Below are 72,089 nucleotides of genomic sequence, written 5' to 3'. Positions count from 1 at the left end.
CCCCACAGCTAAGACCATAAGTTACCCCTCCTATTGATCCTTGCAGGGCACGAAGCTCGCAAGGAGGCCACGGCCTCGGGAGGCAAGGACCACGCCAAGCCCCACCGAGCTAAAATAGTTCCCGCACATGGGAGCGCGGCATGAGAACACGACGCAAAAATAGCGGAAGCGACGCAATGGTTAAATAGCAACAGTTCTAATACGCCCCCACGGGGCCCTACATTACTTACTATTTTTGTGCAGGATAAGAAAGAAAACAAAATGGGCGCGATTCGTCCTGCGCCAACCCACAGCCAGGGATCGAGCTGCTCCTGGGACTCAGGCGGATCCCTCCTCTCGCTTCACCAGGGTGCGACGGCGGGCTGACCCGCTACCTTCACCCAAGCGGGCGCGACGGCGAGGAGGCTGGTCGCGGCCACCGCTGGAGGAGCTGCTGCCTGAGAGGGGGATGCTGAAGCTCGGCGGACCCCGAGCACCGCCGCCTGTACGCCATTTGCCATCTTCATCTTGGTTAGAGCCAGGGCTGGGCAGGCGGCAGCGGTCGTCGTCTTCAGGGAAACACCCGACACGGCGACCGTCTTCCCCGAACACCCTCACGTAGAGGGTGGCGTCGCCATCAAACTTGAAGTACAGGGTGCACCACCGGCTCAGGCCATGCGCACGGGCAAACGTTTGCCAGCCGCGTATCAGAGCCCCGTTCCCAGAAACGGAGACCTCCAGCGACGCCCAGGAGGCCCTGCTGCAGCATCCGTCTGCCTGGAGCCAGAAGCCGCACCGGGCACTGGCCGGTAGCTCATCTACGAAGAAACGGGGGAGCTGGAGCCTGGTGCTGGATGGGTCTGCCAACCACACGACAAACTCCGGCAGCACCTCCACGGAGCGAAAGCGTGGCCTAGGAGGGCGCACACCCACGGCGTGCCCCTCGTCGGCAACCCGGCGCTCACCACCGCGCCGGGAACCGCCTCCATGGCCGCGGGAGGCCACCACGGGGACCGTGGTATACTTGCGAGGGCGGCCTCGGCCGCGCTTGGCCAGGGGGGAGTCAGGCCCAGCCTGGGGGGCCTTCCCTTTCTCCATGGTCGAGAATCTCTTTGGAGCCATGGGAGCGACGGGTAATCGAGAAGAAGGAAAGGAGCAGCAAGGAGGGACGGGCCGAAGGGGGGCACCCAGCCCTGTACTTATAGCCGGAGGAGGCCAACCGCCGTGCACCACGATTGCGGGTAATCATGACCGGTTTCTCTGCATGCAGGGACTTATCAAGTCATGCGGTCGCCGAGGTGTCATGGGGAAGCGCAGTCGCCCACGTCCAATCAATCGCCACGCGGCGCCCAAGGCCACAGGCTGTTAGGGCCCGCGGCGCTTCATGCTTGCCCCTTCTCTTCTCTGCTAAGCCAAGCCCGCGCGTGCCTTGGGCCCAAGGGCTACCGTCGAGTGTTCGAACCTCAAAGGTCTGCCTGGTCCCCAAACTTGCCTGCCTGCGGCCTGCGGCGTGGCTCAAGCGGGGGCCCAGTGCGGCCAATCTTCATCAGCTCAAGCTCAAGACCCTCGCGAGGGGCCAAGCCTCGCGGGGCGGATGACAGGAAGCTTCCTCAGAGGCGGCCTCATCAGGCAGGCTCGCAAGGAAGCGGAGAGATCAAGGCAGGGGACCTCGCGAGGAACCCGTGACGCAAGCCATGACGATCGAGACCAGGCGGGCGCCAGGTGGGCGCCGGCCTGCGCAGTGTCCTTGTTTCCCCTTTGGTGCAAAGGGGGCAAGCACAGGCCAAGGCATCAGGCAAAGGTTACCATTCCGGTGCAACGAGACCAAGACCAGCCGGACGGCAGGACGGAGGTCACCGTGGAGCCCAAGACGGCGTCATCGCCAGTGCTTTTGGCAGCCGAAGACCACCTTTGGTCAGGATAACTTGTACTATATGTTCCCCTTCGAAATGGCCAATTGTTGGCTCCCTTCCCTCTTATTATTTGGGGAGAGGCCCAGGGCCTCTATAAATGGAGCTAGCCACCACAGAAGGAGAGGACGGCTAAAAATCTGGTAGAACCATAGCAGAGAGAAAGAGAGAGGCGACTAAACTCACCCTAGCAGTTCATCGCACCAGCTCAAGAACACCTCTCGCGAGGCTGTTCTTCCCTTGTACTGTCCATCATCAGCCCTAGAGGCAATCCACCACACCACACACTGGAGTAGGGTATTACACCGCAACGGAGGCCCGAACCAGTATAAACATCGTGTCCCTTGTGTTGTTCATCATTTTCATCTTAGTTCACACAAGAGGATCAGACGTAGATCGGTAGGGGAGAGATCTCCGCGCGCACCCCAGTGTTCGAACCTCAAGGGTCTGCCGGAACCCCAAACCCGACACAAGTATAGGGGATCGCAACAGTTTTCGATAAGTAAGAGTGTCAAACCCAAGGAGGAGCTAAAGGTAGAACAAATATTCCCTCAAGTTCTATCGACCACCGATACAACTTTACGCATGCTTGACGTTTGCTTTACCTAGAACAAGTATGAAACTAGAAGTACTTTGTAGGTGTTGTTGGATAGGTTTGCAAGATAATAAAGAGTACGTAAATAAAAAGTAGGGGCTGTTTAAATAAAGAAACAATAAAGTAAATATAGGGAGTGTGGAAAAGTGGTGGTAGTAGTTGCGAAATTTCCCCATAAGCAATTGACTACTTTACTAGACCGATAGCAAGTATTATGTGGGAGAGGCCACTGCTAGCATGTCATCCCTGACTTGGAATTCTATGCACTTATGATTGGAACTATTAGCAAGCATCTGCAACTACTAATGTTCATTAAGGTAAAACCCAACCATAGCATTAAGGTATATTGGTCCCCCTTCAATCCCGTATGCATCAATTTCTATGCTAGGTTGAAGCTTCTGTCACTCTTGCCCTCCAATACATAGTCCTATCAACATACAACTAACCCTAGGGTGTGATCCACGCGCGCAATCATATGATGGGCACCAAAGGATAGCAACATAACCACAAGGAAATTAAATCAATCATAGCAATTCATCAACCACCAATAGGACAACGAAAATCTACTCAGACATCATAGGATGGCAACACATCATTGGATAATAATATGAAGCATAAAGCACCATGTTCAAGTAGAGGGTACAGCGGGTTGCGGGAGAGTGGACCGCTGTAGATAGAGGGGGGAAGGTGATGGAGATGTTGGTGAATATGGTGGAGGTGTTGGTGTAGATCGCGATGATGATGATGGCCCCCGGTGGCACTCCAGTGCCATCGGAAGCGAGGGGGAGAGAGCCCCCCTCCTTCTTCTTCTTCCTTGACCCCCTCCATAGATGGGAGAAGGGTTTCCCCTCTGGTCCATGGCCTCCATGGCACGGGAGGGGCGAGGGCCCCTCCGAGATTGGATCTGTCTCTTTCTCTCTCTCTCTCTCTCTGTTTCCGCGTTCTTAGATTCTTCCCTTTCACCGTTTCTTATATTCCCGGATATCTGTAACTCCGATTGGGCTGAAATTTTAACACGATCTCTATCCAGATATTAGCTTTCTTGCGGTGAAAGAAGGGCTCCAACCGCCTTACGGGGTGGCCACAAGGGTCAGGGGCGCGCCTGACACCCTGAGGCGCGCCCCCTACCTCGTGCCCCCCTCGGGCACCGTCTTGCGATGATTCCACTTCCCAAAATTCATAAATATTCCAAAATAAATCCCCATCAGTTTTTATTCCGTTTGGACTCCGTTTGGTATGGGTTTTCTGAAAACATAAAACATGCAACAAACAGGAACTAGCACTGGGCACTGGATCAATATGTTAGTCCCAAAAATAGTATAAAAAGTTGCCAAAAGTATATGAAATTTGTAGAATATTGGCATGGAACAATCAAAAATTATAGATACGACGGAGACGTATCAGCATCCCCAAGCTTAATTCCTGCTCATCCTCGAGTAGGTAAATGATAAAAAAGATAATTTTTGATGTGGAATGCTACCTAGCATAATCTTGATCATATGTCTAATCATGGCATGAATATTAAGACGCGAGTGATTCAAAGCAATAGTCTATCATTTGACATAAAAACAATAATACTTCAAGCCCACTAATAAAGCAATCATGTCTTTTCAAAATAACATGGCCAAAGAAAGTTATCCCTACAAAATCATATAGTCTGGCTATGCTCCATCTTCACCACACAAAATATTCACATCATGCACAACCCCGTTGACAAGCCAAGCAATTGTTTCATACTTTTGACGTTCTCAAACCTTTTCAACTTTCATGCAATACAAGAGCGTGAGCCATGGACATAACACTATAGGTGTAATAGAATATGATGGTGGAGAATACAAAAAGGAGAAGATAGTCTCACATCAACTAGGCGTATCAACGGGCTATGGAGATGCCCATCAATAGATATCAATGTGAGTGAGTAGGGATTGCCATGCAACGGATGCACTAGAGCTATAAGTGTATGAAAGCTCTAACTGAAACTAAGTGGGTGTGCATCCAACCTGCTTGCTCATGAAGACCTCGGGCATTTGAGGAAGCCCATCATTGGAATATACAAGCCAAGTTCTATAATGAAAATTCCCACTAGTATATGAAAGTGATAACTCGAGAGACTCTCTATATGAAGAACATGGTGCTACTTTGAAGCACAAGTGTGGAAAAAGGATAGTAGCACTGCCCCTTCTCTCTTTTTCTCTCATTTTTTTATTTTTAATTTTTTATTTTATTTGGTGGGCTTCTTTGGCCTCTTTTTTTATTTGGGCTTCTTTGGCCTCTTTTATTTTTTTTGTAAATTCCGGAGTCTCATCCCGACTTATGGGGGAATCATAGTCTCCATCATCCTTTCCTCACTGGGGCAATGCTCTAATAATGATGATCATCACACTTTTATTTACTTACAACTCAATGTTACAACTCAATGTCTAGAACAAAGTATGACTCTATATGGATGCCTCCGGCCATGTACCGGGATGTGCAATGATCTAGCGTAGCAATGACATCAAAAAACGGACAAGCCATGAAAACATCATGCTAGCTATCTTACGATCATGCGAAGCAATATGACAATGAATGCTCAAGTCATGTATATGATGATGATGGAAGTTGCATGGCAATATATCTCGGAATGGCTATGGAAATGCCATAATAGGTAGGTATGGTGGCTGTTTTGAGGAAGGTATATCGTGGGTTTATGGTACCGGCGAAAGTTGCGCGGTACTAGAGAGGCTAGCAATGGTGGAAGGGTGAGAGTGCGTATAATGCATGGACTCAACATTAGTCATAAAGAACTCACATACTTATTGCAAAAATCTATTAGTAATCGAAACAAAGTACTATGCGCATGCTCCTAGGGGGATAGATTGGTAGGAAAAGACCACCGCTCGTCCCCGACCGCCACTCATAAAGAAGACAATCAATAAATATATCATGCTCCGACTTCATCACATAACGGTTCACCATACGTGCATGCTACGGGAATCACAAACCTCAACACAAGTATTTCTACAATCCACAACTACCCACTAGCATGACTCTAATATCACCATCTTTATATCGCAAAACTATTGCAAGGAATCAAACATATCATATTCAGTGATCTACATGTTTTATGTAGGATTTTATGACTAACCATGTGAATGACCAATTCCTGTCATCTCTCTAAACAGATATAAGTGAAGCAAGAGAGTTTAATTCTTCCTACAAAAGATATGACCACGCTCTAACAAATATAAGTGAAGAAAAAGAGCATTCTACAAATGGCGGTTGTCTATGTAAAGAGAAACAGGCAATCCAAGCTTCAATTGATATAAGTGAAGCACATGAAGCATTCTATAAAGCCATACTCAAAAGATATAAGTGAAGTGTAAAGAGCATTATATAAATCAACCAAGGACCATATCATACCAGCATGGTGCAAAAAAGAAAAGTAAAAACCTAAATGCAAAAGAGGCTCCAAGATTGCACATATCGCATGAACGAAACGAATCCGAAAACATACCGGTACTTGTTGAAGAAAGAGGGGATGCCTCCCCAGCCTCCCCAAGCTTAGACGCTTGAGTCTCCTTGAATATTTACTTGGGGTGCCTCAGGCATCCCCAAGCTTGATCTCTTGCCTCTCTTCCTTCTTCTCACATCGAGACCTTCTCAATCATCGAACACTTCATCCACACAAAACTTCAACAGAAAACTCGGTAAGATCCGTTAGTATAATAAAGCAAACCACTACTCTAGGTACTGTTGAAAACCAATTCATATTTTGTTTTTGCATTGTGTCTACTGTAATATAACTTTTCCATGGCTTAATCCACTGATATAAATTGATAGTTTCATCAAAACAAGCAAACTATGCATCAAAAACAGAATCTGTCTAAAACAGAACAGTCTGTAATAATCTGAACATTCACCATACTTCTGGTACTTGAAAAATTCTACCAAAATTAGGACAAATAAAAAATTTGTATAGGAAGACAGTGCAAAAATAATCAGAACCATTTGACGTTCCAGCTAAAAATGTAAAATCGCGCACTAAAGCCAAAGTTTCTGTCCTGCACCGTACAAACCATCAAGCAAATGTAAACATCCTAAAGGCAAACCTTGGCACATTATTTTTATAATACAATGGAATTGTACAAGTGGATAATTATTTTTATTGAAAAATTTCTGTAATCAAGATTCACAAAGTTGCCGTGAGCATGAACAAAGTTCAAGGAGCTCTCCCACTTCAACAATGCTTGTCTTTCTCACTTTCGCTTTCCTTTTTGAAAAAGTTTTGGGTTCCCCTCTTTATTTTTGTTGTTTTTAAACTATATGAAAGCACTCAACAGAAATAAATGACTCTCTTAAACTTCCGGGTTGTCTCCCTGGCAGTGCTTTCTTTAAAGCCATTAAGCTAGGCATATAATGCTCAAGTAATGGATCCACCCGGATCCCAAGGTATATCAAAGCCAATTTTAATTAGCAATGATTTGTAATTTATTAGTGAGCACAAAGCAACATATATCATGTAATGACTAAGTCTAACTCTCTTCCTATGCATCATCATGTCATAAAAGAACAATTCATGCACACATAGTAAATGCCAATGCATAGTATAAATAGTTTCTTGCAATTTTATCATATTGGAAACATAGAGAGGTGGAGATATAGTTCCTCTATCATAATAATTTCAAGTAGGAGCAGCAAGCACATGCATATTATATTTATCGAAATCATCATGTGTAACGGTAAAAGGCAACCCATCAATATAATCCTTAATAAGGGCAAACTTCTCTGATATAGTGTAGTTGGGAGAATTCAAAAAGATAATAGGACTATCGTGCGTGGGTGCAATAGCAACAATTTCATGTTTAACATAAGGAACTATAGCAAGTTCATCTCCATAAGCATCAGTCATATTGGCATCTTGGCCATAAGCATAGCAAGCATCATCAAAAAGGGATATTTCAAAAGAATCATAGGGATCATAACAGTCATCATAGCAATCATCCTTCGGTAAGCACGAAGGGGAATTAAACAATGTATGAGTTGAAGAGTTACTCTCATTAGAAGGTGGGCATGGGTGATCAATCCGCTCTTCCTCCTTTTGTTCTTCACTCTCCTCCTCATCTTTTTCGTCCAATGAGCTCATAGTTTCATCAATTTCTTCTTCCATAGATTCCTGCAAAATATTAGTCTCTTCTTGGACAGCGGAGACTTTCTTAATAAGAACATTAATTTCATAATTGTATTCATAATTCTCATAGCAATATTTGAGGATAGCTAAATTTTCAGATCTATAACAAGCACCATCAATATCTTCAAACTCTTTAAACATAGATTCAATTTCATAAGCTCCCATAAAAGCAACAAATTCTTCTATTTGTTCCACATCATAGTAATCATATACACCATTAGCATAAGAAGCTAAGGTTTTATTATCATTAAATTTGCATGAAAAAGGAAGGTGTGGAGCATTCATCTTAGAGCAACAGGTATAATCATATTCCGAGCATAGTTGTCTAGCATACCACTTCAATATATGAATTTGATCCCATAATAGTTTCCCTTTTTGTGTTAAGAGATAATCCCTAAAGTATTCACGTTTATCCAACGTTACTCCCATTACATAATTGAATGGGGTTTTCTTAGGATTATTAAAGTAGTACATAATATCTTTCACATAACCAGCATCAAGGGTTTTAGGAGGTTCCCCATCTCCATGAGCAGCAAGTACACCTAATTTTTTTGGTATTTCGTGTTCCATATCCATACCTAAAGATAGGAAACAACTAAGAACAACAAATAAAATTACTTAGTGATAAAGCAAACAAGCACACACGAGAATATTTACCCCACGCTATTGCTCCCTGACAACGGCGCCAGAAAAAGGTCTTGATAACTCACAAGTATAGGTGATCGCAACAGTTTTCGATAAGTAAGAGTGTCGAACCCAACGAGGAGCTAAATGTAGAACAAATATTCCCTCAAGTACTATCGACCACCGATACAACTTTATGCATGCTTTCATGTTCGCTTTACCTAGAACAAGTATGAATCTAGAAGTACTTTGTAGGTGTTGTTGGATAGGTTTGCAAGATAATAAAGAGTACATAAATAAAAAGTAGGGGCTGTTTAGATAAATAAACAATAAAGTAAATATAGCGAGTGTGGAAAAGTGGTGGTAGGAGTTGCGAAATTGCCCCTTAAGCAATTGACTACTTTACTAGACCGATAGCAAGTATTATGTGGGAGAGGCCACTGCTAGCATGTCATCCCTGACTTGGAATTCTATGCACTTATGATTGGAACTATTAGCAAGAATCCACAACTACTAATGTTCATTAAGGTAAACCCAACCATAGCATTAAGGTATATTGGTCCCCCTTCAATCCCGTATGCATCAATTTCTTTGCTAGGTTGAAGCTTCTGTCACTCTTGCCCTCCAATACATAGTCCTATCAACATACAACTAACCCTAGGGTGTGATCCATGCGCGCAATCATATGATGGGCACCAAAGGACAACAACATAACCACAATTAAATTAAATCAATCATAGCAATTCATCAACCAACAATAGGACAACAAAAATATACTCAGACATCATAGGATGGCAACACATCATTGGATAATAATATGAAGCATAAAGCACCATGTTCAAGTAGAGGGTACAATGGGTTGCGGGAGAGTGGACCGCTATAGATAGAGGGGGGAAGGTGATGGAGATGTTGGTGAAGATGGCGGAGGTGTTGGTGTAGATCGCGGTGATGATGATGGCCCCCGGTGGCACTCCGGTGCCACCGGAAGCGAGGGGGAGAGATCCCCCGTCCTTATTCTTCTTCCTTGACCTCCTCCCTAGATGGGAGAAGGGTTTCCCCTCTGGTCCATGGCCTCCATGGCACGGGAGGAGCGAGGGCCCCTCCGAGATTGGATCTGTCTCTCTGTCTCTCTCTGTTTCTGCGTTATCAGATTCTTCCCTTTCACCGTTTCTTATATTCCCGGAGATCCCTAACTCCGATTGGGCTGAAAGTTTAACACGATCTCTATCCAGATATTAGCTTTCTTGCGGCGAAAGAAGGACTCCAACCACCTTACGGGGTGGCCACGAGGGTCAGGGGGGCGCCCCCCTACCTCATGCCCCCTCGGACACCGCCTCGCGATGATTCCACTTCCCAAAATTCATAAATATTCCAAAATAAATCTCCGTCAGTTTTTATTCCGTTTGGACTCCGTTTGGTATGGGTTTTCTGCGAAACAAAAAACATGCAACAAACAGGAACTGGCACTAGGCACTGGATCAATATGTTAGTCCCAAAAATAGTATAAAAAGTTGCCAAAAGTATATGAAAGTTGTAGAATATTGGCATGGAACAATCAAAAATTATAGATACGACGGAGACCTATCACACATCATAAGAAGCCTTGCAAGCAATGTGACTAATGAGTTAGTTTCGAGATGATGTATTATAGAACGAGTAAAGAGACTTGCTGGTAACGTGATTGAACTAGGTATGAAGATACCGACGATCAAATCTCGGGCAAGTAACATACCAATGACAAAGGGAATAACGGATGTTCTCATTCGGGTTCGATCAATAAAGATCTTCGTAGAGTATGTAGGAGCCAATATGAGCATCCGGGTTCCGCTATTGGTTATTGACCGGAGAGGAATCTCGGTCATGTCTACATAGTTCTCGAACCCGTAGGGTCCGCACGCTTAACGTTCAATGACGATTTTGTATTATATGAGTTATGTGTTTTGGTGACCGAATATTGTTCGGAGTCCCGAATGAGACCACAAACATGATGAGTCTCGAAATGGTCGAGAGGTAAAGATTGATATATAGGACGACAGTATCCAGACACCGAGAGTGTTTCGGGGGTATCGGGTACATATCGGGTCACCGAAAAGGGGTTCCGGGCACCCCCGACAAAGATATGTGCCTAATGGGCCAAGAGGGAAAACACAGTAGCTGGCAGAGGCTGCTGCGCCCCCCATATGGGCCACACCAGAGGGGAAAGGAAAGGGGGAAAGAAAGAAGGAAGGGGAGGGATTCGGCCTCCCCCTTCCTTCCCTCCTCCCTCCTCTTTCCTTCCTCCTCTGGTGAAAAAGGAAAGGGGGGCCAAATTGGGGAGGGACCCCAAGTAGGATTCAGTCGACTTGGGGCGCCCCCCTTAGCTGCTCCCTCTCCCTCCCACCTATATATATGATGGGAGGGGGGAGGCGCCTAGAAGACACATTAACTTCTGTTAGCCGTGTGCGGCGCCTCCCTCCATAGATTACACCCTCGTTCATATTCTTGTAGAGCTTAGGCGAAACCCTACGCGGATCACATCACCATCACCGTCACCACGCCATCGTGCTGACGGAACTCATCTACTTCCTCGACACTTTGCTGGATCAATAGTTTGAGGGACGTCATCGAGATGAACGTGTGCAGAATTCGGAGGTATCGTACGTTCGGTGCTTGATCGGTCGGAACGAGAAGAAGTTCGACTACATCAACCGCGCTGTCAAATGCTTCCGCTTTCGGTCTATGAGGTTACGTAGACACACTCTCCCCCCTCGTTTCTATGCATCTCCTAGATAGGTCTTGCGTGGGCATAGGATTTTTTTTTGAAATTGCATGCTACGTTTCCCAACAGTGGCAACCGAGCCAGGTCTATGCGTAGATGATATGCACGAGTAGAACACAAAGAGTTGTGGGTGGTGAATGTCATAATGCTTACCGCCAACATCTTATTTTTATTTCGCGGTGTTGTTTGATGAAGCAGCTCGGACCAACCTTACATGACCACGTTCATGAGACCGGTTCCACCGACAGACATGCAACTAGTTTCGCATAAAGATGGCTGGCGGGTGTCTGTTTCTCCTACTTTAGTTGAATCGAACTTGACGAGCCTAGCATGTACAGACATGGCCTCAGAACACTTGAGACCGCAAGGTCGAACGTGAATCATATAGTAGATATGATCAACATAGAGATGTTCACCATTGAAGACTACTCCATCTCATGTGATGATCGGACATGGTTTAGTTGATTTGGATCACGTATCATTTAGATGACTTGAGGGATTCCAATCTAAGTGTGAGTTATTAAGTAATACGATCAATTGAACTTAATTTTTCATGAACTTAGTCCAGATAGTTTTTGCATATCTATGTTGTAGATCAATGGCTGTGCTACAGTTCCCTTGAATTTTAATGCGTTCCTAGGGAAAGCTAAGTTGAAAGATGATGGTAGCAACTACACGGACTAGGTCCGTAACTTGAGGATTATCCTCATTGCTGCACAGAAGAATTATGTCCTTGATGCACCGCTAGGTGAAAGGCCTGCTACAGGAGCATATGCTGATGTTATGAACGTTTGGCAAGCTTGATCTGATGACTACTCGATAGTTTAGTGTACCATGCTTTATGGCTTAGAATCAGGACTTCAAAGATGTTTTGAACGTCCTGTACCATATGAGATGGTCCAGGAATTGAAGTTGATATTTCAAGAAAATGCCCATGTTGGGAGATATGAAGTCTCCAACAAGTTCTATAGCTGCAAGATGGAGGAGAACAGTTCTATTAGGGAACACATAGTCAAAATGTCTAGGTATCATAATCACTTGACTAAGCTGGGAGTTAATCTTCTAGATGATAGTGTTATTGACAGAGTTCTTGAATCACTACCACCAAGCTACAAAGGCTTCGTGATGAACTATAATATGCAAGGGATGGATAAGACATTTCCCGAGCTCTTCGCTATGCTCAAAGCTGCAAAGGTAGAAATCAATAAGGAGTATCAAGTGTTGATGGTTAACAAGACCACTAGTTTTAAGAAAAAGGGCAAGGGAAGGAAGGGGAACTTCAAGAAGAATGACACACAAGTTGCCACTCCTGGGAAAAAGCCCAAGTCTGGACCCAAGCCTGAAACTGAGTGCTTCTATTGCAAAGGGACTGGTCACTGGAAGCGGAACTGCCCTAAGTATTTGGTGGATAAGAAGGATGTCAAAGTGAACAAAGGTATATTTGATATACATGTTATTGATGTGTACCTTACTAATGCTCATAGTAGCTCCTGGGTATTTGATACCGGTTCAGTTGCTCATATTTGTAACTCAAAACAGGGGCTACGGATTAAACAAAGATTGGCTAAGGACGAGGTGACAATGCGCATCGGGAATGGTTCCAAGGTTGATGTGATCGCCGTTGGCACGCTACCTCTACATCTACCTTCGGGATTAGTTCTAGACCTGAATAATTGTTATTTGGTTCCAGTGTTGAGCATGAACATTATATCTGGATCTTGTTTGATGCGAGACAGTTATTCATTTAAATAAGAGAATAATGGTTGTTATATTTATATGAGTAATGTCTTTTATGGTCATGTACCCTTGAAGAGTGGTCTATTTTTATTGAATCTCGATTGTGGTGATACACATATTCATAATATTGATGCCAAAAGATGCAAAGTTGATAATGATAGTGCCACATATTTGTGGCACTGCCGTTTAGGTCATATTGTTGTAAGGTGCATGAAGAAACTCCATGCAGATGGGTTTTTGGGATCGTTTGATTATGAATCATTTGATGCTTGCGAACCATGCCTCATGGGCAAGATGACTAAAATGCCATTCTCCCGAACAATGCAGCGAGCTACTTACTTATTGGAAATAATACATACCGATGTAGGCGGTCCAATGAGTGTTGAGGCTCGCGGCGGGTATCATTATTTTCCTTCACAGATGATTCGAGCAAATATGCGTATATCTACTTAATGAAACAAACATTTGAAACATTTGAAAAGTTCAAACAATTTCATAGTGAAGTGGAGAATCATCGTATCAAGAAAATAAAGTTTCTACAATCTGATCGCGGAGGCGAATATTTGAGTTACGAGTTTTGCCTTCATTTAAAACAATGTGGAATAGTTTCACAACTCACGCCACCTTGAACACCACATCGTAATGGCATGTCCGAACGTCGTAATCGTACTTTATTAGATATGGTGTGATCTATGATGTCTCTTATTGATTTACCACTATCATTTTGGGGTTATGCATTAGAACAGTTGCATTCACTTTAAATAGGGCACTGTCTAAATCCGTTGAGATGGCACCGTATGAACTGTGGTTTGGCAAGAAACCTAAGCTTTCATTTCTTAAAGTTTGGGGTTGCGATGCTTATGTGAAAAAGCTTCAGCCTGATAAGCTTGAACCCAAATCGAGAAAGTGCGTCTTCATAGGATACCCAAAAGAACCTGTTGGGTACAACTTCTATCACAGATCCGAAGGCAAGACCTTTGTTGCTAACACTACTAGGGAAAAGCTTATAGACAGTCAGTTACTAGTAGCGAGGGTTTATACCCCTTGCTACTGCTATTTACTAGTAGCACGTGTTTTTACCCCTCGCTACTACTAAGTTGATAATTGTAGTGCGGGTTTTTAACCCTCGCTACTACTAAGCGGTCTCTACCGTGCCCCCTAGACATGCCATAGTAGTAGCGAGTGGTATAAACCCGCGCTACTACTAAGTTGATAGTAGTAGCGTAGTTTTATACCCCTCACTACTACTATGTACGAGGTAGGTGAAGTCCCCATATCCTCGGCTGAATCCCTCCTCTCTCCCTCACTCTCCCCCTCTCTCCCATTCCCTTTCTCCTCCCACCCGTGATTACCATCCTCACCCACCGCCGCCGCCGATCTCACACCTCGGCGCCTTCCCCAAATTCGGTGATCTCCTCTCCCTTGGCGTCTCCCGACGCGGACGACGACCATGTCCAGGAGGAGGAGGCTGCCGCTGCCGCTGCCGGGGCCGCCGGGTCTGAGACAGACGACAGCGGTGGCATCCAGAGGGACGCCAACGGGGGCTCCGCAGAGCTGGCCAAGGACGGTGGCGGTGAGAGCTCTACTTCCAGCGATGCGCGCCGCCGACTCATCTCCCACCACGCAATGCGCACATCGCGTCCTCTGTTTCGGCACCGGGGTTGCTGACTGGCTTGCGTGTTTGATGGGCTCTGCAGATTCCGATGCGGGGTAGGATGCCGAGGAGGAGGAGTGGCAGCAGAAGCAGCAGAAGTAGGACGAGCACGAGCACGAGCAGCTTCATCTAGGTTTCGAGCATCGGCTCCAACTTCGGCGGCCACCAGTGAGTTCCTCCTCCTACTCCTCTCTGTCTCTCTCTTCCTCATTTAAATAATTTTCTCTTCTTTTGTAGCAGCAGGAGATGGGAGGTGCGGGAACGAGTTGGGTGGGGAGCCACCATCACCATGGACAACTTCATCCCCCCCAGGACTAGCAGCAGCCATGGTTGGAGAGGACGATGATGCCCAGCAGCAGCAACCATGGATGAAATTTATTTTTTTTAATTCCCAATTAGTTAGTAGTAGCGTAGGGCTTTGACCCGTGCTACAGCTAAGTTGTAGTAGCGCGGGCGTCAGCCACGCCACTACTATCAGAAGTAGCAGTAGTTTGGGTTATACAGGCGCTACTGCTACAAGTGTGCTGTGGCGCCGTATCAGTAGCGCGGGCGCCCCGCGCTACTGATACACCCAAAACCTGCGCTACTGCTAGGCTTTTCCCTAATAGTGTAAGAATGGATCCTTTCTAGAGAAGGAGTTTCTCTCGAAAGAAGTGAGTGGGAGGAAAGTAGAACTTGATGAGGTAATTGTACCTTCTCTCGAATTGGAAAGTAGCTCATCACAGAAGACCATTCCAGTGATGCCTACACCAACTAGAGAGGAAGCTAATGATAATGATCATGAAACTTCAGATCAAGTTACTAGCGAACCTCGTAGGTCAACCAGAGCAAGTTCCACACCAAAGTGGTACAGTAATCCTGTTTTGGAAGTCATGTTAATAGACCATGATGAACCTACGAATTATGAAGAAGCGAGGATGGGCCCAGATTCAGGTAAATGACTTGAGGCCATGAAATCTGAGATAGGATCTATGTATGAGAAGAAGACTGATGCTGATGGTAATGTTACTGTCTACAAAGCTCGACTTGTCGCGAAAGGTTTTCGACAAGTTAAAGGAGTTGATACGATGAGACCTTCTTACCCGTAGCGATGCTTAAGTCTGTCTGAATCATGTTAGAACTTGCCGCATTTTATGATTATGAAATCTGGCAAATGGACATCAAAACTGCATTCCTTAATGGATTTCTTAAAGAAGATTTGTATATGATGCAACCAGAAGGTTTTGTCGATCCTAAAAGTGCTAACAAAATGTGCAAGCTCCAGCGATCCATCTATGGACTGGTGCAAGCATCTCGGAGTTGGAATATACGCTTTGATGAGGTGATCAAAGCATATGGTTTTATACAGACTTTCGGAGAAGCCTGTATTTACAAGTGAGTGGGAGCTCTTTAGCATTTCTAATATTATATGTGGATGACATATTGTTGATTGGAAATAATATAGAATTTCTGGATAGCATTAAAGGATACTTGGATAAAGGTTTTTCTATGAAAGACCTTGGTGAAGCTGCTTATATATTGGACATCAAGATCTATAGATATAGATCAAGATGCTTAATTGGACTTTCACAAAGCACATACCTTGATAAAGTTTTGAAGAAGTTCAAAATGGATCAGTCAAAGAAAGGGTTCTCGCCTGTGTTACGACATGTGAAGTTGAGTCAGACTCAATGCCCGACCACTTCAGAAGATAGAGAGAAAATGAAAGTCATTCCCTATGCCTCAACCATAGGTTCTATCATGTATGCTATGTTGTGTACCATACCTGATGTGTGCCTTGCTATATGTTTAGCAGGGAGGTACCAAAGTAACCCAGGAGGGGATCACTGGACAGCGTTCAAGAACATCTTGAAGTACCTGAAGAGGACTAAGGATATGTTTTCTCGTTTATGGAGGTGATAAAGGGCTCGTCATAAGTGGTTACGTCAATGCTAGCTTTGACACTGATCCGGATGACTCTACGTCACAAACCAGATACGTATTTATATTGAATGGTGGAGCTGTCAGTTGGTGCAGTTCCGAGCAGAGCGTCGTGGCGGGATCTACGTGTGAAGCGGAGTACATAGCTGCTTCGAAAGGAGAAAATGAAGGAGTTTTATGAAGGAGTTCATATCCGATCTAGGTGTAATACCTAATGCATCGGGTCCAACGAAAATCTTTTGTGACAATACTGGAGGAATTGCCTTAGCGGAGGAATCCAGATTTCACAAAAGAACCAAACACATCAAGAGATGCTTCAACTCCATCTGTGATCAGGTCGAGGAGTGAGACATAGAAATTTGCAAAATACATACGGATCCGAATGTGGCAGACCCATTGACTAAGCCTCTTCCATGAGCAAAACATGATCAGCACCAAGACTCCCTGGGTGTTAGAATCATTAAAATGTAATCTAGATTATTGACTCTGGTGCCAGTGGGAGACTGAAGGAAATATGCCCTAGAGGCAATAATAAAGTTGTTATTTTATATTTCCTTATATCATGATAAATGTTTATTATTCATGCTGGAATTGTATTAACCGGAAACTTGATACATGTGTGGATACATAGACAAAACACCGTGTCCCTAGTAAGCCTCTACTAGACTAGCTCGTTAATCAAAGATGGTTAAGTTTCCTAACCGTAGACATATGTTGTCATTTGATGAACGAGATCACATCATTAGGAGAATGATGTGATGGACAAGACCCATCCGTTAGCTTATCATATTGATCATTCAGTTTTATTGCTATTGCTTTCTTCATGTCAAATACATATTCCTTCGACTATGAGATTATGCAACTCCCGGGTACTGGAGGAATGCCTTATGTGCTATCAAACGTCACAACATAACTGTGTGATTATAAAGATGCTCTACAGGTATCTCCGAAGGTGTTTGTTGGGTTGTCATAGATCAAGATTAGGATTTGTCACTCCGAGTTTTGGAGAGGTATCTCTGGGCCCTCTCGGTAATGCACATCACAAGAAGACTTGCAAGCAATGTGACTAATGAGTTAGTTGCGGGATGATGTATTACGGAACAAGTAAAGAGACTTGCCGGTAACGAGATTGAACTAGGTATGAAGATACCGACGATCGAATCTCGGGCAAGTAACATACCGATGACAAAGAGAATAACGTATGTTGTCATTACGGTTTGACCGATAAAGATCTTCGTAGAGTAAGTAGGAGCCAATATGAGCATCCAGGTTCTGCTATTGGTTATTGACCAGAGAGGTGTCTCGGTCATGTCTACATAGTTCTCGAACCTGTAGGGTCCGCACGCTTAACGTCCAAAGACAATTTTGTATGAGTTATGTGTTTTGCTGACCGAATGTTGTTCGGAGTCCCAGATGAGATCACCGACATGACAAGGAGTCTCTAAATGGTCGAGAGGTAAGTATTGATATATAGGACGATAGTATTTAGACACCGGAAGTGTTCCGGGGTTGCCGGGTACATATCGGGTCACCGAAAAGGGGTTCCGGGAAACCTAGGCTAAGATATGGGCCTAATGGACAAAGAGGGGAAACACAATAGCCGGCAGGCGCTGCTGCGCCCCCCATATGGGCCACACCAGAGGGGAAAGGAAAGGGGGAAAGAGAGATGGAAGGGGATGGATTCGGCCTCCCCCTTCCTTCCCTCTTCCCTCCTCTTTCCTTCCCCCTCTAGTGAAAAAGAACAGGGGGCCGAATTGGGGAGGGACACCAAGTAGGATTCAGCCTACTTGGGGTGCCGCCCTTGGCTGCTCCCTCTCCCTCCCACCTATATATATGAGGGGGGAGGCGCCTAGAAGACACATCAACTTCTGTTAGCCGTGTGGGGCGCCTCCCTCCACAGATTACACCCTCGGTCATATTCTCGTAGAGCTTAGGCGAAGCCCTGCGCGGATCACATCACCATCACCGTCACCATGCCGTTGTGCTGACGGAACTTATCTACTTCCTCGACACTTTGCTGGATCAAGAGTTTGAGGGACGTCATCGAGCTGAACGTGTGGAGAACTCGGAGGTATCGTACGTTCGGTGCTTGATCGGTCGGAACGTAGGCGTAGGATTTTTTTTGAAGTTTCATGCTACGTTTCCCAACAGAGACAACCATAAGGCTCCTACCGGTTGTCATATATCTTACAAAACATGATACAATAATGTTTATCACATCATGTCTTGACCATATCACATCACAACAAGCCCTGCAAAAACAAGTCAGACGTCCTCTACTTAGTTGTTGCAAATTTTCATGGCTGCTACGGGCTTCTAGCAAGAACCGTTCTTACCTACGCATCAAAACCACAACGGTGATTTATCAAGTTTGCTGTTTTAACCCTCAACAAGGACCGGCCGCAGTCAAATTCGATTCAACTAAAGTAGGAGTAACAGACACCTGCCAGCCACCTTTATGCAAAACTAGTTGCATGTCTGTCGGTGGAACCGGTCTCATGAACGTGGTCATGTAAGGTTGGTCCGGGCAGCTTCATCCAACAATACCGCTGAATCAAAATAAGACATTGGTGCTAAGAAGTTTGACGATCACCGACGACAACTCTTTGTGTTCTACTCGTGCATATCTCATCTACGCATAGACCTGGCTTGGATACCACTATTGGGGAACCATTGCATGCAATTTCAAAAAATTTCCTACGCTCACACAAGATCTATATAGGAGATGCATAGCAACGAGAGGGGGAGAGTGTGTCTACGTACCCTCGTAGACCAAAAGCGGAAGCGTTTAGACAATGCGGTTGATGTAGTCGAGCTTCTTCTAGCTTCGACCGATCAAGCACCGAACATACGAAACCTCCGAGTACTGCACACGTTCAGCGCGATGACGTCCCTCGCCTTCTTGATACAGCAAGGTGTCGAGGAAGTAGATGAGTTCCGTCAGCACGACGGCGTGGTGATGGTGATGGTGAAGTGATTCTCGCAGGGCTTCGCCTAAGCACCGCAATACTATGACAGGGGTGTAAACTGTGGAGGGGGGGAGCCGCACATGGCTAACGATTGTTGTTGTATGTTCTAGGCGCCCCTCCCCACATATATATAGGTGGGAGGGGGAGGGGAGTAGCTATGGGGCACCCCAAGTAAGAGGAATCCTACTTGGGGTCCTCCCGCAATTCGGCCCCCTTCCTTATTTTCGGAGGGGAAAAATGGAAGAGGAAGGAGAGATGGAAAGGAGGGGGGGGCGCCACCCCTTGTGGGCAGGTGTGCTCCCCTCCTATGGCCCATATGGCTCATATCTTTCCCTCGGGGGTTCCGGTAACCCCCCTTGTACTCCGATAAATACCAAATACTATTCAAAACACTTCCGGTGTCCGAATACTATCATACTATATATCAATATTTACCTCGACCATTTCAAGACTTGTCATCATGTCCGTGATCTCATCCGGGACTCCGAACAACATTCGATCACCAAATCACATAACTCATATAAAACTAAATTGTCATCGAACATTAAGCGTGTGGACCCTGCGGGTTCGAGAACTATGTAGACATGACCGAGACATCTCTCCGGTCAATAACCAATAGCGGAACCTGGATGCTCATATTGGCTCCTATGTATTCTACGAAGATCTTTATCGGTCAATCATTATGACAACATACGTTATTCCCTTTCAGGACCCCGATTCTAAATCACACTGATCTAGGCTGTAACTCCTCATATCACTTTGCGGCCTCACGCATGGTATCCCAACGGGTGTCGCCTTACCATGGCCCAGGACCGTTTGCGCCTTTTGGCTCACGTATATGATAGTGTCGCTAGCATCCATATGATAGAGAACCCGGGCCGACATGACTAGTCGTGAACCCAAAGTGGCACTAACTTACGGGGACAGGCATACATGAATCAACATCGAGCATGTCGGTCAGCAGCGTGTGAATCCAGGCTGTACCAACTAGGCTAACAGGACTCCAGGAACCTGGGCTGTAGCAGGCAAGCAGGACTCCGGACATCACCGCGTGACATTTCCCTGAAGGGACAGACACAGGAACAAAGTGAATCTCATGCCGGCCAGTCTAAGTGTTCCGGAGCAGTAGTGCTGGGCTAGCAGGACTCCGGTAAACCGGGCTGTAGCAGACTACCAAGGCTCAGTGGAAGCACCAGAATACATTTCCCCATAAGAGAGGCTACCAAGGATAAACAACTAGATTGTCGGACCCCACACATACCAAGCATTTCAATAACATACACACAATATGCTCGATATGTGCAAATACAACATGGCATCACAACAAAACTCTATGACTCAAAGTATTTATTCATTAGGCTCCGAGGAGTGAGATATTACAAACATGGGTCTCATGACCCAACATTCAGAGCATACAAGTCAAAACACATGCGGAAGCTTAACATGTCTGAGTATAGACATCTACAAATGAAAAAGGCTGATAAGCCTGATTATCTACCAGATCATGCCGAGGGCACAAGATCGTAGCTGAGGTATCAAGCTAAACATCAAAGTCCACACAGAACTACTAGCGAGACTGAAGTCTCTCTACAAAACAAAAGTTAAGCAAACGTGAGTACAAATGTACCCAACAAGACTTACATCAGAACTAGCTACATATGCATCAGTATCAACAAAGGGGGTGATGGAGTTTAACTGCAGCAAGCCAGCTTTGACTCGGTGGCTATCCTAAACTACGACTTCAAGTAACTCTTTTGAGGTGGCGCACACGAGTCCACATATTCACCATATCAAATACACCACTATGGATCCGCTCCCGTCTCCCTACGAGAACGCCATCCATAGCAATCACGCTTATCTTGCGCATTTTAGAGTATCCACTTGCACTTGTCTATGAACTGTACAGGTAACCCAGAAGTCCTTTACCGCGGACACGGCTATTCGAATAGATCATTTATAACCCTGCAGGGGTGTACTTCTTCACACATGCTCTCGCCAGTTACCACCATGTACACGTCGTGTATCTCGGCAACCTTCAAGCGGAAGCCTGGCGAGGGAGTCGGCCACGACCTCACTAACCACACAAGTCTCTCGTCCAGGTTTATCGCCTATTTGGGTTCCATCCGCAAGGAGATCCGGTCGGGGTGTCGCTCACGGCCCCAAACAATGTGTGCAGGGTTCCCAAGCCCACCTCGACGGATGTATCTAGGCTTGGTACACCGTGCCACGGTGCCTAGTCCGTCCCAAGCCCACCTGTATCGGGTGCCACTTGGTAGACTACTAACACAACTTAGAAACACCAGAAACTAGTTGAAACTCCTGGACAGAGATCAGGTTGATTAATAAGTCAGGCACTCAAGCATTCCAATGCATGCTAGTAACTTTTCATGGATCAAAAACACAGAACTCGGTTCCTGAGGACGGCTGCAATGAGACAACCCACCATGTAGTCCTACATGGCCTCTCACCACTACCTTTACCAAATCATGTTCACACACTTAGCTCTCAACAGTAGGACATGTTCACCACATTCCAACCCATCCCCGATGAATCAGACCTGACTCAACTCTAAGCAGCAGCAGGCATGACAAACAAGCATGAATGAGTAGGCACATCAGGGCTCAAACAACTCCTACTCATGCTAGTGGGTTTCATCTATTTACTGTGGCAATGGCAGGTCATGCAGAGGAAAAGGGGTTCAACTACCGCAGCATGTAACAGTTGAATCGTTGATGTCCTAATGCAGTAAAAGAGAGCAGGAGCGAGAGAGTGGGACTGTATCGGAATGAACAAGGGGGTTCTGCTTGCCAGACACTTCTAAAGATAGTATAGTTCTTCATCGGTGTCATCGAACTCATTGTTAGAACATCGTCTACTGGGAGGGGACAATTACCGGCAAACAAGGAAGAACACAATCAATGCAATGCGACAATATGATGCATGATCATGACATGGCAACATGATTTGATTTGAGGTAATGCAACTAGCAGCAATTTAAATGGAGTTGGTTTGAACACAAGATTCAAATTTGAACTCCATATGTGGAAATTCAAATGCCATTTACATGATTTTTCCTAAACAGTAGCTAACATGCATGAAAATGGTACAAATGGATAGAATGGATTTTTCTGATCATTTTTCATATATAATTTATCTTATTTGGAGTTATAGATAATTTTCTATGAATTTTAGAAGTTTTGGGAATTTTCTGGAATTTTCAGATTTATTTCTAAATAAGAAAATCCCAGCAAATGTATTTAGGACGTCAGGAGTGTGTCATAGTGACGTCAGCAGTCAACCGTGGTCAAACATGACGGGTGGGACCCGTATGTCATTGAGACAGTGTTAAACACCGGTTTAACCCCGTGTTGACTCAGGTTTGACTCGTCGTGGGGCCCGCCGTCAGTGACGTAGGAGGTCAATTAGATTGTCATTAGGCTAATTAAGTGTGCCACGTCAGCGGCTTAATGCCGGCGACCAAAGCCGACGGCGGAGTTGCTCGGGCTCGTGCTACAGGCAGTGGTTTGGGCCGCGGTCGGTCCCGTTGGAAAGCTGGCTCTCGGTCGCATCCAACGATGCAAGCGGGGCTGCTGGGGACGGTGTGTCGCGGCGACGGCGGTGGCAGAAGCTACCTCTTAGCACGGTGGGGCACTATGCTTGGCTAGCGAGCGAGCTAAGCGGCTGGGCGAACTCCTCGGAGCTCAGGGAGCTCGCTGGTGCCACTATAACAAGCGGAGGTGCTCAGGGGCAAGAACCTCATCGGCCATGGCGGACAGCAGCGCTTGGCCAAGGTGGAAAAGCTGGCTAGGGAAAGAAAACAACAGGATTCCAGGGGGAAATGGAGAGTGGCTCACGTAGGGGCTGGCAGAGGCGACGGCGAGGCCGGGGAAGCTTGGACGGCGACGAATCAGTCGACGGCATTCGTCGGAGCAGACGAGGAAGATGGCGATGGTGATGAGGTTCCAGGGCATCCGCGGGTGCGTTGTTCGGTTTGGAGCTTCACGGCGTCGATGCGGAGCTAGAGGTCACAGCCATGGTGCAAGGGGACGGCGGTGGGCGCTGTGCTTTGCGGCGGCGCACTCCGGCTTGTTCGGGCGGCCGTGAGAGACAGAGAGAGAGAGCAGAGGGGAGGGGAGAGGCCGCGGGTGAGAGAGAGGTCAGGGGGTGCGTGGCGACTCCAGGGTCGTCCAGGCCGCCGAGGGGGCACGCAGGCAAGGTGGAGGTGGCACGGTCGTGTGCCGGCGCGCGGTGGCCACACGCCTCGCGTCCTTCTGGCGCGAGGTGGGAGACGGTGGCGGCTCGGGTGGGCTGGCTTCTGGTAAGGCTAGGTAAAACCTTTCCCTTTTCTGTTTTGTTTTCTATTTCTGCAATTTGTTTTGGTTTAGTTCAAAAACCAAACCATTTTATTAGCTTCTGAAAATTATCATGTGGCTAGATATAATATATTCAGAGCCACTCACCATTTTTCAGAATTATTGGATTCATAAACCAGTTATTATGAATATAAATCCAATTCAAATAATTATTGGTTTGATTCAAAGTCCCAAAATAATCATTTTTGAGATTCAAAAAATATTGGTTTGAGTTTTAGCTCTTGCCAATATCTTCAGAGATTAACATGAACATTTTTGTTGGGCTCATTTGAAAGATTTCAATGTTGATCATTTTTAAAAGATTTTTTTAGGCTTGAGAATTCCCTCAATTAAATTTTCTTGAATTAAAACATGATGCATGGATGCAACTCACTGATGTAACTAATTACAAAACAGAATTCTAGGGCTGTGACAACTCACCCCCACTAAACAAGAATCTCCTCCCGAGATTCAAGATGTGAGGTAAGAAGACAGAGGGACACAAAGCTAACACGATCTTTATGATCCAATTGCCCTTCTCAAAGATGTTGATTCATTGCTTCAAATTGATGTTGACGTCTTTTCTTTCGAGATCTCCACCCAACACCTTGAAGGCAAAAGAAATTCTACATGAATCGATCTTCTCGAAGATCGAGCAACCCAAGATCAACTCATGGAGTGAGATATTGAAACATCTCTCGAGCTGAGACACAAAACATACATCCAGAGGGATGGAAGAGAGCAGATGACAAAGGTTCACTTGGTAGGCAACAATTCCACGCTTGAATAAGATGGTGTATAGATTTCAAAGTAGCAAGGAAGTGATTGCCATGATTCCTTACGGGGCACCTTGGAAGAGGTGACTCATAGAATTATTCTTTGAAGTGGCAAAAAGAATTACTTTTGATTCAAAGATCATTGGAACTCTTCATACCAGGCTAGGGCAATTCGCAGTCGATCGTTTGAAGAAGTTCGAAAGGATGGCATACTCAGACTAGAATGGATGATGTGGACTACCTTGTTGAAGACAACGCAATGGATGATTTTTTCTTATCTTCAGAAATGGATGGGACCCATGGTAATAAGCCCACTTTTGAAGATGACCCTGAACAACAATTACTGAGAAGGGTAGTCCATAGTTGGATGACACAATGGCGGTGCAAGCTAGGAACAAAATGCAAATGCTGGGAATGATTATAGTAACTGGGGAGAAACCCAACAGTAGAGAGAGATTCCGCTATTGGAAAGGTTATAACATAACCGAGGAAACCGAGAGCGGATCCCAATTAATGCCGACGATAAATCCTAGTGATTGCGTGTGCTCTCAAGAACTTGAGCATTTCCATATTCATCAAGTTTTACCAATATCCGTGTCAAGGATCCTGGCAGCACAACACACTACCATGATGAATAATGGTGGAGGATGCAGATGCAAAGAAAGATAACATTTTCTCAGATTTCACCTTAGCAAGGACAAGGGATCAAAATTTGGATGATCGACCGAGAGACATTTAGCACTCCGCTTATAATGTTCTCCTTGATGTGCTAGCGTAACCCATTTATTGATATGGTTTGGTATCTAGAACATCAAGTAAAAGGTCGGACTTCGGGAACACAAAAATCCATAAGGAAAACTACTGGAATAAATTCTATGAGATCCTTATGGGGAGGTGGCCAACTTCTTCAAGCAAGATACTATAATAATAATAGGTCTTCAGGTTGGGTGTGTTGGCCACAACATCCACTCTACCGGTTACAGAGAGACCAATATTATAGCCCTTGGGAAACGTTCCAACCATCACATCTGCCCGAGATTCAGATCTGGTTGGTAACAGGATAGTTCAGCATGTCTGGAAAGAAAGTTTGCAACACAAACCAACGAGATGGCATTGCAAGATTCTCAGGAAATGGACTATGGTAGTAAGCTCCAAAACATGAGCTGATTCTGCTACATAAATGTGAACATGATGTCCAAGACAAACATGATCTTGTATAAGTCTTACAACAAAACACTACCGAGTGCGGGTGGGGAACCATCATTGAGGATATCAGAATTTTGTGCATGAACTAGTATTCGCATAGCAACTCCTTTTCCTCGAAAAAAATCAATCAGTGGCTTGGGGTGCTAGGGATGCATATAGAATGAAGGTTGCAAGTCTCCAGACCACAAAATACTTCGCACATATGCATGACTGACTTGGGATGATTCCAGAGGAAGCAAAACTAACTTCCTTAAATTCACGGCGGCAACTTGCATTGAATGCACATGAACTAAAGAAAGTCACTTCTTTCATCCGGACATATGCTTCGTGAGCGGTACACGAAGGCATTGTTTACAAAGTTTCCAACACTAGCTTAATGTTCATCATGAATCATGGAGAAGATAAGGATGTTGTCGATGGGCTCAACAAAAATTCATCCAGGTTTCCATATAAATGGAACTTCACAATCATGTGGACAAGGTGTTAGCATTGGTCAGACCCAAAGGATATAATGGTGTATGCCCGAGGAAACAACCATGAGTAAGACAACATTACGAATATCGTTGGTTCTGATTTGATTTGACGTTAGCCCATACTCAAATCAAAGATTGGTTACGACAATAGCACCAAAAATTGATCACGAGGATCAATTGATGAAGATATCATCTTTCTTCAACACACACACACACAAACACAAAGATATCCCTTCAGAACGAACTAAGTCAGACAAGATTTTATCTTCCAACTCTCCAAGTTGTTGTTTAGCTTAACCAACTAGCCCAGGGGTATCCAGCACAGAATCTTGGAGAATGGGTGGTTTGGAGGAAAACAAACATGATCACGAACTCAACATAGCGGTCAGGTGACAACCTGGTAATACTTCCGAGAAGATATTCGGAACATCACGAACCACCGATATGTTACTAAGCTCGAGAACAATCTTGCTTTTCAGGGAAAGACGATGTGATCAAATGAGCAAGGGATTGAATATGCCTAACTCATTGATCGAAGAGTGCACCAGAAATAAGGACTAGGTCGCACGATAAATCTTAGCATTATGATTCAATAACCAACACACTAAAAATAAGATTATTGTCCACTAACTACCAAGCAACGGAGTTGCTAGAAGTATTTATTTCACACATCGCAGTTCACTTGTCGGCATTCCAGTTACAATAACACAGGAACCGAGGAATGAACAATGATGGCAAGAAGTATCACTGCGACAAAAATTCACAAGAGGTGGTGCAATTCTCATGAAAATCCTGACATAAAGGGGGTAATACTCCAAGGTAGAATAGAACAAAAGCTGGTTTAGCATTTTGATCTATGGAATACAACTGCTTTGACCCAATCCAAGAAATGGATGAGGCACTGGAGTTTGTTTGTCCTACTCATTCTGGAATAGAACGGACCGACGGACCATAAAAATAATAGGCATCGATGAACGCGAATGCACAACTACTCCTGACTATCGATTGATAGACGGAGGTCAGAATACAACTAAAGAGGGACAACTCAAAGGAACATATGGTTTTCTGAGTTGTGGATGCATAGATTAGTATGTTGAACAAAGCCCAGCATATTTCTTCTAGATAACCCATGCAGAAAGGTAGAACTGGCAGAGTCACAACATAGAATCGAGAACTCATCAAGAGCACTCTGGTTGTGATCTTTCGGTTCAACGAGGAACTTCTGCCATAAGTATTTCATGGTATTTGGAAGAATGATATACCACGGACCTTGAGGACTATCACAAAGGTTACGAATATCCTAAGGAACGAGCAAACACTATCAACAGGAGGTAAGTGGAGTGGATCTTGGGCTTAAGAACCCAGAAATAGAATACCTACATACTAAATGGCATCACGGGATGCTTTCGAGAATGATGGCCAGAATCATAACACTGGGAACACAAAACATGGCTAGATTACTAGGTGATCCTCTAAGACACCTAGGGTCATAATAATAGCTCCAACATACATGTCGAGGGAACAGAGTACCTCAACTCACCGATTAGTGTGGTTAAACTGGCCCAAAGAAACATCGGGAACGAAAAGAAGGAATTTGCAAATGCATCAGACTATTTAGAAACCTGGGATGAATCGGACATCATAATGGCTGTAAATGCTTAAAAATATTTGAGACATCCTGCAAAATGGTGGCATAACCACTCAACATCACAATATCAAGGTTCCGAGACCAACTGTTAACACACAGAAGTACTAGAAACTGAACTGAGACTTGAATCCATCAATCCTATGAGTCTACGGATTAGTAACACGTGATCCTGATAGAAAGAATAGAAATCCTAGTTCCTAATCCCCGTAGAAGTGAAGAGGATGACCCAGATCGGAAGGCATAGGATAAAGGAGTAAAAAGAGCCTTACGTTCCCTTCCCCAATCAATTCCCTTATATAACTAAAGCATTTCTAGACTCAACTTCGACCAGTTTGGCTTGGTAATCCTACAGGCAGTTAGGCTCTGATACCAAAGCTGTCAGAACCCCGATTCTAAATCACACCGATCTAGCCTGTAATTCCTCATATCACTTTGCGGCCTCACGCACGGTATCCCCACGAGTGTCGCCTTACCATGGCCCGGGACCGTTTGCGCCTTTTGGCTCACGTATATGACAGTGTCGCTAGCATCCATATGACAGAGAACCCGGGCCGACATGACTAGTCATGAACCCAAAGTGGCACTAACTTACGGGGACAGGCATACATGAATCAACATCGAGCATGTCGGTCAGCAGCGTGTGAATCCGGGCTGTAGCAACTAGGCTAACAGGAGTCCGGGAACCCGGGCTGTAGCAGGCTAGCAGGACTCCGGTCGTCACCACGTGACATTTCCCCGAAGGGACAGACACGGGAACTAAGTGAATCACATGCCGGCCAGTCTAAGTGTTCCGGAGTAGTAGTGCTGGGCTAGCAGGACTCCAGTAAACCAGGCTGTAGCGGACTACCAAGGCTCAGTGGAAGCACCAGACTACATTTCCCCGTAAGAGAGGCTACCAAGGATAAACAACTAGATTGTCGGACCCCACACATACCAAGCATTTCAATAACATACACACAATATGCTCGATATGTGCAAATATAACATGGCATCACAACAAAACTCTATGACTGAAAGTATTTATTCATTAGGCTCCGAGGAGTGAGATATTACAAACATGGGTCTCATGACCCAACATTCAGAGCATACAAGTCAAAATACATGCGGAAGCTTAACATGTCTGAGTACAGACATCTACAAATGAAAAAGGCTGAGAAGCCTGACTATCTACTAGATCCTGCCGAGGGCACAAGATCGTAGCTGAGGTATCAAGCTAAACGTCGAAGTCCACACGGAACTACTAGCGAGACTGAAGTCTCTCTGCAAAACATAAATTAAGCAAACATGAGTAGAAATGTACCCAGCAGGACTTACATCAGAACTAGCTACATATGCATCAGTATCAACAAAGGGGGTGATGGAGTTTAACTGCAGCAACCCAACTTTGACTCGGTGACTATCCTAAACTACGACTGCAAGTAACTCTTTTGAGGTGGCGCACACGAGTCCACATATTCACCATACCAAATACACCACTATGGATCCGCTCCCTTCTCCCTACGAGAACGCCATCCATAGCACTCACGCTTATCTTGCGCATTTTAGAGTATCCAATTTCACTTTTCTATGAACTGTACAGGCAACCCAGAAGTCCTTTCACTACAAAAAAAGACACATCCGTGACATTTTGGGCCGATGAATTTTTTTCTTGTCATACATACGACACTTCTATGACGATAATTGTGACAAAACCTGGTATCATCATAGATGTGGTGGGATCCTACTTCTATGACAAAAAATCATGACATAAAATGGGCTTTTCGTCCTGGGCGGGCCGGAGACGCAGCTGCATGACATTCTTTGGGCCGTCCATGATGAAAAAAACCGTGGTAGAAGCGAGGGGGAGGAAAATTTCGGGGAGTTCCCGGTTACGGTGGGAGATCAGGGGCCGAGCGATGCACGTTTCTCTCGTACACGTACGCGCATGTGTGCGAGGCGTTGGCTCTAACTGAACCCGAGCGAAGCGTTGGGCTCTAACTGAACCCGAGCGATTGCATTGCAGGCTACGCGTTACTGAACCCGAGCGATCGAGCGATGGCTGTTAACTGAACCCGATCGAGCGATTCCTTCGCTATTGCTAAACAGTGAGCGGTGGCGTTGCCTCTGGATGAACATGACCCCGTGGTGTGGTGGAGGGCTGGATGAACAGTAGATGGTGGAGGCGTGCTCGTGGAGGGGTGGTTGAACAGGACCCCGTGGTGTGGAGGGCTAGATGAACAGTAGACGATGGAGGGGTGCCTGTGGAGGGGTGGTTGAACAGTAGCCGGTGGAGTAGCGCGCGGTGGGGGCTGGATGAACAGGAGCCCGTGGAGGCTGTAGGAGGTCGACGGTAGCCCGTGGAGGCTGGAGGAGGTCGACAGTGGAAATGAACAATATCCCGTGGAGTCCCGTTTTGCGGTACGCCACACCCCTCCTGATGAACAGGACCCCCGTTTCGACCGTAGCGCTCCAACACAAGTCCGTTTCGTCCGTTTTGCGGTATGCCACACCCCTCCTGATCAACAGGACCCCCATTTCGACCGTAGGAGGTCCGTTTTGTCCATTTTGTGGTATGCCAGACCCCTCCCGATGAACAGGATCCCGTTTCGAACTTGGCCGGTCGAACACAAAGCCGTTTCCTCCGTTGTGCGGTACGCCAGGCCTCGTTTCCATCGCCTGTCCCGTCCAAGCCCTCCCGATGAACACGACCACGCATTCCGTTCCGACCCACTGGTTGGCTCCCACGCATTCCGTTGCCTCTCGATGAACACGACGCATTCCGTTGCCTCCCGATGAACACGACGCATTCCGTTGCCTCCCCATGAACACGACGCATTCCGTTTCCTCCCCATGAACATGACGACGACGCTATTTCTCCATTGCAACCCAGCCATGTCAACGAGCCCTGGCCGTACGTATGCACGAGTAGGCGTTCAAGACCCCGCCCGTATGTACACATACGTGGTCGTATTTTCTTTCTTACACCCTGGCCGCTATACGTACGTGTACATGCTACGTGCGCACCTCTACTACGACACGTGCACACCTCTACATCCACCAGTATATATGTACATACACGTTCACGACCAGAATGACAACGCTACATACGCTTCGACCAGGTGGGTCCCGACTGTCAGGCACTTCCTTGCGTGCGAAGATGTAGCTGGTGGGTCCCAGCAGTCAGGGGGCGAATTGTTTTGTTTTTTGCCCGGACGCACTTCCTTGCATGCAAAGGTGTAGCTGGTGGGTCCCAGCAGTCAGGGGGGAAACGTTTTTTTTCGCGAAATACGGTGGCCCGTCCGGTGGGTCCCCACTGGCAGGTGGAGGAATAATTATTTTGCACGTAATAAGGAGGCACTTCCTTGCTACGGCCGTGGACCTAGCTGTCAGCGTCTGCATGCACAGTACTCTTTCGATGGAAGTCGGTCATTGACCACATTGACCACGCCGCGCCGAGAGCACCATGGCGATGGACGATGGCGAGGCCAAGGAAGGGGACGACACGGAGGCAGGGAAGACTCGACAGTTGTTTCCCTCGCAGAGGGGAGCACGATTGTACGAGGGTTTATTGGTTCGTCTGCCGTCGCCGGAGAATAAGAGCAGGTGTGGGTGAGTAGAGGGATGGCTAGGCCAGTGATGGGAGTACGGTGGGGCGGTGAGGCCTGCGCGGCAGCACAGCCGGCCGCAGGGAGGAGGGAGCAGGCAGTCCCGCCGGCGCTTGTTTGAGCGGCTGGAGCAGGAAGAGCAGAGATTGAAGAAGCACGACGGCCGTTGGATGGACATCCAACAGTCAGTGCTTGTGCGTCAACCTTTTTTTAGGAAAGCCTCAAATCTATGGAAAACAGCATACAACTCATCTGCCATTATTTCTAATAATTTACAGCCCATTTGCTAATTCTTAAGGTTTTCTTGGAGCCCATACTCTTTTTGTTAGCATTACAGCCCATATTGTGGCCACGGTTAAAAAATTATACGAAATTTTGCATATTTCGGTGCGGTCCGTACTGTTTTTAATCCCGAAATTTCGAGTCACATTCAAACTAATTTAAAAAATAAATGTATATCAATATAAAATCCAACAAATTCTCCATGCATAAAAATTAATGTAATTTCAAATCTTGCAATAAAAAAAAAGATATTTGAAACTAATTGCCGGTTTGATGTGTTTTAATAATATACATCCCATTTATCATTACTGATGGGCCATTTTCTCGGCCAGCCGAATGAAAGCTCTCCTCGTCTTGAAAGATTTGCAGCCTAACAGGCCTGACAAAGCGACTTACTTGGCAAATCACAAAAAAACTGGGCTGTGGCCGTGGACCCAGTTGTGAGCCTCTCCACGTACAGTACTCACCCGATGGAAGTCGTTCCTTGACCATGTTGACCATGCCGCGCGGAGAGCACCATGGCAGTGGATGACTGCGAGGCCTAGGAAGGGGACGACGCGGAGCCGGGGAAGATGTGGTAGTGGAGGCTCGCGCGGAGAGGAGTACGAGGGTTCACTGGTTCGGCTGCGGTGTGAGGCTTCCGTCGCCGTAGGGCCTGGCCAGCGGTGGGAATAGTAGGGGGCGGTGAGACCTCTGCGGCAGCACAGCCGGCCACGGGAGGCAGGAGCATGTGGCACGACCGGTGCTGCTTTGGGCGGCTGGAGCAAGAAGACCAGAGGTTGAAGAAGCACTACGGCCATTGGATGGAGATCGTACGGTCACTGGAGCTAGAATCGTTCATATTGACTAAGTTGACAAAGCCCTTCGTCCCCATCAACTTAGTAGGCCCACAAGTCAGCCTCCCACCAAGGTGGGTCCCAGCTAGCCGGGGGAGTATTCATTTTTTTGTGCGTAATAAGGAGGCACTTCCGGTGGGTCCGAGCTGACAGCGGGGGGAACGTTTTTTTCGTGAAATACGGTGGCCCGTCCGGTGGGTCCCAGCAGTCAGGGGGAAATGATTTTTTTTTTGCAAAATACTGGTGGCCCGTCCAGTGGGTCCCCGCTGTTAGGTGGAGAAATAATTATTTTCCGCGTAATAAGGAGGCACTTCCTTGTGGCTACCGTGGACCCAACTGTCAGCCTCTCCACATACAGTACTCTTCCGATGGAAGTCGGTCGTTGACCACATTGACCATGCCGCGCCGAGAGCACCACAGCGGTGGACGGCGGTGAAGCCTAGGAAGGGGACGGCGCGGAGCTGGGCAAGACGCGGCAGTGGATGCCCACGCGGAGAGGAGTACGAGCGTTCACTGGTTCGGCTGCGGTGTGAAGCTGCCGTCGCCGCAGAATAACAGGGGGTGTGGGTGAGTGGAGGGATGGCCTGGCCAGTGGTGGGAGTAGTATGGGGGCGGTGAGGCCTCCGCAGTAGCACAGCCGGCCACGGGAGGCAGGAGCAGGCGGCACGACCGGCGCTGCTTTGGGCGGCTGGAGCAAGAAGACCAGAGGTTGAAGAAGCACTATGGCCGTTGGATGGACATCATACGGTCACTGGAGTATTGACTAAGTTGACAAAGCCCTCCGTCCTCGTCAACTTAGTAGGCCCACAAGTCAGCCCAACAATATGGTGGGTCCCAGCTAGCAGGGGGGTATTCATTTTTTTGGGGCGTAATAAGGAGTCACTTCCTTGCGTGCGAAGATATAGCTGGTGGGTCCGACCTGTCAGCAGGGGGAACGATTTTTTCACGAAATATAGAGGCCCTTCCTGTGGGTCCTAGCTGTCAGGTGGAGGAATCATTATTTTGCGCGTAATAAGGAGGCATTTCCTTGCGTGCGGCCGTGGACCCAGCTATCAGCCTCTCCACGTATAGTCCACTTCCGATGGGTGTCATTCATTGATCACGTTGACCATGCCGCGCCGAGAGCACCAGGGCGGTGGACGACGGCGAGGCCTAGGAAGGGAACGACACGGAGCCAGGGAATACTCGGCAGTTGTTTCCCACACGGAGGAGTACGGGAGTTTACTGGTTCGTCTGCCGTCGCCGGAGAATAACAGCATGTGTGGGTGAGTAGAGGGATGGCTAGGCCAGCGATGGGAGTATGGTGGGGCCGTGAGGCTTGCGCGGCAGCATAGCCGGCCGCGGGAGGAGGGAGCAGGCAGCCCCGCCGGCGCTTGGTTGAGCGGCTGGAGCATGAAGAGCAGAGATTGAAGAAGCACGACGGCCGTTGGATGGACATCCGATAGTCACTGCTCTCGTGTGTTGACTAAGTTGACAGGGCGTTGCGTGTGCATCAACCTTTTCTTATGAAAGCATACACGTCAACTTGTAGTAGGCGTACAAGTCAGCCTCAAATCCATGGAAAACAGCATGCAGCCCATCTGCCATTATTTTTAATAATGTACAACCCATTTGCTAATTCTTAAGAATTTTTTTGGAGCCCATCTTCTTTTTCTTAGCATTACACCCCATATTGTGGCCACGGTTAAAAAGTATACAAAATTTTGCATATTTCGGTGCGGTCAACTATTTTTAATCCAGAAATATCGATTCACATTCAAACTATTTTGAAAAATAATTTATATAAATATAAAATCCAAATAATTGTCCATGCATAAAAATCAATGGAATTTAAGATCTTGTAATGAAAAAAATTGAAACTAATTCCCGGTTTGATGTGTTTTAAAAATGTACAACCCATTTCTGGGCAAACCGAATGAAACTCTCCTCGTCTTGAAAGATTTGCAGCCCAGCAGGGCCGATAAAGCAAGTAGGCCTTGTTTGGGTATTTCTTTTAAAAAAATAGAACTGGGCTAGCCATTTTCAGCAAGAAAAAACACAACTGGGCTCATGATGTGGTAAACATAAATAAAACCCTGGCTAGACGGGCCACAGCCCCCGCACAGCCCCGTTGTTACCCTGATCCGTCGCTAAAACTAGTATAAATAACAATTGCTTGTTCCTCAAAAAATGCATGACTTGCTGGGTCCCTGGTGTCAGCCGCTCGTAGTGTAATTCTCTCGTTTATTGACTACGTTGACAATGGCATGAGCCCCAGATGTCCAACCATTAGGAGGAACCATATTTTCGGGCTTGTACTATAGAGGCACTTGCTTGCGTACTGCCATGACGCTGGTGGGTCCATACTGTCATCCTCTCCACATACAGTCATCTCCTTGTTCCTCTCGGTTGTTGATGATGTTGACAATGCAAGAGGGCGGCACACCGCGCACGGTGAGTGAACCAAGGCCGCAAGGCGGAGGACAACAGCGAGGCCTTGGACGGAACGAACAGGAGCTGTTGAAGATGCACCGGTCCAGTCGCATGCGGAGGGGAGTACGAGGGTTGACTGGTCCGGGCGCGGGTGCGTATTGGGGCTGACGTCGCCAGAGAATAATAGGACGTGTGGGGGAATAGAGGGAGGGACTGACCAACGTTGGAGTGTACGTACGGTAGGGCAGCGGAGGCGCAGCCAGCCATGGGAGGCGGGAGCAGGCGGAGCCGACGGGGTGGTTTGGTTTGGGCGGATGGAGGAAGAAGAAGACAAGAGATAGAAGATACACGACAGATGTTGGGTGTCAATCCAACGGCTGGTAGGCAAAATCGTTTGTTGACTGGCTAGTAAGTCGACACCACCTTGGATAGGCTATTTCCTCGCGGGTCCCAAATGTCAGAATCCAAATCTGTCACGGTCATGCAGCCTTTCCTATGAAAATTTACAGCCCATTTGATGTGCTAGTTCGAAATAAGTTTGTGGGTGCTGGTGGGGGCTAATCACTTGGCTTCTGTAATGCACAGTGTGCTCAAGCCGTCGGCGAGAGTGATGTTATTTCCCTTGGTTGGGATTTGTTACAATATTTCACTCTAAATTAAACGAATGGCAAGCCATTTGCCTTGTTTCAAAGAAAATATGACAGTCACAGCCGAGTTGAAAAGGGCAGGAACATCTAACTCCAGCTTACAAACTGTACAAAAGCACGAGGGTTAATTGTTCATCAGGTTTACAAAAAAACCAGATTGAAAAGGGCAACAACATCTAACTCCAGCACTGTTTTCGGCAGTCAAAGTTAAATGGATCGGCCAGGTCCATAGAATGAACATCCTGGGTCATAAAATTTACTAGATTATGACCACAATATGTTGTAAATAGAAGCCTGGCACATTCAGAAGCTCTTTTGCCCACCTGAAACTCCTTTTTTTCTCTTCGACATACCCATCCGTCAATTCAGTGAATATATGGGTTTTTGAATTGATTTTACTATTTACTAGTGTGGATGGGCTATTTTGTCTTGGGCCCAGAGAAACAATTACTACTAGTATAGTGGAGACACTCTACAGCTACCCAGAAAAACAATTACTACTAGTACAGTGGAGACACTCTACCGCTTCTGGATCCTCCTAGGTCGTTGAAACGTCTCCCTCTACTGAATGTCGTTATACTTTTGTTCACCGACATGCGGGCCATGCAGCGCGTGGGCCCAAATGGCACCCACAAAATTAGAAGGCAGTATGCAGGCGGAGAGTCACCCTGGTCGTAGCGCGGCAGTAACGAGCCGTCGTATCACAAAACCCCACCTCCCCGCAGTCTAAGTTTGACGGACGAAGCAACCATCATTTCACTCTTCGCTGAACCCCCTTCTCCCTCACCGTCTTCAAGAAAGGCAACACTCGCATCTCCCACTATTCTTCTGTCCGAACGAAGGGAAGGTAAGCGGATCCGTGATGTTGGTATATTTTCGTTCAGAGAAAAAAAAGAACTTTTGCAAAGCAGTAACCGATCCTCACTCTCTTTTTTGTTTCATTGTCATTGCGACTGTGTTTTCCTTTCAGTGGTCTCCTAGTATTCGTCAGTTTCATGATGGACCAAGGAGAACCAGGCAAAGATCTGGCGATATTGGAGCATATGCGGGAGGCTAATCCCCACGAGATAGAGAGCTCCAAAAAGATGGAGGCAACCACCAAGCCGACCCTAGATATGCTCACGACCACTACTGAGATGGTCAACGCCCCGTTTGAGGTTACAGCCCCCGTGGCACTGTAGGAGCAGTTTTCCCCCTTCGAGGATGTGTCCCCCCCACTGAGCTGCCCAGGTGATTTCCTTCTTTGCCGATCTCGATTGTGGTTTTTCATCTAAGTATGTGGTGATTTTTTTAGAAAAGAAAGTATGTGATGATTAATAATGCAAAATTTTATTAGCTTCGATGCCTTGCTATACATAGTGGTTTAAATAACTTGTGTTTTTTATATTGAAAAGTAATTCAGAATTTGTTTCTGTTTCAATTAGAGCCCTGATGCAGACAAGGATTGTGTGGTTGTACATGTCACTCGCTATGAGGCGGACGACCTGAATATACGCACTGGAAAAACATAGTTCTTAGGCTGTTGGATCCTGGAAGCCATTTGTGGTTATACCAATGAAGAGTTGTATTCCAGCCTCACTATTGTCAGGCGTGTTGTCCAGGGTGTACTAAAGCACAAGAAGTTCAAAGCTACTCCTTCGTTTGTGAGGCATACTGTTCTTGTCAAGCTTACGCAGGAAGATGACGTGGCATGCCTCCACAAACAAGTTTATCAGTGGCAAGGCCACAAGGTTGTCTTCATGAAGGTTCACAGGATTGAGCTACCGCGGGACGTCCTCGATGATGTTCATGGCAAGGTCCATCTTGTGTCTAGCCCAAATTAGATCGAGGCATGAAATAGTTGCCCCAGCTAGTGTTTAATAGTAGTTTGGATTGTGTCTAATTATCCGAACCTTGCCTGTTATAGACCCCTCTGGGGCTAGTACTCTGTTTGAATCCATCTATGGGAACTGCTGCTTCTTTTGTGTGCCCGTGAATCATGTGATAACCATCGTAATTGTTGCCGAAATAGATGCGTCCTCACTAGTTTTTTCATGAATATGGCATGGTAAGACATAAGTTGTCACGGTTTATCATACGAGCAGTGTGTGTTTTGATGAAATAGAGCACTCGTTCGAGAACCATGCGCCGACGTATACATAAGTACTTGTAAACACTGTTGGTGCTACCCCACTTGTAAGCAGTTGTGCAAAACATGGCACATTGGCTCAGCTTGCTTCAACACTAGGCTATCGACCAGCTAACAATCAACAATTTGCTGTCTGATATATAAGCAACTATGTATCTTGTTACAGTGGTTCATGCAGTTAATTGAGGCCACAATGTAATAAATTCCAAACGTTCACACGCTAGTCCAACGCTCATGTGGAACACTCACATTAAACTCGTCTTCATAAAAAAACTTGAAAAGCATAAGTTAAGCAATTTTATACATCTGAATGATTCATAGAACATAACAAACATATACTAGTTCACAGCAAAAGACAAAGTTGTGAGAAGGTTTCCAAATCAGGAAAAAACAAGCAAGGCTTCTCTGAGGAAAGGGCCTCCCGGCAGGCTTAAATTTCCTGGAGTTCACTCTGGTTTTTTCTTGTTGCCACCATTCAGGGTTAGGTTCTCTCATTCCAGAATAACCAATTATAATTGTGGTCTCAGCTGGAATGCTGAACTGAACCATGTAGTGTACTGACCAGCTGAAATGCTTGTGCATTCCACTAAATTTAAGCACCGCTATTTGTAGAAATAAGCAGACCACAATGCCTCTTGTCCGCACACCAGTCCAAAAACCATCGTGCAGTCGTGCCAGCTAGTCCTCGGTCCATGGATGAACTGGTAGAAAGTGCATTCCGGACTAGGATCCTGTTGTTTTCGCTCTTCCCTGCACTGCAATCAGGAAGTAAAACGTACGAATCAGCTTATTTTAGATTGCGTTGGTCATTCTACCTTAGTTACTACCAATGTAGGGATACCTTGAGGACGGGAGGTTAGACGACGGCAACGAGGGATAGCCATCTCATTTTGCACAATTGTACTAAAACTGAGGTGTGTGCTTTTGATTGCGCGGATAGAAACGATACGGAGAAAGACATCCCGAAACGATATGGAGACAAACATCCCTGTTTGCGCAAATACGAAATATGGTTATTTAAACAGTGACAGATATTACTACTTTCCTCCGTTTCCTCTTAGAACCAATTCCTAGATTCATGCTATAGCTTTCCCACTTTCTTCCCTGTTTGAACCAATGCTTCGAGTCGACTGTATGAACTAGCTTTACTTCTAATAATAGTAGAAGTCTAGGTGGCTTTGGAACAGTGGACGGAAGTAGAAAAGGATCCACACGAAGGGAGCTGGGGCAGTAGAGCAAGGCAGGTTTCGAAGGAATATATACCTGAGGGTCGTCGGCATGTGGCAAAGACGGCGTCGGGAGGCTGCATCTTGGCCACAATACCGTAGGGAGGAAGAAGGGGTCGGAGGCCCTCCCGAGTCGGCGCTCTCTCAGAGAGAACGGCACGGCCGCCGATCGGGACGTGCGGGCAGCCATTGGTCTCCTCCCTTGCCGGCGACGACAGCGTAAACGATGCACCTACAACCCTGCCCCGGTCGAGGTTGTCGGGCCAGATTTGTGACCAGCCGTGAGCTGAGAGAGAGTGTGGCCACCTATGTGTTGCTTAGATCTGGAGAGCATGAGAGAGTGAACGAGAGGAACCCTAGTAAAGCAAGCGCTATGGATCTTGCTTTTATATATAGTGGAGTGATTTTGTTGTACCAGCTTCAAAAAAATGCGCTCCTACGTGTACCCGCGAGTGGGTGTGAGAGAACTAGTGCGTGCGTGCACCGGTTCTCTTCGTGAGAGTACAATATACTATGCCCAAAGAACGTTCGCCGCAAGAGTAATAGTATAAGTGTGTGACGTGTGAGCTAAAATAAAATGTGCGCGCCGTCTTTTGTTTTTTAGAAGTTCTGAGGGTAGGGTGTGAAGAGCGCATATGTCCGTGACGTCTACCTGCAGATAGACTGTGGGTGCGACGTGCAAGTCTGCGAGAGGACTCGGGAGAGTCGTGACTCGTGAGGGTGCGTGTGCGTGAGAGAGAGGGGGGCACGTATCAATGCAATGCATGTGTCCGTAAATCATTATGCGACAAACGTTCGCCACAAGCCTTTTCCTGACGAACGCCGTAAGAACCGTTAGATCAGCATCCGACAGTGTCAGTTTTGCCATGTCATTTAACAGAACAACCACTCCTCCTACACACAAATCTTCCACATGAGTGTTTGCAACTGCCGTATGCTCCCTCCGTTCCGAAATGCATTGCATATAGCTTTATTGAAAATTCGAACCTCGCAAACTTTTACCGAGTTTTCGTGTACCAAATTGCACATGTAGAATACCATGTATATATCATTTCATTCATCTTCGAGAGGTAACTATAAAGATGGGTGAGGAGTCTACAAAGAAAGACCATCGTATCACCCGCATCAATTTCAAGCATCCTTTAGTGTCGAGGAATATCATAGGAACTCCATATGATAAGATTTTTATAGGATTTTTTCCTTTAGAGCCAATTGGTTCATAGGAATAGATTCATATACTCCACATTTCAAAGGAAATAAACATGATATCATTTCTATAGCTTTAGAGCCACTTGGTTCATATGAATGGATTCCTATACTCCCTTAATTTCAAAGGAAAATAAACATTAGCGTATATTCAATAGAAAAGTTCCTATGGTATGAACCAAATTACATCTCTTTTCTAATCCCTCCTCATAGGAATTGAGATACATGTCATCTCTAGGTTCAATAGAAAAGTTCCTATGATGTGAACCAAATGATATCTCTTTTCCAATCCCTACTCATAGGAATTGAGATGCTCCATGTCATCTCTTTCCCTACAACTTCCATGTATACATCTTCTATTCCTAAATAGATAGTACAACCCACTAGTAGCTTTTTTCCAAAACATGCAACTATGGCACAAGAACTATATAGTGTGCCAATAACTTTGAAAGATGGTCGCGGGATGAAGCTAACCCGACAGTGCAGAGATAGGCAAATCCGAGCACTACTGGCCGTTCGATATCATCAACATTCCACCAGATCTGCCACATGTACAATTTAGAAGACTCCATGGTTGAACTTAAGCATAATGCACAAACCTCAAAACACAAGCACTTCTCCTTTGTTCTAGAATCTTCTGTATCATAATTGATTATTTTTTACAAATGAATTGCCATTATTTGTTTTTTACTTTATGATTTACAATGCACAACCCCATGAATCTTAACATTTTTATAAAACTAATTGATTTTGAATAAGATGAACTATAAGAACTAAACGAACATCTACATCATGCATATATGACTCAAAGCTTTACATGATATAGTGTGTATTTATTCATAATTTGGTTTCGAAATCTCATGTGTTCAATACATGTGTACCTTACTAGTTCTGAGTAGAGTAGCAAATTTCATGCGGCCCCGGGTATATCAAAATGCAGGGCCCATGCATCATTGCCTTTCGGTCGAACCTACGTCCACAATTTTTTGTACGTACTATATCTCCACTGGTCCCCGAACCCAAAATGCTGCCTCGTTCCCGTAAAACCAAGCGGCCCACACATATTTAAGGCGTCGACTCGAACCCATTTACTATGACATGGCCCTGCACGCCGTAGTACTCCTACAAACCCTACCGCCGCACTCATCATCAGTTTTCTTCAAGAGGATGAGGGAGAAGCCAATTTGTAGTGGAGGCGCTTTCAAAAAAAAGGATCTATAGTGGAGACCCCTACCCTAGGGTGCCCTAGGTAGCTGCCGCATGCATCATTGTTTTCTCTTTTCTTTATGCTCTTGCACCCTAGAGTGAAATGATTGTTGCTTCGTCCGTCCAGCTTAATGCAGGAAAGGTGGGGCTTTGTGATTTGACCCCTCATCACTCATTTTCTACTACTATGGCACTATGGCCGGGGTGCCTCCAATTCCAACCGCTGCTCCGAACTGTAATTTGGTGCATCGCACGTGGAACAAGACGGTGGATGAGCCACATGTCGTCCAAAGGGGTCCTGTTAAGTGTGTCGCCATTTCGTGCGCGGACTGACCCTGCTTGAGTTGCTACGCCAGCATGACAGGAGCAGCCTACCACTTGGTTTTGCTCCTTGGTGAATCCCGACTATATTGATCTAAAAAGATACATGCTGAACTACCCTCTCCGTCTTGGTTTTTTTATTATTAGGCATCTCGGTTTATAGGGCCTGCACGTAGTTCTAGGTCATCCATTTGACTAACTAAATATGAGTTACTTGTTGACGCTCAAAATTGGCACAGTCATAAAATTAGCATAGGTTATATCAAGAACAATTCAAACTTATGATTGGAAGTCACCTTGGAATGTCTCTCTTCGAGAAGATCAAGATGGATATCAAGATAGTCTAAAACGGAGCTCGGACTAAAAAGTTATGACAAGTTCAGAGATGCTCATGTTGACACCAGAGTAAAGAAAGGCATAAAACTCAATCAAGATGGCCTCTGGTGGAATCTGTTTCAACATGAAAGTTGTGCGTCTCGTCAAAATGATTGATTTTGATATAAAAATCATCTCAATCCGAGTTCGTATGCAAAAGTTAGAGCTATCTGGATGCAGCCCTATCAAGAGGCGAAATATGACGCGGAAAGCTTGCCGCCGTGAGCAGTAACCTTGCCGGGGAAAGCTTGCCGCCGTGAGCAGTAACCTTGCCGGGGAAAGCTTGCCGCCGTGAATAGTAACCTTGCCGGGGGAAAGCTTGCCGCCGTGAACAGTAACCTTGCCGGGGGAGAGCTTGCCACCGTGAACAGTAACCTGCCGGGGAAAGCTTGCCGCCGTGAACATTAACCTTGCCGGGAAAGCTTGCCGCCGTGAACAGTAGAAACTGTCGAGGCCAATCCGACCAGATATGGCCTTATTTGGAAAAGTGATCAACATATGGATTGTTGGCCTCGTCGAAGCACACATAATTGATATCTGAACCATCTCCATCGGAAGTCATATGCAGATTCCACAGCCCACGCAAGGAGCAAGACAGAAGATTGGACCAGATTCGGGCTGAATCCGAGTGGGACCAGAACTAGGATTCTAGGACGTGAATTGATGTGATTTTCTTGTAAGGAAAGCCTAGATAAATCCTTTGCTTGTACGGGAAGTCCAGCCGCCTCTTATATATGTTGGGGGTGACGGCCGATTGAACAACACACAATCGAACAAATCTATCTACATCTTTTACCTTTACTTTTCCTCCTCCCTTGTTCTTCTTCTTCCTCGTTCTTCGTTCATTCTTCTTCATTGTAGGGCGGCGAACCTCGAGGCCCTAGGGGCGATCAGGTCGACCTAGGGCAGCCCATAGCTGCTACGCGCCCTGACGGGGTCCCTCCCGGGCGTGTGGGGTTTCGGGTCCTCAAAAGCGCCCGCCGGATTGTCTTGCGTACCGCGCTTCCGGCAGGTCTCCTTCGACGTGAGCTGTGGTGCATCACCCCCGGCGTTGAGGGTACACGGTGACGTGTTCGTGTGCGAACACACTTTTTGGCGACTCCGCTGGGACGAAGCTTTGAACGGTCTCCGGCCCGTTCTTGCTATGAAGAGATCGTCATCTAGGGTTTGCAATCTACAAAGGTAATATGAATACCCAATTCACATATGTAGATGCAAATAATGCGTATGTTGTTGCTAGATCATCTAATGAGCATAATGTATCGGCTAGCCCTATATTTATCAATCATGCATCTAATTATGTGCAAGGGCCGATGCAACAAAATCTCCATGATTCTACTTCATATAATTTTAGCAACATGCAACATATGTATCCCAACCCTCATGCATCGGCAACCCCACAAATCCATATGCCGATGAACAACATGATGGGTTCGGTTAATCGATTTGAAACACCTGATGTTAAAATTTCCAATAGCATAGAAGAAAGTGTTTCACCTTTTTATTCATCGGCAACTAATTTGCAGTATGTGAATCCAAACGTGCCGGTGGATAGGGGAATTGGCCATGTTTATTTGGCCAATTACCCTCAAACATCATATGCTACACCTAATGCTACTAATTTTATGGCACCATACGCAACTGTTGATGTCCATAATTCGGCTCTGCACCTTCATGGTCATGGACGAATAAGTGAAACTTCTGCAGTAGCACAAATGCCTTCACCTACTATCATGGCATATCATGTACCCCCTACACAATTACAGAATTTCGGCAACATCTTATGGCCAAAAGAGTCTAAAAGCATCGGGGGGCAACCATATCCAGACTGGTGGTTGAGAACAATCTTACATTCTCTTGGGATTTGTGCAACTCCATTCGACAGGAACTAATAGAAGGAGGGAAGCCTCATGATTTTACTGCAGTAAAAGCTAGAGTTGTGCAAATGATGCAGTCGCCCAGTGTTGTACCATCTAGCGTGCCCCCTAAACAATTGCAAAGTTTCGGCACCTCATTGCCGGAAAAGTCTGAAAGTATTGGGGGGCAATCTCATGAGGAGTGGATGGAAATTGAGATGAAAAGGTTCAAAGCTCGCCAAGCTGAGATGTGGGCTAAAATTAGACAAGAGCGAGAAGCCTTGCAAATTCACAAAGATAAAGATATTGATTCGGGTAACAAAGAAAATCCAGTTATTGAAAAAGCCGAATCAAGTAGTATATATTCTGAGTCCATCAAATCCAAAGAAGCAAGCATTATTGAGAAAGGGCATGGCAAGCATAGGAAAACAGCGGTGCTTGATTTTTCTGAAGTTAGCGGAACCTACTTCCTGCCCTATGAGTTTCGTGCCGTAGAAATTGACAAGCCTCTAGGACAAGAGCAAGTAGCTGAACAAAGTTTGGCTGACAAGGATCTTCAAAGTAATGTTGCATGGAATCAAGAAAAAGATGTTGATAAGGCGTTGGGGAGCCATCCAAAGATAGATCAAGATATTGTTCAAGTCACACCACCATCATGCTCTCCCAACAAATTTGAAAAAGTATGCCTAGCAAGTAATTTTCCTATTTCCAGATTTGGTCACAACTTCATAGTTGATGCATCTATTAGAAAAATCCTCATAAGTAATTTTGAAAGACCAATGAAGAAGGGTTATTTACTTGTTAGCAACAAAATTGTTATTGAGCATATCGGTCAACCCATTGTGCCATTCAGAAAGACCGATAGCGAAAAATTATTGCAACCAAGGCTTTCCCCGTTGCTTTATCTAAAGCTCATATCTAATTGGGTAGCTTTGCTTATTTCTTACTTGGCTTACACTTGGTCTCAATTGAGACATGTATGTTTTAACTATTTTTGTTTCAGAAATTTAAAGCCAAGGTTAAAATCTTCTGAGCAAACCGATGCCAGTATAGTTTCTTATCCAAAGACATCGGAGGTAGAGTGCAAAACACAATGCATAGCCGAATGGGGTGATGCAAAATCTGAATCATTCATTTGCTTAACTCCAAAGCCATTCTGACAACAAGATCGGCTAGAGAATAAAAAATTTACCTTCAGTTCAAGCATGTGTGATCAAATATTTGATTTATTGTTGAGAAATAATTATATTAGAATTCTTGACCACCATGTTGAGCCATCTGTCCAGGGACGAATGTATTGTAAGTTGCATGATTCGTCCAAGCATAATTTTGAGGATTGCAAGATGTTCTATCAAATAGTTAAATCGGCCATTGAAAAAGGACGATTAAAATTTGTTGAGACACCAACAGATGACGAGTCTATTCGAATTGGTCCTGATGGCAAAAGGTTTTTGCATCGGCTGCTTCCAGCCGATCCATTTAAAGAGAAGGTAAAAACTGCAGGTGATGGGATCAAGCTTTCAAGTAAAGAAATTGTTGAAGAGCATAATGAACATAATCTTGAGGGTGAGAATTCCATCGAAGCTACAATGGAGACGCCAAGGACTGGGGGGCAGCAAGCAAATCCAACGATCGATAAAAGCAAACCAAAAGAAAACAAAGGCCGAAATAAGTGCAAGTGTAAAAGATCAAAAATCACCTTTGCTGAACTATTGGAGAAATATCAAAAGAAGAGTGAAGAGAAGAATGCTTATCGGCCCAATCAGGCAAAGAAACCAAGATCACCCCCAAGGCGCAAATATGAGGATCGGTATTGGCAAAGTGAGAATTTTAATGCAACATATTCATATCCTTATTTTGGGCCGCCAATGCCAATGCTGTGGATGCCTCCCTATGCTCATGTAGATCCATATTCATCATGGGACAGGTATGATACAAGGGCACATTCTCCATCTTATTTTAGACCATCTCACCAATATTATGCGGCTCCGAGAAGATCAACATTTGAACAGTCACATGTTAAAGACTGTTTCAATTATAAGGAATCGGTCCGGACACCATCGATGAAAAAAGAGGTGGTCAAGCAAGTCTACCACGTGAAAAGAGATGGTCGTAAGTGTTCTACTTCAGATTTGATCTCAAATAATAAAGAGCCAATTAACATGTTGACATTGGCTACTAAAGGCAATGAGACGAAGCAACCAATTATTGAAAGTCAAAGTGCCAAATCTGAAGAAAAAAAGTTGAGAGTGCACAAGGTCAAGAAGGAATTGCCATTGGTCAAAACAGAATCACAGCCGAGACGCCCACTCGGCTTATCGTATTGGAAAAAGAGGGAATTATACAAACTTAGTGCACAAGAACTTGAAGAAAGGAACATGGCATGGGTTCCCAAAGGAAGTGCTCAAAATAAGAATTATGTGAAAACATCCATTACACGACGTGCGGCAAAGATGAAGAAGGAAAAGAGTGAAAACTATGAAGGACCAAGAAGGTTTCAACATCTTCGTTCCACACATTATCCATATTCTTCAACTATGTCATTGATGCCTATGCCATGGAATTCGTCATCAGGTATGATTGGTTACCCTCAATGGACTTATTATAATCCATGGATGCAATATAGTTTCTTACATCATGAAAGGGTATTGCCAAATCACTATACATTTGATTAGCTACAAGTTTGTTGCTGATCCAAAGGGCCGAAATACTTGATTTGTCATTTCATTTGTTTATTTCGGCTATATGTGCTTTGAATGAAGTTTACATAGTAATGGACGATATATACTTACCGTCCTAAGAAGATGCAGAATGGACGATGGAGTGTTGACATCGTCCTTAGAACCAACATGGTACAAGTTATTTTTCGGCACGCTAGCTATGCCGAAAAACAGGGGGGCATGTGTTGATGCTCAAAATTGGCACAGTCATAAAATTAGCATAGGTTATATCAAGAACAATTCAAACTTATGATTGGAATTCACCTTGTAATGTCTCTCTTCGAGAAGATCAAGATGGATATCAAGATAGTCTAAAACGGAGCTCGGACTCAAAAGTTATGACAAGTTCAGAGATGCTCATGTTGACACCAGAGTAAAGAAAGGCATAAAACTCAATCAAGATGGCCTCTGGTGGAATCTGTTTCAACATGAAAGTTGTGCGTCTCGTCAAAATGATTGATTTTGATATAAAAATCATCTCAATCCGAGTTCGTATGCAAAAGTTAGAGCTATCTGGATGCAGCCCTATCAAGAGGCGAAATATGACGCGGAAAGCTTGCCGCCGTGAGCAGTAACCTTGCCGGGGAAAGCTTGCCGCTGTGAGCAGTAACCTTGCCAGGGAAAGCTTGCCGCCGTGAATAGTAACCTTGCCGGGGGAAAGCTTGCCGCCATGAACAGTAACCTTGCCGGGGGAGAGCTTGCCGCCGTGAACAGTAACCTGCCGGGGAAAGCTTGCCGCCGTGAACATTAACCTTGCCGGGAAAGCTTGCCGCCGTGAACAGTAGAAACTGTCGAGGCCAATCCGACCATATGGCCTTATTTGGAAAAGTGATCAACATACGGATTGTTGGCCTCGTCGAAGCACACATAATTGATATCTGAACCGTCTCCATCGGAAGTCATATGCAGATTCCACAGCCCACGCAAGGAGCAAGACAGAAGATTGGACCAGATTCGGGCTGAATCCGAGTGGGACCAGAACTAGGATTCTAGGACGTGAATTGATGTGATTTTCTTGTAAGGAAAGCCTAGATAAATCCTTTGCTTGTACGGGAAGTCCAGCCGCCTCTTATATATGTTGGGGGTGACGGCCGATTGAACAACACACAATCGAACAAATCTATCTACATCTTTTACCTTTACTTTTCCTCCTCCCTTGTTCTTCTTCTTCCTCGTTCTTCGTTCATTCTTCTTCATTGTAGGGCGGCGAACCTCGAGGCCCTAGGGGCGATCAGGTCGACCTAGGGCAGCCCATAGTCGCTACGCGCCCTGACGGGGTCCCTCCCGGGCGTGTGGGGTTTCGGGTCCTCAAAAGCGCCCGCCGAATTGTCTTGCATACCGCGCTTCCGGCAGGTCTCCTTCGACGTGAGCTGCTGTGCATCACCCCCAGCGTCGAGGGTACACGGTGACGTGTTCGTGTGCGAACATTACTATGTCACAAAAAGTATATCATTGGATTCTTAAGCGGATGTAGTTGTATTTAAAAGTCGAGGGCGGGGCTTTTCCTGCATGGTAGGCGGGGCAGTTCCACCTAGTCGGTTCGACAGAGACACGAGAAGACGAGGGAGTAGGCTGCTGCAAATGTAGGGCTGTGTGATTTGACAGTGAGTTACTTCTGGACAGGTGGGGCCCCGTGATTTGACTTGCCATTATCATTTTAACTACGACGCTACGACCGGCGTGAGTCTCCCGATTCCTGAGCACCTCCATTACGAAGAAAGAGATAGAGAGAAGTAAAAAAAATACACTTATAGCCAACCTTGTTGTAGTATGAGTGACTAAGCGATGACTATGTATGACATGCCAACATCAGATAGCCTAACGCACCATGTTAAATCTCCAAGGTCGCGATTGTGCGAGCGACGCGGCAGTCGTGGTAGGCGCGACCATGATACGGGCTGCTGGCAGTCCTTGGACCTGAGATCAAACGGTCGCATGCTAAGTTGCTGAAAATTTGTAGAATAACCTACCAGGATAGGATATTCACCCATAGGTCTAGAATCACGCCATGCAACCGTTCAATCTCAGATCCAAGGGCTCTCGGAAGCCTTTTGTTGGAAATATGCCCTAGAGGCAATAATAAATTAGTTATTATTATATTTCCTTGTTCATGATAATCGTTTATTATCCATGCTAGAATTGTATTGATAGGAAACTCAGATACATGTGTGGATACATAGACAACACCATGTCCCTAGTAAGCCTCTAGTTGACTAGCTCGTTGATCAATAGATGGTTACGGTTTCCTAACCATGGACATTGGATGTCATTGACAACGGGATCACATCATTATAAGAATGATGTGATGGACAAGACCCAATCCTAAGCATAGCACAAGATCGTGTAGTTCGCATGCTAAAGCTTTTCTAATGTCAAGTATCATTTCCTTAGACCATGAGATTGTGCAACTCCCGGATACCGTAGGAATACTTTGGGTGTGCCAAACATCACAACGTAACTGGGTGGCTATAAAGGTGCACTATGGGTATCTCCGAAAGTGTCTGTTGGGTTGGCACGAATCGAGACTGGGATTTGTCACTCCGTGTGACGGAGAGGTATCTCTGGGCCCACTCGGTAGGACATCATCATAATGTGCACAATGTGATCAAGGAGTTGATCACGGGATGATGTGTTACGGAACGAGTAAAGAGACTTGCCGGTAACGAGATTGAACAAGGTATTGGGATACCGACGATCGAATCTCGGGCAAGTACAATACCGCTAGACAAAGGGAATTGTATACGGGATTGATCAAATCCTCGACATCGTGGTTCATCCGACGAGATCATCGTGGAACATGTGGGAACCAACATGGGTATCTAGATCCCGCTATTGGTTATTGACTGGAGGACGTCTCGGTCATGTCTACATGGTTCCCGAACCCGTAGGGTCTACACACTTAAGGTTCGATGACGCCAGGGTTATAGGGAATAGATATACGTGGTTACCGAATGTTGTTTGGAGTCTCGGATGAGATCCCGGACGTCACGAGGAGTTCCGGAATGGTCCGGAGGTAAAGATTAATATATAGGAAGTATGGTTTTGGCCACCGGAAGTGTTCCGGGCATCACTGGTAGTGTACCGGGACCACCGGAGGGGTCCGGGGGTCCACCAGGTGGGGCCACCAGCCCCGGAGGCCTACATGGGCCAATAGTGGGAAGGGACCAGCCCCTAAGTGGGCTGGGGCGCGTCCCCACCAAGGCCCATGCGCCTAAGGGGAAGAGGGGGCAAACCCTAAGGGCAGATGGGCCTTAAGGCCCATGCCTGGTGCGCCTCCCTCTCCCCCTCCACTTGGCCGCCACCCTAGATGGGATTGGGGCTGGCCGCTGCCCCTAGGGTGGAACCCTAGGTGGGGTGCACCCCTCCCTCTCCCCTATATATACTTGAGGACTTGGGGCTGCCAACAGATGAGTTCCTCTCCTTCTTGGCGCAGCCCTACCCCTCTCCCTCGTCTCTTGCGGTGCTTGGCGAAGCCCTGCTGGAGTACCACGCTCCTCCACTACCACCACGCCGTCGTGCTGCTGCTGGATGGAGTCTTCCTCAACCTCTCCCTCTCTCCTTGCTGGATCAAGGCATGGGAGACATCACCGGGCTGTACGTGTGTTGAACGCAGAGGTGCCGTCCGTTCGGCACTAGGATCTCTGGTGATTTGGATCACGACGAGTACGACTCCTTCAACCCCGTTCTCTTGAACGCTTCCGCTTAGTGATCTACAAGGGTATGTAGATGCACTCTCCTTCCCCTCGTTGCTGGTTTCTCCATAGATAGATCTTGGTGACACGTAGGAAAATTTTGAATTTCTGCTACGTTCCCCAACAGTGGCATCATGAGCTAGGTCTATGCGTAGTTTCTATGCACGAGTAGAACACAAAGTAGTTGTGGGCGTTGATCTTGTTCAATATGCTTACCGTTACTAGTCCAATCTTGATTCGGCGGCATTGTGGGATGAAGCGGCCCGGACCGACCTTACACGTACTCTTACGTGAGACTGGTTCCACCGACTGACATGCACTAGTTGCATAAGGTGTCTAGCGGGTGTTTGTCTCTCCCACTTCAGTCGGATCGGATTCGATGAAAAGGGTCCTTATGAAGGGTAAATAGCAATTGGCATATCATGTTGTGGTTTTTGCGTAGGTAAGAAACGTTCTTGCTAGAAACCCATAGCAGCCACGTAAAACATGCAAACAACAATTAGAGGATGTCTAACTTGTTTTTGCAGGGTATGCTATGTGATGTGATATGGCCAAGAAGAATGTGATGAATGATATGTGATGTATGAGATTGATCATGTTCTTGTAATAGGAATCACGACTTGCATGTCGATGAGTATGACAACCGGCAGGAGCCATAGGAGTTGTCTTTATTTATTGTATGACCTGCGTGTCATTGAACAACGCCATGTAATTACTTTACTTTATTGCTAACCGGTAGCCATAGTAGTAGAAGTAATAAGTTGGCGAGACAACTTCATGGAGACACAATGATGGAGATCATGATGATGGAGATCATGGTGTCATGCCGGTGACGATGATGATCATGGAGCCCCGAAGATGGAGATCAAAAGGAGCAATATGATATTGGCCATATCATGTCACTATTTGATTGCATGTGATGTTTATCATGTTTTTGCATCTTATTTGCTTAGAACGACGGTAGTAAATAAGATGATCCCTCATTAAAATTTCAAGAAAGTGTTCTCCCTAACTATGCACCGTTGCGAAAGTTCGTCGTTTCGAAGCACCACGTGATGATCGGGTGTGATAGATTCTTACGTTCGAATACAACGGGTGTTTACGAGCCTAGCATGTACAGACATGGCCTCGGAACACATGCGAAACACTTAGGTTAACTTGACGAGCCTAGCATGTACAGACATGGCCTCGGAACACAAGAGACCGAAAGGTCGAGCATGAGTCATATGGTAGATACGATCAACATGAAGATATTCACCGATGTTGACTAGTCCGTCTCACGTGATGATCGGACACGGCCTAGTTGACTCGGATCATGTAATCACTTAGATGACTCGAGGGATGTCTATCTGAGTGGGAGTTCATAAGATGAACTTAATTATCCTGAACATAGTCAAAAGGTCTTCGCAAATTATGTCGTAGCTCGCGCTTCAGTTCTACTGTTTAGATATGTTCCTAGAGAAAATTTAGTTGAAAGTTGATAGTAGCAATTATGCGGACTAGGTCCGTAAACTGAGGATTGTCCTCATTGATTCATAGAAGGCTTATGTCCTTAATGCACCGCTCAGTGTGCTGAACCTCGAACGTCGTCTGTGGATGTTGCGAACATCTGACATACACATTTTGATAACTACATGATGGTTCAGTTAAACTGTTTAGAGTTGAGGCACCAAAGACGTTTTAAAACGTCGCGAAACATATGAGATGTTTCGAGGGCTGAAATTGGGATTTTAGGCTCGTGCCCACGTCAAGAGGTATAAGACCTCCAACAATTTTCTTAGCCTGCAAACTAAGGGAGAAAAGCTCAATTGTTGAGCTTGTGCTCAGATTGTCTGAGTACAACAATCATTTGAATCGAGTGGGAGTTGATCTTCCAGATGAGATAGTGATGTTTCTCCGAAGTCATTACCACCAAGCTGCTAGAGCTTCGTGATGAACTATAATATATCAGGGACATATATGATGATCCTTGAGATATTCGCAATGTTTGACACCACAAAAGTATAAATCAAGAAGGAGCATCAATTGTTGATGGTTGGTGAAACCACTAGTTTCAAGAAGGGCAAGGGCAAGAAGGGATACTTCATGAAATGGCAAATCAGCTGCTGCTCTAGTGAAGAAACCCAAAGTTGAACCCAAGCCCGAGACTAAGTGCTTTTGTAATAAGGGGAACAGTCACTGAAGCAGAACCACCCTAGATACTTGGTAGATGAGAAGGCTGGCAAGGTCGACAGAAGTATATTGGATATGCATTATAATGTGTACTTTACTAGTACTCCTAGTAGCACCAGGGTATTAGATACCGGTTCGGTTGCTAAGTGTTAGTAACTCGAAACAAAAGGCTACGGAATAAACGAAGACTAGCTAAAAGGTGAGATGACGATATGTGTTGGAAGTATTTCCAAGGTTGATCAAATATCGTACGCTCCCTCTACCATCGAGATTGGTATTAAAACCTAAATAATTGTTATTTGGTGTTTGCGTTGAGCATAGACATGATTGGATTATGTCTATCGCGATACGGTTATTCATTTAAGGAGAATAATGGTTACTCTGTTTATTTGAATAATACCATCCCGATCGTAGTGATACACATTTTCATGCCAAAGGTATAACATAGTAATGATAGTACCACACAAATGTGGCACTGCAATTTGAGTCATATTGGTATAAAACGCATGAAGAAGCTCCATGTTGGTGGATCTTTGGACTCACTCATTTTCTGAAAGGATTGAGACATGCGAACCATGTTTGTTGGTAGATATGCATGAAGAAACTCTATACAGATGGATCGTTTGGACTCACTTGATTTTGAATCACTTGAGACATGCAAATCATACCACATGGGCAAGATGACTGAAAAGCCTCGTTTTCAGTAAGATGGAACAAGAAAGCAACTCGTTGGAAGTAATACATTTTGATGTGTGCAGTCCAATGAGTGCTGAGGCACGCAGTGGATATCGTTATATTCTTACTTCACAGATGATTTAAGTAGATACTGAGTATATTTACTTGATGAAACACAAGTCTGAATTATTGAATGGTTCAAGTAAGTTCAGAGTGAAGTAGAAGATCTTCGTGACAAGAGGATAAAATGTCTATGATATGATCATAGAAATGAATATCTGAGTTACGAGTTTGGCACACAATTAAGACACTGTGGAAATTGTTTCACAACTAATACCGCCTGGAACACCATAGTGTGATGGTGTGTCCGAACATCATAGTTGCACCCTATTGGATATGGTGCGCACCATGATGTCTCTTATAGAATTACCACTATCGTTCATGGGTTAGGCATTAGAGACAACCGCACTCACTTTAATAGGGCACCACGTAATTCCGTTGAGATGAAACCGTTTGAAGTATGGTTTGGAGAAACCTGAGTTGTCATTTCTTAAAAGTTTGGGGCTGCGACGCTTATGTGAAAAAATTTCAGGTTGATAAGCTCGAACCCAAAGCGGATAAAATGCATCTTCATAGGACACCCAAAACAGTTGTGTATACCTCCTAATTTAGATCCGAAAGCAATAGGGATTGTTTCTGGAATCGGGTCCTTTCTCGAGGAAAGGTTTCTCTCGAAATAATTGAGTGGGAGGATAGTGGAGACTTGATGAGGTTATTGAACCGTCACTTCAACTAGTGTATAGCAGGGCACAAAGAGTTGTTCCTGTGGCACCTACACCAATTGAAGTGGAAGCTTATGATATTGATCATGAGACTTCGGATCAAGTCACTCCCAAACCTCGTAGGACGACAAGGATGCGTACTACTTCAGAGTGGTACGTAATCCTGTCTTGGAAGTCATGTTGCTAGACAACAATGAACCTATGAGCTATGGAGAAGCGATGGTGGGCCCGGATTCCGATAAATGGCTCGAGGCCATAAAATTCGAGAGAGGATCCATGTATGAAAACAAAGTGTAGACTTTGGTAGAACGGCTCGATGGTCGTAAGGCTGTTGAGTACAGATGGATTTTAAAAGGAAGACGGACAATGATGGTAAATGTCACCATTAAGAAAGCTCGACTTGTCGTTAAGATGTTTCCCGACAAGTTCAAGGAGTTGACTACGATGAGACTTTCTCACTCGTAGCGATGCTAAGAGTCTGTTGGAATTATATTAGCAGTCACTGCATTATTTATGAAATCTTGCAGATAGGATGTCAAAAACCATTGTTTCCTCACGATTTTCTTGAGGAAAGGTTGTATGTGATACAACCAGAAGTTTTTAACAATCCTGAAAGATGCTAACAAGTATGCAAAGCTCTAGCAATCCTTCTAAGGACTGGAGTAAGCATCTCGGAGTTGGAATATACGCTTTGATGATGATCGAAGATTTTGGGTTTATACAAAGTTTATGAGAAACTTGTATTTCCAAAGAAGTGAGTGGGAGCACTATAGAATTTCCGATGAGTATATGTTGTTAACATATTGTTGATCGGAAATGATGTAGAATTTCTGGAAAGCATGCAGAGTTATTTGAAAAGTGTTCTTCAATGGAAAAACTGGATTAGGCTACTTGAGTATTGAGCATTAAGATCTATAAGGATAGATCAAAACGCTTAATAGTACTTTCAAATGAATACATACCGTGACTAGATTTTGAAGGAGTTCAAAATGGATCGGCAAAGAAGGAGTTCTTGGCTGTGTTATAAGGTGTGAACATTGAGTAAGACTTGAAACCTGACCGCGGCAGAATAGAGAGAAAGGACGAAGGTCGTCCCCTATGCTTTAGACGTAGGCTCTACAATATGCTATGCTGTGTACCGCACCTGAAGTGTGCCTTGCCATGAGTCAGTCAAGGGGTACAAGAGTGATCCAAGAATGGATCACAGGACAGCGGTCAAAGTTATCCTTAGTAACTAGTGGACTAAGGAATTTTCTCAATTATGGAGGTGGTAAAAGAGATCGCCGTAAAGGGTTACGCCGATGCAAACTTTGACACTAATCCAGATTATTCTGAGTAGTAAACTGGATTCGTATAGTAGAACAGTTATTTGGAATAGCTCCAAATAGAACATGGTAGCTGCATCTAGGAGATGACATAGAGATTTGTAAAGCACACACGGATCTGAAAGGTTCAGACCCGTTGACTATAACCTCTCTCACAAGCATAACATGATCAAACCCAGAACTCTTTGGGTGTTAGTCACATGGGGATGTGACCTTGAGTGTTAATCACATATCGATGTGAACTGGATTATTGACTCTAGTGCAAGTGGGAGACTGTTGGAAATATGCCCTAGAGGCAATAATAAATTAGTTATTATTATATTTCCTTGTTCATGATAATCGTTTATTATCCATGCTAGAATTGTATTGATAGGAAACTCAGATACATGTGTGGATACATAGACAACACCATGTCCCTAGTAAGCCTCTAGTTGACTAGCTCGTTGATCAATAGATGGTTACGGTTTCTTGACCATGGACATTGGATGTCATTGATAATGGGATCACATCATTAGAAGAATGATGTGATGGACAAGACCCAATCCTAAGCATAGCACAAGATCGTGTAGTTCGCATGCTAAAGCTTTTCTATTGTCAAGTATCATTTCCTTAGACCATGAGATTGTGCAACTCCCGGATACCGTAGGAATACTTTGGGTGTGCCAAACGTCACAACGTAACTGGGTGGCTATAAAGGTGCACTACGGGTATCTCCGAAAGTCTCTGTTGGGTTGGCACGAATCGAGACTGGGATTTGTCACTCCGTGTGACGGAGAGGTATCTCTGGGCCCACTCGGTAGGACATCATCATAATGTGCACAATGTGATCAAGGAGTTGATCACGGGATGATGTGTTACGGAACGAGTAAAGAGACTTGCCGGTAATGAGATTGAACAAGGTATCGGGATACCGACGATCGAATCTCGGGCAAGTACAATACCGCTAGACAAAGGGAATTGTATACGGGATTGATCAAATCCTCGACATCGTGGTTCATCCGATGAGATCATCGTGGAACATGTGGGAACCAACATGGGTATCCAGATCCCGCTGTTGGTGTAAGTGCATCTAGTGCCACCCCTAGTTGGTTTTGGAGTATTGATGACAAACCTAGTTGAGGGACTAATGTGTTTGTGAGAATTGCAGGATAACACAGGTAGAAGTCCCCCATGATTCGGTTTTACTACCAGAGATGACCCCTAAAAATGTATGAAGACATTGAAGTCAAAGGTGGTATATGAAGATATTCACATTGAAGACTATGACAAGAGAAGACACGATATGAAGCCTATGGAGCTCGAAGACTTAGATCTTTCGTAGTTCTTTTTCTTTTGTGTTGAGTCATAGGAACCATCGTACTGTTAAGTGGGGTCTAAGAGAACTAGTCAGAATGACTGAAGTGATGCCTAAACCAAAAACCTATGTCTTCGAGTGAAGACTATTAGAGCGAATCTTGTCCAGAGTCGGACAAGTCGGCTTTGCTTGTAGCCCAAGTAAAGTTGCCGTGTGAGTTTGAAATCTGACCGTTGGAACACGTGTCAGTTCCTTAGTGACCTAGGGTCATTTCGGACAAATCAGGTCGGGTTGCCAAGTGGCTATAAATAGCCCACCCCCTACAACCATAAATTGCTGGCTGCTCAGATTAATAGTACGGCTTTTGTCGTTTGAGAGCAACCCACCTCGAAGCCTTTGAGAGAGAATTCCTTGCGAGGACAAAAGCCCTAACCACCAGAGCCAAAGAGAATTGGGCATCACTTAAGTCTTCTTGTCTGTGTGATTTGAAGACTTATTACACTTGAGGACTGTGCATCCTCCAGCCGGTTAGGCGTCGCGTTCTGAGCATCCAAGAGACATTGTGGATTGCCAGTGAACGAAGTCTGTGAAGGTTTGGGAGTCTACCTTGAAGACTTACCAGAGTGATTGGGCGAGGTCTATGTGACCTTAGCTCAAGGAGAATACGGTGAGGACTGGGTGTCCTGAGCTGCGTGTTCAGGACTGGGTGTCCGGGACTGTGTGTCCTAAGGTTTAAATCCCTAGCCGCTCCAACCAGACGTACAGTTGTCACAGCAACTGGAACTGGTCCAACAAATCATTGTCTTCAACGAGTCACTGGTTTCATCTTCACTTCACGTTACTTACTGTTACTCCTTGTGACGTCATTGTATGTTTGCACTATCATTTGTCTTCACTGAGTGACTGCATGTTCTGTTTGGCTTCACAATATCTTCCTACCTGATCCTTACTACCTAGCTGTTATTAGTCTTTGTGCTTTCACTTCATTGAATACTTGACTATGGTTTGCCTAGTGTAGTCTACCTTCCGCTGCATGGTAATAGGTTTAATTTTATCGTTTGTCTTCAAAACTCCCATGTTCTGAAGACTTTCATAAAAATCGCCTATTCACCCCCCCTCTAGTCGATATAACGCACTTTCAATTGGTATCAGAGCAAGGTGCTCCCTTGTTCTGTGTGATTCGGTTTAACCACCTGGAGTTTTAGCTATGTCGACTGTAGGGATAATTAATGTCTCCGCTACGTGCCCCGTCTTCGATGGAACTGAATATCCCTACTGGAAGAATAAGATGCGCATGCATCTTGAAGCCATTGACGTCGACCTATGGTATGTCGTCAAGAACGGCATTCCCAAGGCTGGAGAAGGTGTCACTGCTGCTGATGTCAAGAAATTCGTTCAACTGGACTCTACTACCAAGAATATCATTTGTGGTCATCTGACCAAAGGACAGTATGGCCGTGTGAGTGCTTTGAAGACATCCAAGCTGGTCTGGGACTGGCTCTCCAAGGTCAATGAAGGCATCTCAACCCAGAGAGATCAGAGAATCAGTGTCCTTCGCAACCTCTTCAATCGCTTCAAGCGAAATGACAATGAGAATATCCAGCACACATTTGACCGACTCACTGACATCACAAATGAGCTTCAAGCCCTCGGCGCCACTGAGATTACCTAACATGAAGTTGTCAAGACGCTGCTAAGATCACTTGATAGTTCGTTTGACATCCTGGCCCTGATGATTCAAGAACGTCCTGATTTCAAGACACTCGATCCGTCTGACATACTTGAGAGGCTCAACACACATGAGTTTCAGCTTTCGGAGAAAAGAGATATCTATGGTCCAAACTATGGGCGAACTCGTGCCTTGAAGGCAAAAGCTGTCTCCTCATCTGAAGAAGAATCAGACAGCAGTTCTGATGATCCTGAAGACATTGGAAGGGAACTTGCTATGCTTGTCAAGAAGTTCCAAAAATTCACCAAGAAGAAAGGCTTCAGAAAGTCTTCCCGATCAAGTTCAAGGAATGATGAAGCTCCTGCTCATGACTACAAGAGGAAAACATGTCACAAGTGCAAGAAACTTGGCCACTTCATCTCTGGGTGTCCACAGTGGGACAATGAGAACAAAAAGAAGAAGAAGAGCAAGGAATATGACTCTGACGACAAGAAAAAGAAGAAGAAATACCCAAAGTCTTCTTCCAAGTCTTCCTCAAAGTCTTCATCACACAAGAAGAGCTCATCTGGCAAGACATGTGAGTTTGTTGGCAAGGAAATGGATTCAAAGGAGGAGTCTGCTTCTGAGGAGGCGGAGGTGGTACGTTGCCAAGTCCATCTTCAACACTGAAGACAATGACTTCATCACCGACACCGATGCAAATGACAAGGACTACTCCGCTTCTACCTACTGCTTCATGGCACGCGGTGCCAAGGTAAACACACACACTACTCACTATCAAACATCTAGTGACGATGACTCTGATTGTGGTTCAAAACCTAGCTACAAAACACTTGCTAAAATTGCAACTAAACAACAGAAAGCTATGGAACATATTCAAAAACTGTTAGACATAAGCGATGATCTGTTAGGTGCTGAAATGACTCGATCTGAATCCTTAATTAAAGACATAAAAAATCTTCATGTTAAGTATCAGGAACTTGAAAGTCGTCATGAAACTCTCTCAACAACTCATGAAAAGCTTTCCTATGATTATCTTCAAAGGAAGCAGGATCTTGAGAAATTGAGAGCGGTTCATGAAGATCTTCAAACGGAAAATGAGTCACTTCGCGCCAAACAGATCAGTCCCGCTCAGGAAGGATTTGAACCACCATGTCTTAAATGCCTTGAGTGTGATAATGCTACTTCTGTTGCTGAATGTTCTACTGCTACTGCTGTTGCAATATCTTCAACTGTTGATGTGGTAACTAACCCCTCTGCTGAGGATACCGCCGCTATTGCTGATGAGAATGCTAGGTTGAAGACATTGCTTGAAACAGGGATGTACAAAAGTCTTAAAGGGCATCAGACGCTATGTGATGTCCTGAAAAAGCAGATTCTGAACAGAAACCCTAGGAAAGAGGGTGTAGGGTTCATAAGGAAAATGAATGCAGATGGCTCTTCAGCAGATCCATCCAATCTATCTTGCTTCACTTGTGCTAACCCCATTATCATTGATGAATCCTTTGATGCAAACTGTATACTGCTTAAGAATCAGAATGGTGAAGTATTTGCCAGGTACATTGGTACTAACTGCAGGAATGGACCGCCTATGAAGAAGATCTGGGTTCCGAAAAGGTGTCTGGAGAGTCTTCTTGTGAATGTCATCATGACACCTCACGTGAAGAAGACAAACCTCAGACCAAAGGCTTCATACGGTCCAAAGGCTTCATACAGACAGAGGACTCACCTGAGTCGGACTAGCGCAAATGTTTTGCAGGGAAACCGTACTCAGGCATATGAATATGAGAGCGGCTCATCAAACCGCCATGTTCATAAGACCAAGAACTATTCTGCTTATTCTTATGAGTACTATTGTCCGCCTGCAAGACTATTTGCTAAGGCTTCAAAGCCAAAATTCTCAGATGCTGCACTTAGACTTATTGCTTCTAAGCCACCCTTGAAGATGTGGGTGGTTAAGAAGGCTTAACTCTCTTTTGCAGGGAAAGGTCTCCAGCAGAAAACCAAAATCGTCTGACGCTATTGCTGGGGACCTTAAACATCTTGTAGGGTGCAAGATCAAATGCCCAAATGGTCTTACTATGTACTTCGTACCTGAATCGCTTGCTACTCTCCCTATTAGTCCTAACCTGGATCTAAGCTTTCATAACCCACTGGTTCGTCAAATGTTTTTGCTTCACAATGCTCTTGGTGAAGCCTATCCCCCTAACTGCACTGTAGGGTACGACACCAGCGTCTTCAGAATGGATTATTGACGGTGGGTGTACAAATCACATGACTGGAAAAAGAAGTCTTCTTATGGACTCAACCTTACGTCCATCCGACAAGAGCCACATCACATTTGTTGACACTGGTAAAATTAAGGTATTGGGTCTAGGTAGAGTTGCAATCTCAAGGGATCAACACATGGATAAAGTCATGCTTGTTGAATCCCTTGGCTTCAACTTAATGTCTGTCTCAATGCTTTGCGATTTGAACATGATCGTAATGTTTGGAAAATATCGTTGCCTTGTACTAATGGAATCTGACAAGTCTCTAGTGTTTGAAGGGTATCGAAAAGATGATTTGTACGTGGTAGATTTCTCAGCAGGGCCACAGCTTGCAGTATGTCTTCTAGCAAAGGCTTCAGAATGCTGGCTCTGGCATCGGAGGCTTGGACATGCTGGCATGAGGAACGTCCACACCCTTGCGAAGAAGAAGCATGTCATAGGCATCGAGGGCATCAAGTTCAAGAAAGACCACTTATGCGGTGCCTGTGAAGCAGGGAAGATGACGAGGGCCAAACATCCCTCGAAGACAATCATGACCACTACTCGACCCTTCGAACTGCTTCACATGGATCTTTTCGGTCCTACTCATTACTCAACTCTAACTACTACTGCTTGCCTCTATGGCTTCGTTATTGTTGATGATTATTCTAGATATACTTGGGTGCACATAATCCTTTACAAGACTGAAGTGCAGGATGTCTTCAGACGCTTCGCCAATCGAGCTATGAACAATTTTGGCGCCAAGATAAAGCACATCAGAAGTGACAATGGCACTGAATTCAAGAACACTGGCCTTGATACATATCTTGATACCTTGGGCATCACACATAAATTCTCATCCCCGTACACGCCACAGCAGAATGGCATCGTCGAACGCAAGAACAGAACACTAATTGAGATGGCCAGAACGATGCTAGATGAATACAAAACCTCAAGAAAATTCTGGCCCGAAGCCATTGATACTGCATGCCATACAATCAATCGTGTTTATCTTCACAAGCTACTGAACAAGACATCTTATGAGCTCCTTACTGGCAAGAAGCCAAATGTCAGTTACTTCAGAGTATTTGGCGCAACGTGCTGGATCAAGGACCCACATCACACCTCAAAATTTGCACCAAAAGCACATGAGGGTTTTATGCTCGGATATGGAAAGGATTCGCACTCCTATAGAGTCTTCAATCTCTTTCATTACAAAGTGGTTGAAACAGTGGATGTGCGGTTCGATGAGACCAACGGTTCACAAAGAGAGCAGCTGCCAAATGTGCTAGATGAAGTTCCATCCAGTGAATCAATCAAGCTAATGGGAACTGGAGAAATTATACCTTCTGAAGCTCATCCTGAAGAAGAACTTATCATTTCAGTACCTGATCAACATGAAGACAATGCTCAGCCTGAAGACATTCCTTCCAACAACGACAATGAACAGCAAGAGCAAAATCTTCGCCCTGTACATCCTCGCGTTGCCAATGAAGTGCAGATTGAAAGAATAATTGATAGCATCAATGCACCTGGTCCACTCACTCGTTCAAGGGCAACTCAGGTAGCAAATTTCTGTGGCCACTTCGCATTCGTCTCAATAGCAGAACCCAAGAAAGCTGAAGAAGCCTTCATGGAAACTGAATGGATTCAAGCTATGCAAGAAGAGCTTCAACAGTTTGAGCTGAATAATGTATGGGAACTGGTTAAGCGTACTGATCCACGGAAGCACAATATAATAGGCACCAAATGGATATACCACAACAAGCAAGATGAGCATGGTCAAGTTGTCAAAAACAAAGCTCGTCTCGTTGCTCAAGGATATACTCAAGTGGAAGGCATTGACTTCGATGAAACATTTGCTCCTGTGGCTAGACTTGAAGCCATACGCATACTGCTGGCCTATGCAAATCATCATAACATACTTCTATATCAAATGGATGTGAAGAGTGCCTTTCTCAATGGCAATATTGAAGAAGAAGTGTATGTTGCACAACCACCTGGCTTTGAAAATCCAAAACATCCTGACATGGTATACAAGCTCAACAAGGCACTGTATGGCCTCAAACAAGCCCCTCGGGCCTGGTATGACACACTCAAATACTTCCTGAAGAGCAAAGGCTTCATACCTGGTTCCCTAGATCCCACTCTTTTCACGAAGACATATGATGGTGAACTGTTTGTGTGCCAAATATATGTGGATGACATTATCTTCGGCTGCACCAATCAGAAGTACAGTGAAGAGTTTGGATATATGATGCAAGAGCAATATCAGATGTCCATGATGGGGAAGCTGAAGTTCTTCCTTGGTCTTCAAATACGACAACAACACAATGGCATCTTCATATCTCAAGAGAAGTATCTCAAAGATTGCCTGAAGAAGTTCGGTATGCAAGACTGCAAAGGCTTCACAACACCAATGCCAACCAAACATCATCTAGGTCCTGACGACAATGGTAAAGAGTTCGATCAAAAGGTATACCACTCCATGATTGGTTCTTTACTTTATCTATGTGCATCTAGGCCAGATATTATGCTTAGTTTTTGCATGTGTGCTCGATTTCAAGCGGCACCAAAGGAGTCGCATCACTTAGCTGTGAAGCGAATTCTTCGATATTTGGCTCACACCCCAACTCTAGGATTATGGTATCCAAAGGGCTCAAAGTTTGATCTGGTTGGATTTTCGGATGCTGATTATGCTGGTGACAAAGTTGATCGCAAGTCTACATCAGGCACATGTCACTTTCTGGGACGATCACTTGTATGTTGGTCTTCAAAGAAGTAGAACTGTGTATCTCTCTCCGCTGCTAAATCTGAATACATTGCTGCTGGATCTTGCTGCGCTCAGCTTCTGTGGATGAAGCAAACACTCAAGGACTATGGCATTCATCTGAAGCAAGTGCCACTTTACTGCGACAACGAAAGTGCCATCAAGATTGCTAAAAACCCAGTTCAGCACTCGAAGACAAAGCACATTGAAATTCGTCATCACTTTCTCAGAGATCATGTTGTGAAGGAAGACATTGATATCATACACGTCAACACTGAAGAGCAATTGGCATATATCTTCACCAAGCCCTTGGATGAGAAGAGGTTTTGCAAGTTACGGTGTGAGCTAAATATCCTGGAATCCTCAAATGTCCTGTGATCAGGCACACATCCTAACCCTTATGCATATTGATGACTTAGATGTGCAACACATGAAGTGAAGTATATCTTCAATCAATGAAGACATACATTCTAAGTGTGAATACATTAATGTGGAATTTGACTTCGGAGCGCCACGATAATTGTGCGCCGTGTCTGGGTCTAATACTTCCTATACGGTGGGTAACGCCACCACCAAACGTTCTATTTTGAAGTGTTTCACTCATGGCGTTACCTTGCAATGTCTTCACATTTGGTTTGGCTTCGATCTCAACATATTTTCATGATTATCTTCACTATGTTGATTATATATATATATATGCTAGTATTCTGTCCTCTACAGCATTCACTTATAGCTATGTCTTCGTGTTGAATCTTTTGAACTAAGTGAATGTGATCGGACCTTAACCTCTCTATGCTTTCTATCTCAAACTCTATCTCTCCAAGTCATATGCATTCTATTGAAACTGTCGAATGTCTTCTCTGCGTCCTTGTTAGCAGAAGATACAGAGACAACCATTAAGTCCGTTTTCAATGCTCATTCCTCCACATGAATTCCGGAGAAGTAGGAACGACCACTCGACAATCCAGGCATGCGTGGGACGTGGAACAAACCCCAAAATTCCGCATAATGGCCATGTGTTCCTCAAATGCGAATCGCCAGGGGCACCTGTGTAATAGCACAGTGTCGCCCCTGTGCCTATAAATACACACTCATAGCGGTCATTATCTCTTCTTCCACCCTCGCACGAACCCTAGCGCCACCGCTAGCTCTCGACAACGCCGGCGACAAAGCGCTTCGCTGCCGCAACCTCTCCGACGCCGTCTTCACGCCGACCGCGGACATCATCCTCTCCACTGTCGCCGTAGGTGTCCTCCATCGCCAAGTTAGGGCACGGAAGATCGAACTGCTTGGCCTCATCTCCCACTTCGTCTAGTAGTTCTCAGTGTGGTAAATAAAACTCCCTTTTTTTACAGCACCGTTGATCCTATTGATCTGTCACTTTCTACCACAAGCAGTTTCTGTTCACACAAGCTAGATCTCTCTCATACTGCATCTCATAAACATGCCTAGTATATTCACTTATGCTTCACAAAGTAGTTAGATTCCTCACTTGTACTGATCCGTGGATTCGTACAAATCTGGAACCAACTTCTTATCTATGAGCGAATGTCTTCGCACGATGAGGTCAATGTCTTCTAAACTGATTTATCTTCAAAATCTTCTGAGAATGCATATGACCTCTTCCCCTTCCCTCGCACCTTAATGCTGTCACAGGTACATGTCCATGGGAGAATCCTTTGGTTCTCATAGTCTGCATTCATTTGCAGAATTCTTACAGCATCACATAAATTCTCCCGAAGCCAGTTCCTGTTGGTCCAGCAAACGAAAACCTTTGAAGCCTTTGAACGTCTTGAAGCCTTTCAAGTTAAAGTTTATGGCTTCAGAGAAAGCAGCAAGGAAGGGCGGCAGAAAGCGTCGTGGTGAGACCTACAGAGATCTGCCAGATGAACTCTCAGAAATGTACAAGACAGATCCTGAAGAGGATTACGGTCAGTGCAAGACCCGAATCCAATGGATTCAAAGATATTGGGCAGAACAATGGTTCAAATACAGATTTGTGACCCAGGAGTATGCTGAGAAAAACGCCATCAAGAGACCGTGGGGAGACATCCTATTCAAGAATCTTCTACCCAGGTCCAGAGATGAAGCCATTGCTCAAGGCTTCTATCCATGCATGGTCTGTGGACCACAGCCTGCTGATGCACACTCGTCGTCACTGCTATGGTGTCGTGACGACAATCTGTTCAAGCGCAACTTCCAGTTTGCTCAGAACTCAGCGAAGCAGAACAAAAAGACTTTTGGGTTAGACTTCAACCCTGGTCCCTCATCTCCAAGGGCAGATGGTACACGCCATGTAGAACCCAATGTCATCGGTCCTTTCGCCAACCTTGAAGGCCTCATCACCTACATCTTGGTTCAAGGGACTGCAGTGAATGAGCCTGCAGCTGACACTGAGTCTGATGACGCGCCTGCAGTGCCGAATCCAAAGCAGTTGAAGAAGCCAAAAGCTTCAAAGTCGGCCCCTTCACCAAAAATCTCAAGGGCGAAGCCATTGGCAACTGCACCTCCTGAAGACAGTGTGCAGTCTGAAGACTTATCACACATCTCAAGGCCCCAGAAGGCCAAGATGCCTCTGTCTCACACTGGCAAAGAGCTAACAACTGCTGCCATTCTGCGCAACGATGACATTGATTTGTCAAGTGATGAAGATCTTGCAGATGACGCTCTTGAGCAACTCATCAAGAGCAAACAAGAAGCAGAAATTTTCAATGATCTGCCTCCCTTTGATGTCACCATCATCCACAACTTCATTGACGAGTGGTTTCACACGCCAAACATCAGCTTTGAAGATCTGCAGCTACCCATTGGCCTCAGTGTCGCCTTCCAAGGCGCCATTGCTTCAGAACTTGCTATTGCCCAGCGCATTGTTGAGCTGAAGCAGAAGATTGACTATGAAAAGGCTCAGTTCAAGAAGCATATGGCCAAGCTCAGCGTGCAAGAAGTGAAGAACTTCAAGACAATGATGCACGAGCTCAAGGAAGCCTTTGTGAAGAAGCGTGCAGAAGCTCAGGGTTCGCGTGAGCGCATGAAGACTCTGGCTGACAGATGTGTGCAAGCCTATAATGAGGCTGAGAAGCGCAAGGCACTTGGGCGTCCTGGCATCGACCCTAGGATGGCCGCAAAGAAGAAGAAGAAGCCTGCTATGGCTAAATCTGATGCACCAAGGCAAGAAGTAGTTCCGATTGTCTTCCCAACAAGAATGACTGGCTCGAAGCCAAAGAGCCGGTCAACAGCTTCAGAGCTCAAGAAGACAAGAACTGTTGAGGCTGAAGCCAGGAAGAGGAAACACTCTGAAGACTCTCCTACTGCCCCCACCAAGAAAAAGCGAAAGACCAAGAAAGCTCGGGCTGCTCCCACAGAGCCCTTGATAGTTGAACCCATTGCTATGGTTCATCCTGACGCATAACGTCAACTGACGGTTCATGAGCCTGCTTCCACAGAGGCTCCTGAAGCTGAAGACATTCCAGCAGCTGATCCCATCGCTGCTGAAGACATTGGTCATCATGACAATGTAGAAGATGATGCAGTCCTTCCTCAATTAGCAAACAGCGAACTCATCAGCATTGGTCGTCCACTGACGCCAATTGCACAGGATGCTTCATGGGTGGATCGCCCACAAGAGGAAGAAGACTATGAGGCCCAGCCCACTCCAACTCCACAGGCGTCGTCCGCGTTCTGCAGGCTTCGCAAAGGTCCAAGGCCTCAAGTCTCTGCTGAAGACATTCCGGCTGCATCAGCCACAAAAGAAGAAGTACCACAAGATTCCACTCCCCTGCTCCACCAAGAAGCACTTCTCCAGGAGAACGTGCCTGTGACCGACCCTCCAGCTAGTCAAGTGGAGGATGAAAATCTTGAGGCTGCCACAACCAACAACGAAGCTAATGTGGAGCCCTCCCCAGCAAAAGCTTCAGAAGACAGCGAAGCCACTGATCCCGCCACTTCTGTTCCTGAGTCTGCTGCGGGTCCCCAATTCAACTATCATGTTGAGCACAGGCCTCAGGTCCAGAAGCCAATCCCAAGACTGCCAAGGTTTCCAGGTCCTGCATCAGCACCTGGCTCCTTCAACATCAATGGCTTCAGGGCAGACAACACGTTCTTCAATAGCTCCAGGAACCCCTACTCAAGGGAAAGGATATCATCTGATCAGTTCTGGAGCTATCCTCAGCGAAGCTATTACTCTTGCATTCTTTACAACCAAGGTCGCATCTTCCCACACAAGCGCCTTGACGTTGAAGCTATAGCTGGTCTGCCCTTCTAGAAGAAGCGTTAGATTGCTTCAAGCAAGTGGGTCTGCTGCAGTTTGTTACTGATGAAGAGCATTGGAATGAAGAGCTGCTGCTACAATTCTATGCCACACTTCACATCAAAGGGTACAACAGAGATCCGAAGACTTGGGTCCTGGAGTGGATGACTGGCAACGTTCATCACGAAGCCAATGCATTTGACATCATTGAGCTCACTGGCTTGCCCACTCCTGGCGATCTCTTCGGGCAAGGCTGTCAGTTGCATGCTGAAGCTATTGAGAGCATCTTTCAGCGGCCAGAACCTGATATGAGTCAAATGCTCAGCATGATGAAGCCATTGCCCCAAGATGCTGCGTATCCCACAGAGTTCTTCGTTGAAGACCTTGAGTACCTGCCCAGAACCATCTATCACATCATCAGGCGAACTCTCTAGCCTATCAAAGGGCACTCTCCAAATGCCAAGCTTCAGGGTGCAATGAAGACTTTGGTCTTCTATATACTTCATGGAAAATGCTTCAATGCACAGGACTTCTTCATACGCCAACTTGCTGCATCAGGCATTGATCTGTTTGGTTTGAAGTTCTACGCCCCTTGGGTCATGCGGCTGATCAAGCTACACTCCGCCATCTCTTATCAGCCCTCTGCCCGCAACCATCGGATCTTCTTGCCTGACGTGGATATGTCTACTGAAGCCATATATTCTGAGCCTGCCAAGCAACCTCTAAGTCTTCAGAATGCAGACCATCAGAGTTTTACTCAGGACGTTGAAGGCGTTGAAGCAGTTTCTCGGGTGTATCCTTTGGCTGGCACTACACATGCACCACACCCTGCTTCCACTGAAGCCACTGACAGTGCCACTGCTCCAAGACCCAAGAAGCGCACTCGTGTTATCAATGACCGAGAGCTTCTTGTGGCTCTACATCAGAAACAAGATAGGCATCATGACTGGCTGAAGCGTCAGATGAAAAGCCTCTTGGTGGATGTTAATCGCACTCAAAATCTTGCCACCAAGAATGCTTTCGTTGCCCATGAAACCTGTCGCCGCACATGGAAAGGGCTAACGATGATGCTGTCTGAAGCTGATCTTCAAGAGGATGGCTTCACTGAGAGATTCAAGTTTGACTCCACACCTCCTTGAAGGGCTGTGCTGCTAGGAACTCCATCCCTTGAAGACTCTGAGTTCTCTTCCTCTGCTGCCACAGTGACTGCCAGAATTATTGAGGAAGAAGACGATGCTACTTCACCGCCACCTCCTTCAGCACCTCCGAGCTCTTCTGCACCGCCAAACAACACCAACAACCCTGCTACTTCACCTACTCCTCATGGGAACGAGTAGAGGCTCTATGTCTTCAAACCTTTTTGGTCATTACTGACAAAAGGGGGAGAAGCATATGAGATTGATAGTCTTCAAGCGGGTCCATATGGGCGGGTGCCTTATATTTTGCTTCGTGCTTACAAATCTCGTTTTTTTTCTACATTTGGTTCTTATGAGTTGTAACCCTTAAACTAGATGGTCGTCTGCTACTTATTCGCCACCTTGTTTTGCGAAGATAAATTCCGCATGTGCGATGATAAATTCCGCACTTAGCTCATTCTGCAGTCGTCCATTTTCCATTATGCATGGCATTATCTTCATATACTTTCACATGCATCGTGGATTGTCATCATAAGTTGAAGTGGATCTCCACAAGTACCACCTGCCATGTGCATTTGCATTCCAAAAGCAAATTAACTTATATGCACATCTTCAGGGGGAGCCCTTGCAACTTATGAAGACAATTCCTTATCCTTTACAGTTTCACAGATTATATTCCCCGTTGAAAACTTCAACTAGTTTGTCATCAATCACCAAAAAGGGGGAGATTGTAAGTGCATCTAGTGCCACCCCTAGTTGGTTTTGGAGTATTGACGACAAACCTAGTTGAGGGACTAATGTGTTTGTGAGAATTGCAGGATAACACAGGTAGAAGTCCCTCATGATTCGGTTTTACTACCAGAGATGACCCCTAAAAATGTATGAAGACATTGAAGTCAAAGGTGGTATATGAAGATATTCACATTGAAGACTATGACAAGAGAAGACACGATATGAAGCCTATGGAGCTCGAAGACTTAGATCTTTCGTAGTTCTTTTTCTTTTGTGTTGAGTCATAGGAACCATCGTACTGTTAAGTGGGGTCTAAGAGAACTAGTCAGAATGACTGAAGTGATGCCTAAACCAAAAACCTATGTCTTCGAGTGAAGACTATGAGAGCAAATCTTGTCTAGAGTCGGACAAGTCAGCTTTGCTTGTAGCCCAAGTAAAGTTGCCGTGTGAGTTTGAAATCTGACCGTTGGAACACGTGTCAGTTCCTTAGTGACCCAGGGTCATTTCGAACAAATCAGGTCGGGTTGCCAAGTGGCTATAAATAGCCCACCCCCTACAACCATAAATTGCTGGCTGCTCAGATTAATAATACGCCTTTTGTCGTTTGAGAGCAACCCACCTCAAAGCCTTTGATAGAGAATTCCTTGCGAGGACAAAAGCCCTAACCACCAGAGCCAGAGAGAATTGGGCATCACTTAAGTCTTCTTGTCTGTGTGATCTGAAGACTTATTACACTTGAGGACTGTGCATCCTCCAGCCGGTTAGGCGTCGCGTTCTGAGCATCCAAGAGACATTGTGGATTGACAGTGAACGAAGTCTGTGAAGGTTTGGGAGTCTACCTTGAAGACTTACCAGAGTGATTGGGCGAGGTCTATGTGACCTTAGCTCAAGGAGAATACGGTGAGGACTGGGTGTCCTGAGCTGTGTGTTCAGGACTGGGTGTCCGGGACTGTGTGTCCTAAGGTTTAAATACCTAGCCGCTCCAACCAGACGTACAGTTGTCACAGCAACTGGAACTGGTCCAACAAATCATTGTCTTCAACGAGTCACTGGTTTCATCTTCACTTTACTTTGCACTATCATTTGTCTTCACTGAGTGACTGCGTGTTCTGTTTGGCTTCACAATATCTTCCTACCTGATCCTTACTACCTAGCTGCTAATAGTCTTTGTGCTTTCACTTCATTGAATACTTAACTATGGTTTGCCTAGTGTAGTCTACCTTCCGCTGCATGGTAATAGGTTTAATTTTATCGTTTGTCTTCAAAACTCCCATGTTCTGAAGACTTCCATAAAAATCGCCTATTCACCCCCCTCTACTCGATATAATGAACTTTCAGTTGGTTATTGACCGAAGGACGTCTCGGTCATGTCTGCATGGTTCCCGAATCCGTAGGGTCTACACACTTAAGGTTCGATGACGCTAGGGTTATAGGGAATAGATATACGTGGTTACCGAATGTTGTTCGGAGTCCCGGATGAGATCCCGGACGTCACGAGGAGTTCCGGAATGGTCCGGAGGTAAAGATTAATATATAGGAATTATGGTTTTGGCCACCGGAAGTGTTCCGGGCATCGCCGGTAGTGTACCGGGACCACCGGAGGGGTCCGGGGGTCCACCAGGTGGGGCCACCAGCCCCGGAGGCCTACATGGGCCAATAGTGGGAAGGGACCAGCCCCTAAGTGGACTGGGGCGCCTCCCCACCAAGGCCCATGCGCCTAAGGGGAAGAGGGGGAAAACCCTAAGGGCAGATGGGCCTTAAGGCACATGCCTGGCGCGCCTCCCTCTCCCCCTCCACTTGGCCGCCACCCTAGATGGGATTGGGGCTGGCCGCCGCCCCTAGGGTGGAACCCTAGGTGGGGCGCACCCCTCCCTCTCCCCTATATATACTTGAGGACTTGGGGCTGCCAACAGATGAGTTCCTCTCCTTCTTGGCGCAGCCCTACCCCTCTCCCTCCTCGTCTCTTGCGGTGCTTGGCGAAGCCCTGCTAGAGTACCATGCTCCTCCACCACCACCATGCCGTCGTGCTGCTGCTGGATGGAGTCTTCCTCAACCTCTCCCTCTCTCCTTGCTGGATCAAGGCATGGGAGACGTCACCGGGCTGTACGTGTGTTGAACGCGGAGGTGCCGTCCGTTCGGCACTAGGATCTCCGGTGATTTGGATCACGACGAGTACGACTCCTTCAACCCCGTTCTCTTGAACGCTTCCGCTTAGCGATCTACAAGGGTATGTAGATGCACTCTCCTTCCCCTCGTTGCTGGTTTCTCCATAGATAGATCTTGGTGACACGTAGGAAAATTTTGAATTTCTGCTACGTTCCCCAACACCTGTATCATGGGAGAATGGAAAGCCACTACCCTGCCGTTCGCACGCTGGCAATTCGCTCCTACTCGTCCCCGCACATCCTTCAATACTATGGAAGTTCGCTCCTAGTCGTCCCGTCCATTCACATTACGGCAGTTCCACTAATCCTAATCCTCCTCCCAAATCCATGGCGTCCCAAATCTCCACGATGGGCGGTGAGTACAAGGTTAGAACCATCACCAACGATGAGTTCGATGTCATCTACGCCCGTTCTTCCGCGATGGTGAAAGGATGCCTTTTTCGCTTCAGACGCATGTTCGAAAACTCAGATGATGAGTGGGTCGTTGGGCTAGATGTTGAGTACACCACAGTCCTGGGACCAGAGAAGGATCTAAAGGACGAAGAGAGGAAGAAGCCCGCCGTGATCCAAGTTTGCGTACATAACTTTTGCTTGGTCTACCACATATGCCAT

Source organism: Triticum urartu, chromosome 1 (assembly GCF_003073215.2).
Source record: "Triticum urartu cultivar G1812 chromosome 1, Tu2.1, whole genome shotgun sequence".
NCBI classification, from domain to species: Eukaryota; Viridiplantae; Streptophyta; class Magnoliopsida; order Poales; family Poaceae; genus Triticum; species Triticum urartu.
This window is presented reverse-complemented; position numbering follows the sequence as displayed.